At 39.8% G+C, this 60,948-nt stretch overlaps 2 protein-coding genes across 2 annotated transcripts in view; both read right to left on the bottom strand.

Moving 5' to 3' along the window:
- The window catches only part of LOC115340610 (desmoglein-2-like), a 25,452-nt gene extending 12,181 nt beyond the window's left edge, over nt 1-13,271 (bottom strand). The window contains exons 1-9 of the mRNA XM_030012460.2: nt 13,011-13,271; nt 6,624-6,659; nt 5,597-5,731; nt 4,861-5,019; nt 4,453-4,597; nt 2,719-2,879; nt 1,687-1,821; nt 1,356-1,541; nt 62-321 (exon numbers count right to left, since the gene is read on the bottom strand). Coding sequence (XP_029868320.1) covers nt 62-321; nt 1,356-1,541; nt 1,687-1,821; nt 2,719-2,879; nt 4,453-4,597; nt 4,861-5,019; nt 5,597-5,731; nt 6,624-6,659; nt 13,011-13,055 — 1,262 coding nt within the window. The 5' untranslated portion in view covers nt 13,056-13,271. The remainder of the gene's footprint in view (nt 1-61; nt 322-1,355; nt 1,542-1,686; nt 1,822-2,718; nt 2,880-4,452; nt 4,598-4,860; nt 5,020-5,596; nt 5,732-6,623; nt 6,660-13,010) is intronic.
- A 13,841-nt stretch (nt 13,272-27,112) lies between these two features.
- On the bottom strand, nt 27,113-49,624 carry LOC115340792 (desmoglein-1-like). The gene is made up of 16 exons (XM_030012810.2): nt 49,400-49,624; nt 42,602-42,637; nt 42,096-42,224; nt 41,243-41,398; nt 40,949-41,096; nt 39,881-40,044; nt 39,480-39,614; nt 38,736-38,921; nt 38,294-38,553; nt 37,237-37,379; nt 36,874-37,092; nt 35,175-35,720; nt 33,123-33,271; nt 32,605-32,665; nt 30,746-30,954; nt 27,113-29,270 (listed from the first exon to the last, which is right to left on the bottom strand). The coding sequence occupies exons 1-16, from the start codon at nt 49,445-49,447 to the stop codon at nt 28,299-28,301; spliced, it is 3,561 nt and encodes a 1,186-aa protein (XP_029868670.1). The 5' UTR covers nt 49,448-49,624; the 3' UTR covers nt 27,113-28,298.
- Nucleotides 49,625-60,948: the final 11,324 nt, after the last annotated feature.

The raw sequence follows: 60,948 nt of genomic DNA on the forward strand, positions 1-60,948 counted from the left end.
TTTTACAGTAAATTGTGATTTCTGACATACTCAGTTATAATGATTGTAAAAGGATTCTTACACAATGCGCTCTGCTATTTTTCCAGTGTCTTCATCATAGGCTTGATACTGTCCAATAACCTGTCTTATCTCCAGTTTCTCACTTGCTTCAATAATTTTTGTGCCACCAGGGAATACAGGGCCTTCCCGCACATTGATCACATTAATTTTTATTGGAATTGTTTGTGCTTTGTAACTGCGTTTAATTGACTTGTGGAACTCTGCTTTGTTTGTAACAACAATGCCCAAGTTTAGGCTTTGCATTTTTTCATAATCCAGCTCCTAGAGCAATAAACAAAAACAAAAACAAAAAAACCCAAACAAAACAAAAACAATCACTCAGAATTTGACAGAATCTGGTATCTAGACAACATTCATACATTTAATATTTAAATAATATTATTTAAATAATACTGTAGCATCCTTAATTAAATAATAACTGTTTAATAGTAAGTGTTGGTTAACATGTTACTCTCAATACATAATGCTTCAAACTCTTTAAAAGTAAAAGTACATAAGGAAGATTACTCTCTTTATTTTTAATGGATGGCACCATAGATATGTCTTTATTATTGAATTTAAACTAACTTAAGGTAGGTGCAATGAGTCCTACCCATATATTCTTGTCTTTATTTTCAGTGAATCAGTGCTCAATATTACTTGGTTCTTCCAATTTTATTTATTTTTTTTCAAACCAATTCATGTACTTAATAATGCTTATCAATATTTACAGTTATCAGTTTTCAGATAAGGAAACCATAGCAGGAAAAAAAAAAAAAAAAGAAAAAGAAAAAAGGTACTTAAGGCACTATGCATCTTCCATTCCTGCGGACTAAAAGGGAGTGAAATTCATAAAATAGAAATTTCCATTTATGGAAAGTATTTTCACAATTTCAATTTATGGAAATTCATAAAATTGTCTGTAGCCCACGGCTCATGGAGTAGGTGTTGCCTGCACAGGTGTTATCTGTGGCCACAGGAAATAAAGAAATTTAAACTGAGATCAGCAACCAGAGCAAAAATATGGGCAAGTTTACAGCCTAGTTGTCAGCACTGTTGCCCAAACAACAAGGGAAGTTTGGGGACTTCTGCCCCACTAGATATTTGAGATCACACAGAATGTAAATAGTAAAGCTGGACAAAATTATTATTTTGCATGGAGTTATTGAATACACCAACAAAGAATATGTCAAAGGAGGAGTGTCTACCATGTAAAGTCAGCTACACACTGAGTGAATATAAATAATTTGTATGTCAACTTAAAGGGAATAAATTATGCTAGTATTTAAAGAAGGCTCTCTGAAGAACATACTAACCTTCACAAGAGTCAAAATTCCTTCATTTGTTTGGGTGTCTGTTACTAAACGAAAAAAGCCACCCTCGTTGCCAGAAACAAATGAAAAGTTCGCCAGCCAGTTATCCGAAAACTCTTCATCTTTGTCAAATACTTTTATTCGTAGAATTTCCACATTTGCTCTGTTTTCTTCAATGCTTCCTTCAAACTGCAATTGAAAAACACCTTTTGTTAAAAAGATGTCATGATTTACCTCATTTCACCAGAGCAAGAAAGTTTGTACAACCTCATATTAAGCAACAGGATACTGGCAGGTGTAGGAACATACCAAATATTGTGATAAATGTACTTACTGTATGACTTTCAACCACAGGCAGATTGTCATTGACATCCAAAATCTTGATTTCTAAAGAACATGTTGCAGCATTCCCACCTATTTCACCACCACGGTCTTTTGCTTCCACCACCAAAGAATAGCTACTTTGTGTCTGCCACAATAAGAAAAAAGTGTTTAAACTAGGCTAAAAATTTTTTCCTTCCCTGTATTATGTTTATCAGATTTTGGTAATCCCTCTCGTGGCCAATTATAACTCCTCTTCTCTCTAGCTAACAGTAAATCTCACACACAACTACCTTGACAGGCTCTGCTGGAGGGTCTCAAAAGGATTTGGGACTTTTGCATCTCCCCCACAAAGAGTTAGACTGTACTCAGGTGGCAAATGAAAAAGTTTCAGTGGCCATAACCAGGGACAGGACCAGTGACACCTGCATGTCCCGACAGGGCCAGAGGCAGAGCCATTGCCCTCAGTCGCAGAACTAACATCCAGAACACCATCTGCTGGCCAGGGAAAATTCATGCAAGCACAGGTAAAGCTGCTGGCAATACATGGCTTTCAATGCTGTTTCACAGCAGCACCCGTCCTAACTCTTTGCACTTCGATTTGCATAGCAAGCTACAAAAATCTAGACGCAGTCAGCAGCTTTGCAGATGGTGATCTGGGTTGTCTTTGCCGTATGCTCTCCAGCAGAAAGAAATGACCCCTTGCTTCACGTAACAGCTGCACGGGAGGGACAGAAAGCAACAGCCAACGGGCTGGTGCTGTGCTAGGGACCTGATGTGGGGAATACAACCTCGATCCCGTATTCTGCACTCCCCCTCTCCCCAGTCCCTGAAAAACATGCATCAGCCAGACAAGGCTTTAATCCCAAGGGAGGTGAAGGAAGAATCCCAAGGGAGGTGAAGGAAGAATCCCAAGGGAGGTGAAGGAAGGTAAGAGGGCCAGCTCTTCACCCTGGCAGGCAGGGCTGAAGGTGACACAACAGGTGTCAGAAAAACGCTGTTAACAGATTAAAAATGGGAGTTGTTTTTTTTTTTTTTTTCTTACCTCTCTGTCAAGGTTTATTTTTGCTACTCGAACCTCACCAGTATCCTTATTCATACTGAATGCAGCGCTAGGGCTTTGCGAAATGATCCTGAAAGCAATTTTGGAATTTAGGTTGTTTGGTTCATCTGCATCCGTTGCATTTATCCTCATTACAATTGTACCTGGAAAAAAACAAACAAAATACAGTATTTGTTTACACTGCCATGTACCGGCAAGTATTTTTACTATAATGTCAAAGATAAGAGCATGTTGTCAGATGCACTGCACAATTTTCTGATGCTCTTGCCTTTACTTATTTAATGAATAAAGCTGAAGAAGTGTTCCTAAATCCAAACAGTACATGTTAAAAGTAAACCCTCTAGCAAACAAGAAGATTGTATCCACGCATCTGTAAGTCATAGAATTCAATGCACCAGAAATAATCAACAGGTTGGATTCTCTCAAAAATTGTGACAGAAAACTGTAGATACACAAAGAAAGAAAAAGTTTTTGAACAAGCTACATTTACATCACACGTTATTCTAAAGGGAGCACTACTACCTCCTCTACCTGAACGTTATTAAAACAATTGCTCTGTGTTGATGCCCTCCAACAGCTTTACTCAAAATACATGGCAGTCCCCATGGTGCAATCCCCTTTTAACTCATGGCGCAGGGTTTTTGTCCTCTGGGAAAGGGCGTACCTCAGCATCCAGTGCCACAGTTTGAACATTAGCTGGAATTCAGGCAAAGAGCAATTCCCATATGGCTGCTACTGACTTGAAAGACAGCTGAGGGAACTCAATACCTCACCCAAGTAGATGGTCAAGAATTTGTGTCTTCAGATTATCATAACACTGAAATGGACACAACGTCAGGTATTTATTAGGTTGTTTTATTCCAGCTTTTCTTATCCTCTGGGAAGTAATCTGTTGTTCTTGTGTCTACTGACATCAATAGGTAAACTGCCAATAACTTGTTCTTTGAGGGTTAGGTCACGGCCATACGTGCTTAACAGCAAAGTACCTCTCCAGCCCATAGATAAAGCAGGGCTTTTCATGAGCATGGCAGAGTGGAGTCCTTCCCAAATAGGCTGGGATTGCTAGGCCAGAAGGTAGACTGCATTTCCCCTGCAATTCCTGCTGAAGGACTTTGGTTCCTGAATTTGTGGTAGCTTTGACACCAAACCAAAGGTGCCACAAGAGGAAGCATTGTTCTCTGTTGCCTTTAGGTGGACGCTTTCCCTTAATCACACCACACAGCTTAGCTCTGAATAAAGACTTCTGCATTGACACGTGGATAACCCGGCCTACACAAGCAAGAGAATGTATCCTTGTGTCCTGGTTAGTATAGGAACTGGGGAGTGGGGGCAGGAAATCGCCGCTTGGGGACTAGCTGGGTGTCGGTCGGCGGGTGGTGAGCAATTGCACTGCGCATCATTTGTACATTCCAATCCTTTCATTATTGCTGTTGTCATTTTATTAGTGTTATTATCAGTATTAGTTTCTTCTTTTCTGTTCTATTAAACCGTTCTTATCTCAACCCGTGGGTTTTGCTTCTTTTCCCGATTTTCTCCCCCATCCCACTGGGTGGGGGAGGAGTGAGTGAGCGGCCGAGTGGTACTTAGTTGCTGGCTGGGGTTAAACCACGACACCTTGTTACTGCAGGTATGCCGCTGCAAAGAGTATATTCACTTGTGCCCTTGCATGTGTTGGGAAAAACTAAATGAGAAAAACAATTCTAAAAATAACATTACCTGTTTCACTTAATTCTTCAATTGAACCAACAAAAACTTCCTGTGAAAACACTGGAAAATTGTCATTTATATCCACAATTTTAATTGGGAGGTCTATTGGCTCTTCCAGTTTTGCTCCAGTCTTATCTAGTGCATGACCTCTGAGCTGAAATAATACAGACAGAAACAAGCAAGTCCAATGAGTGAGGGCAATATATAGAAATACACATACAAAATAGAAATATATAGAAATATAAAATATATGTAATAAAATCTAAGCATTATATAAGCATATGTAATATGATTCTAAGCATGTATACACACACAAATATGCAGGAACATTAAAACTAATCAAAGCAAACACATCTGAACAAAAATAAAAAATGGATAGGAGGGCACCTATAAGGAAGAAGTTACTATTCAACTCACAAGCAGCATTGGAGTCTTTTCTCTGTCAACTCTTCCTGTTACATTCAGGTCTCCAGTCTTTCCATTGATAACAAATAATCCATAAGGGGGTTCTGTTACTCCTTGACCAGATATAGTGTAAGTTACCACTACACCTGTATCTTCAAGATCAGAATGTATCTAGCAGGAATATAACAGATTAAATAGCATTCAGTAAATAAAACCACATTTAAAAATGCAATGAAAATATTTTTGGTGTTTTTGCAATGAACAAACAAAAATAAACATTAAAACACATTTCCCTGCACTCCTTTGAGTCTGGAGATGTTGAGATGAATGCAGGAATGTTCTGTCTGAGGATCTGGTGCAGGGAGATGAGGAACATGATGGGCAGTGCAACAGTTGGGAACCGTGGAGTGGAGAGGTCTGCGGGAGAAGAAAATTGGGACTCCTTGGACAAAGAGAGTGGGATAGGATACAAGTGCAAGGAAAGGCTGGAACACCATTTTGATAAGGTGAAAAGGTGGAAGGGAAGGAAGAAACTGGCTAATCAAAGGGATGGGGGCAAATGAAATGTGGAGAAAGACGAAGGGAAAAGAAGTCTGGAACAACAAGTGCCAATCTTCAACTGATATTCAATAGTCCTTTAAAATTAAAGAAATATTTGTGCATGTGTTTAGGGGAGCCAGACCCTTATTTTATATTTTCATCTCTATTTTTATGTGTATTCTGTATTTATCCCTTTTTCTGGGCTTACTCTAGCAATTGGATTCTTATAGGAGTTGTCCTCCTCTTCCCGTATGAAAGCCGGAGGGACTGTCCATTCTCGCTTCTGTCTAACTAGGCTGTTGGGATGAGACAACATGCCACTCCTGCCATTTCGGTCATAAACCTGTGAAAAAACAAGGTTGAAAGTCAGCATTATATTTAGCCACTTCAGATGAATGCTTTATTGCTGCTCTAGCCCAGACTTCTGAATAGCTTTTGCTCTTTCAATAGCTAGTAACTTTGAAATCACAGAACAGCATTAGCCTTCCGAGCCACAATCTAAGAGCTATATGCTCAAGTTGTCTGAAGAGGAAAACTACACTAGTCTTTTCATCAAGACAGAATTAGGTAAGACAGGCTTTAAATACATGAGCAAGTTTCCATGACCAGAGGCTGATGAAGATACACCTGTTCTGGAAGATTTAACTGCTTGTTATCAGATGTGGGAAGAAGTTTGGCACTAAGACTGTCTTGAACCACCATTTCTGCCTTATTACCCTGTTTACCTTGCCACCAATACTGCCTCATACTTGACCTTCTCTCTGAAACAGAATACATGAAACAGCGGGCCTCTATTCCACCCATCCACTGTCTCTGCTATCCTTGCTCAACTACCCCTCATGCTCACTCTGCATGACACCCTTCATCCTTCTGTCCAGCTCAGTCCTTACTGTGTCTCTTGACTTCCAGACTAACATCTGGAAATGTTTCCAATTAACATCCTCCATAAAATTGTAGTTGATTTCATTTACAGAGAGTTAAAATAAGATATCTACAGACTTAATATTTTAGGGGAAGTTTCTCAAAGTTGAACACCACTCCGTTTGATGGATGTAGGAATCTATTCACTTATATTTTGGCTTTCATTTCACTATTCATTACATAGCTTTCACATTTCAGAAAATGGTAAAACGCAATGTATTTATCAAGTGAAGTAAGGCACACTTTTGACGCTTTGCTCAGAGTGCCCTTCTTCAGGCACTGATAAATAAAAACAGTTTTCCATTATTTCCTACCTTCATATGGAGTCCATTTCCATAATTCAAACAGATCTGCAATGGAAGTTATGATAATCATTATTAATTCTATGTCACTTTAGCCATAGTAAAACTTAACTGACGTGACCACCCTCATAAGAACAGCAAAGCCATAAGGAAGAGGGCATCTGACCTCTATCAATTAATATTTACTATTTACCTGTAATAGCTTCTGAAAAATTCACCCATAACCATTCACATTAAAAACATACACTACAATTATATAATTATTAAATTTTCCACTTTTCTCCCAGCAGAAAACAGATAATGAGCAATTAATCTTTTTTTTTTCCCCTTCAATAAACGTAGACTTTATAGTCATTTTTAAACAACCATTTTTTAGTGCTGAATAATGCTGCACTATTCCAAAACAATGGGAATTTGCCATTGACTGAAGCAAGCGGTGGTTGCCAGCAGCACTCTGGAGAAGCTCCCTCTTCTGGGCAAATCATGGGTTATACAGGCTGTGATGGGTTACCAACCACATCAGAGAACAAAACAGGTTAAATAACTTTTAAAAGCAAGGAGTAATCAAAACACCTGCTGAAGTGTAACCAACAGAAGCAGCTCTCTACTTAGCACCTTGCTGGGAGGATAAATGGCATACATACATCCCTTACTTTAAACAAGGCTGAGACATGTGCATGCTAGCAAGCAAATCATGCTTGCTCTGACAAAACCTTACATGCCAACATCCAGTATTGGGACTGCCCATCTCTTCATGCACCAGGATAGCTATGCATGCCTTTAAACACCTCAGTTGGGGGTCTCATCCTAGCTGGAAGGTACCAAATTACCAGATACCCTGCGTTTATGCCCACTCTGCACGCACTAAAGACCCCGCAAGTAACAAAAAGCCTCAAATGGTGCAAAACCGTAGGCATTGGGAAACAACAACAACAAAAAGTAGGTTATTACAAGTGAAACCAACAAATAGAACTTCTGAGCTTTGCATAGGTAGAGAAAAGAATACTTTTATTGTTCTCAGCACTATTACATCTAGCTGCATTTTGCATCTTAGGGTTTTTTTTTTGTTTGTTTTTGGGTTTTTTATATATACTAATGCCAAAGGCAAAGCAGGCTCAGAAAAGGTGATTTCCTACTGAAATAAGTCAGGGAGTGTTTCTTTATGTTCTCTTTGACTGGTCTCTCCCTATCCATCCCTCTGACTCAGCCTCGATTGCTGCATCGATGACAGCTTTTTTTTTTTTCAAGACATTATCTCTTTCCCACACAATGCAGCAATGTAGTGGATGGTGTTGAGCAATGTAGCAGACTGCTGTTTCAACTTGCACAACAAAACTGTTTTGCAAATGGCAATTTTCCCAATGTATATGTTCTGAAGACAAAAATCAGCAAGGACTAAGTTCCCTAACAGATACACATTGTGAGGTCTTCAGGATCTTACACCTCAGACCCAGTTGTTTTCATGAATATTCTTAATCTTATTTATTAGTTATATGGATTTTTAAAAATTATTTTTATGATTAATGAGATTGTACCAGCAAGAGTGACAGGAGGGTTTGGGTTTATAGTCAAGGTTTTCCAACAGAAGCTGCAACTCTTTTGGAAGGTGAATAATTGTCAAGATGTCCTCGTGAACATCCTTGTTTGTTCTTACTGGTAAACTAAAGGGAAAAGTGTTTCTGTCTCAATACTGAATGGAGACAAGAGACAGGAGGTGAGAAGCTTCCTTGTACTGAAAAACCTGAGAACCACAGTATAAACGAAAGTGTCTGAAGTTCAAGAATAAGCAGGTCTTCCACTGAGATGCATATCAAGAAAGCAGAGAAAATCCCATTAGTCATTATAAACACAAAGTCTTTCATTAAGATAACTAAAAGTAAAAATCAATTTGTTTGCAAATGCTGCAAAGCAGCCTCAAAACATTCTGTTTTATTGGTAAGACAGTAAAAAACACTTTTGCTTTTGTAGTTTTCAATCTGTAGTCCATGGGCAATCTCATAAGGGACTTTAAGACATCAGTAAAAGGTGCTTAAGTATGGCAATTTTATTTACAAGATGCATAAACACATTTGGAACAAATATATAAAGGGATCCTGCATTTGAATTGGAAAATTTTTAAAGGATCCAAAAACTTTAAGAAGCGGAAAAGCACTTTTCAATGACATTTTCTTCAAGAAAAAGTGAAAAGTCACACATCCAACAGGTGTTGAATTCTAAATTCTGCCCCCTCTCCCTTTTTTTTTTTTAATATCCTAGAGCTGCCTTCTATTAAACAGCTTGGTAAGATTAGGAAAGCCCTGCCCATCATTTGCTGTGGATCATAGCCTTGGCACAAAAAAATAGACATCAACTGATGACATCTGTTGATGACACAGAGCTGAGAAGGCATTGTCAGAAGACAACTGGATGGTTACAGAAAACTAGGTGGAAAACCTGAGGCCTGAAGTAATAGAAATGGAATGAAATACTACAGGAAAGCAGCAGGAGTAGGCGAGAGAGCAGGGGAAAGAAGGGAGTGACTGACATGTATAGGGAGTGCAAGGCTGCTCTTGCCCTAATCCATGTTCATGTGTAGTCAGGAAGTGACTAAAGGACAGATTTTGAACACACAGCTTAGTTTTATAATGTAAAGATACAGACTGAGCAAGCAAGAAGGTACGTGTCCGTATTTGCTATACTATGAAACAGTAAGTCCTAGAAACGTGGTCTTTCATGCATGCTGTGTGTCAGGAGATTTGGATCTCGCACCTCCTGTGAGTCAGTTTGGTGTTGAAGACCATGGGCAAGGGGAGATCTTCCACACTTAGAGAAGCAGGCTGAAGAGACCATCCAAAGTTACCTACTTGTCCATCTCCTGGCCCTGGGGCAGGACGAACTACACTAAGTGCTTCCTGACTACTGTTTAACCTGTTCTTAAAAACGAGTGATGGAGGTCCCACAGCCTCACCAGCTAACCTAAGGTGGTGCCTAGCTAAGCTTACAGATGGAAAAGTCTTTGTTAATTTTTATCCTAATTTTATTACCCTAATTTTTAGCTCTTCGCAAGTTGAGCATATTGCTGTTTGGATGAGATTCAGTTTCAGATTAAGGCACACATTTACATGTCTAAATGAACGCTAAGTGCCTAAACTCGTGTTATACTCAACAGCAATACAGCCAATACAGACAAGGACATCAGAGAGCAGTTCAGTTCACCCCAAAGCCAGCCCACATCTCCTATTTCTCTCTGGACTCCGCTGACTGCAGCTACGTCTACTTCATAAGCCCAATACAAGAGGATTTGTAGAGCAAAGCAGTTGCTGCTGAGAACCCAACACTACATAACCCATGTTTTGTGGTTGTTACTTCAGACTAGAATTAGCCTGGTCCCACAGACCACACACCCACGAGCAGACGGCTGCATCTCCCAACGCAGTTTTACATAAGAGCGATCAGATTCACACACTCTGGAGATTTGCTTCGAAAGCACAATTTGATCCAACCAAATAGGTGCACTCTGTATCCACTGCATCTCCATTTACCATAACAGAAACTCAAACACCTATATTGAGATGTCTTAATCTCCAGCCAAATCTCCTTCTTTGCCATGTTGATAATGCCCTCCTTGAACAGTGTAATTACCCTTCCTTCGCAACTACCCTTCATATATCTGAAAACTTATCATGCATCTTACCCACCTTCTTTTCTCAGTTCCCCGTTCTTTAATCTCACTTCAGGAATCATAAAACAGGATATCCTGAACTTAGATTGCATTTTTTGCTTTCCTCTAGTCTCTCCTGGGCAGATTCACTTTATTCTGAAGTCTGGTGTCCAAAATAATATACCACTTTACATCAATAGGATGGATAAAATACCAGATCTTATGTATTTCTCACCTGCTTTCCTATCTCACCATAGCACTGTTTTTTTTCCTCCGTTTTTGGAACAATATTAAGTTGTTGAATCAATGCACAGATGCTTGTAAATATTTTTACCATGTTTCAACATGTTACTGCTGATAGAAGCTAGGCTGCTTGGAATTATCTCACCTTTGCTCTTTCTAAAACTAAGCATCATGGTTGTTTGTTTTTTTTTTTTTTTTTAATTTAACTTGTTTCTATGAATTTTGAAAAGTAATTGCTACTGGCTCTGACATTACAATAGTGATCTAATGTATTCCGGACTGAATTTCATCAAAACCAGCCTAAGCCTAACCACCCCAAACATCAAGGAAGTACAATCCCAGAAGACGTTCAGAGAAAACATAAGTTTTGCTACTCTTGTAGTAAGATTCATACATCTCTGTCAACTCTTCTTTCACTCAAATGTAAGAAGTGTTCGAAGACCTCCTCTTTTAAAGACTTGATGTCCACACCCTTCAGAAATGACCGAGAAACCTCCCAGTCTAATAACCCTCGATAGCGGTGCCCGTCCGGCAGGCCCACGTCTCTGGGTGTGTGCCCTGGACACACACCAAGTCAAGCCCAACCCTACGGGTGCACTACCCTCTGGCACGCCCAGGCATCCCTGGAAAAGGGTCAAAGGCAGGAACATGGGGAAAGCTGCTGTAAGCTCTGCGAGGTACCCAGGGAGGAAGATACAGTGATGCAGCCTGCAGGCCCAGAGGGAGAGCAGATGACCAGGAGGTACTTCCAGGAAGAACAAGGAGAGGAAGAACTTACTGTTCTCGATGCTTCTAACGTAGAAGACAGTGTGGGAAGATGCTACTTTTAGACTGGATTTGTTTTTCCGTAGTTTCTTAAGGTTTTGAAATTACCAGTGCCATCTTTGCATGCCATAAGATATAAATGACCCTAATCTGATGCTCTCAAACAAGCACCTAGACTTCCTGCCACATGAATGGCTTCGTCCAGATTAGGGGAAAAAAAAAAAACAACGCCCAAACAAAAAAACCACCAAAACAAAAAAGGCAAAACCCAGCAGTGCCTCTCTCTCTCTCCCCCTCCTGACATCAACCAACTAAGGCAGCTTTATTTGCTCTAATATTCTATCTGATAGTGAGGCGTTCAGGCACCAAACTCAGTTCACTCTTAGGATACCGTACCCTTCCCCAGCTCTAGCTGAGACTGAGGATGACGAGGATTAAGAAAAATAATTTTCCTCTTTTCTTCAGGCAAGACCAATAGCATCCTGAGCCAGTGCAAGCCCACCAAAATGGACAATGGTGTGCCTTCAGGTATTACAGAACAAATTGGTGAAAACTTTTGTACAAGCAGCACTCCGCATGCTTCCCATTGCTCTTTTGGGCAAAACAAGGATAAAACATTTTCCAACCAAACCATAACTCCCGCCTTGCTGCAAAGAACAGGGTTAACTGCTGCTGGCTGACTTGCGGCCAACCACAAGTCTAACATTAAAGTTATCAGGCAACGGGTCTCCAGCTAACAAATCCGATTTTGCAGGATCCCGAGCTCAGGGAGCAAGGTCCCAATCTACAGCACCTGCCAGCCTGACCACGCAACAAGCCGTTACCGAACCCTGCCTTGGCAGCTCCCAGGCACAGCTCATGGCCTGGCCTCCACCCTCACCTTCATCTGAGCGGCAGCAGCCCGACTTCCGCAGGCACTTTGCCAGCCTGGAAAGGTGAAGAGCTAAAGAACACCACTACAGATAGGAAGGAGAGCTTCCTGTAAAATATCTAGCAACAGCTAGAAAGCATCAGTCCAAATCAAACAAACCAGGCGCTTTGGCCTCAGTTTGTTATGACATACTCCTTGCTTTTAGCCCGAAAAGGTATTTCATAGAATGGAAGGTCTAAAGGCTGATGGCTAAAAAAGAGCGAGGGCAGGGAAGGAGAAAGCCTGAAGTGTCTTGGATTGTGAAGAATTTGGTATCGTTTCTCTTAAGCCAATGAAGACTTCCATTAAATCATACTTTATGATACATTTTCCCTCCTGGCACTATTCCTTCAAAAAGGTATTGCAATTTATTAATACAGATAATACGTTGAACAAGAAGACGGCAACCATATGAACTCTTCTCTGCATTCCTGTTCCTCCCGCCGTCTCGAAAAACCCCACCCATTCGAGATCCCGTTCTTACCGGGTTCTTCTGCCTTCACCTGCTTTCGGACAGCAAACGGCGAATGCTCTTATCTCCTTTCCAAAGAACGGTAGAAAACCCGTGCCCGGCCACCAGCCGCCGGGAGGGCTGCCAAGCCCCGACGGGAAGAGCTCTCCCCCGCGGGCCCCGTACGAGCCCCCCGCGGCCCCGGGGCCGGGCGGTGCAGCCGCCGCCGCCGCTCCCCGCGCAGCCCCGGCGGGGCGCAGCCGCGCCTCCCTCCCGCACAGCTCCGCGCAACCACCGACCCGCCCGCCCGCGGCAAAGCGGCGCCTTCCCCCCGCCCCGGTGCCGGGGGAGCCCGGCGGGCAGGCGCGCCCCGTCGGGGCCCGGACTCACCAGCAGCGCCAGCAGCCGCACCGCGGCGGAGGGGCCCCGCGACATGGCCGCCGCCGCCGCCGCCTCCGCGCTCTGCCCGGGACCGGGTCACCTCCTCGGGCCGCCCGCGAGGGGAAATGGCGGCGACCCGTCGAGGGGCGCACAAGTAGCCGCGGGTGGGTGGAGTGTGCCGGGCGGGGGCCGCGCCGGGACGGGGCAGGTGGCGCCCGGCCCGCCCCCGCTCCGCCCGGCCCGGCCCGGCCCGGCCCGGCCCGCGGCGGGGAGCCCCGGCCGCCGCGCCCCCGCCCCGAGCTCCGCCCGCGGGAGCCGGCGGAGGCTGCCGAGGGCCGCGGCGGTGCTGCCGGCGCAGCCCGGCGGGCGGCCGCAATTTCCCTTCGCCTTTCAAAGTTTGATTTTTATTCCCGCCCGCCCCCTCCCCGCCAGCCAAGAAGAGCGATCTGGGGCATGTAGGAGGCACGCAAAGCGAGCGGGGCAACAAAACGATAAATTAACGAGTAATTGATGGGGGGGAATACAGTCTCGTGGGAAAATAAAACTGAGAGTTGTTTTAGCATAACCTTCCCTGTGATCTTCTTTTTAATGAGCTCCGAGCCATATTCTTCCTACTCTTTATCTGGCAGGGATCTTTCCTGGATACACCTGATTAACTGATGCTTAACTGGTAGGCATACCTGATTCTTCATGATGGCGAAACAATTAAATATACTTCCCGTACATCCTCTCTCCTTTGAGGCAGTTACCACACTCAGTCGTCGTAAATAATTTCTGAAGCGGCTGGTTATGATACCATGTGTAATACTGTTAGGGCTCGGCGAGGGAACCGGCCTCACGGGTGTCTTTCCAGTTACATTATGTCCCCTTATTACTGTTTTAACAGTGTACGATAAATAATTTCACACTGCATGCGACATCAGTTGCAACGATTATAATTTTCATGGGGATCACAAGGGAAACAGTTTTACGTCACAATTTATTCTGAAGTTATGTATATGTATTTGTATTATTTACTCAGAATACCACAATTTACAGAGTTTGCTGATACGCTTGCATTAATATAATTTTCTTAATTTAAAGAAAACAAAAGGCAGAAACAAAGAAACGAATGTACACCAAATGCACAGTATTAAGGGTTTCCATATTCTTTCTCTGCTCTGTCACTGAGTCACTGTGCTGGACTGATCACTTTGTAACCAAACGGAACTGTGTACCTTTGCACAAGAATACAGCCTGAGAAACTCTGGGGATCTTCTTCAGGGTCTCAGGGGCAGGGGTGCCGTTTGGTACAGGTTTAACAGCCAGCGTAGCTAGTGCAGCTAATGTTACTAAAAGTAGTGTGAAATTCTTTTAGTAATTCCTGTTTGAGGTAAATGAGGCAGACCATGACTCGGAGACCCTTCATATTACACTACTTTTCATTTGGTGATTTAGAAGTAGATTCCAATTCTAGCTGTATATTACATTTCCTAGCCTGATGGTTAAGCATAACGTGGAAGTATTTCTTTCCATCGAAAGGCTGTGAGAGAAGGACCTTGGTTTGCGACTTTCTTCTTAATCTGGAAGTCAGCTCCCTGGAATTCTGAAAAAGTTTTTGGTTGCCTATTCAATGCACTGTTAATGAGGTGTTAGTAAATGCATATATTTACAACTATTTGCTAATTTTTTAAATGCTGATATGGTATAATAAAAAGCTAATTTAATTTCCTTTGAAAAATCCTTAGCACTGATTTCCCTTTGAAGTTACCTACATGTTTTCAGGAGGAATGGGTAGAATCATCTCTTCTTCACAGAGCTCAATAGCTACAGAGACAGCAGCTGTTCTGCAAATTATTTTGCCAGAACTTAGACATCTGTTCTTACGTTGCTTATAACCTTCCCGTGGGTCAGCTACATGTCCTGCACATCCTACGAGACCCTCGGTCATCATAAAAAAGTTTGGGGCTTTTTTTTACTTGTTTCATCGATCAAAGCAGGAATACTTTAAATATTAGGAAGGTTCCTTGGTTCCTTTGTATGGAAAACTTCTATTATTCATATTTTACAGAAATAATTTACCTGATGTTATGAAATAAATGTGAAACAGTATCAATTTGTTTCTAAGACAGCTAGTAGCTGTGTCACCGACCACTGAAGTTGAATTTCTTTTTGCCTTTCCTCCACTTTAACCCGGCAGCTGCTGAACGCTCCTCCTCCCACAACCAAGCTGCAGTTCTGCCCCTACAATCAGTTTGCACGGGAGGATCCATGGAGCATTAGACCTTTGTTTTTCCTTTGGAGACAGCAGCAGTTCAGAGTTCACCGACACCCACAGAACAAAGAGGAAGTTCATCTCTGCTTTTCAAACCATAAAAGCAGCTGAGCCCTCCTTTGGTGCCTGGTGAGGAAAGGGGCTTTCCAAAGTGTGCGGCATGCGCCAGGTTGTTCTTTTCTCAAAGTACAAACATCTGTCTAAATTCTCTTGATAAGCTTTTAACAGCAAATAAATTACCTTCTTAACCAACATAAGTTTTCTCGGGAGGGAGAGTGTTTGCTTTCAGGGATAATAGTTGTCAGCACAAGTATTGTAGCAAGTTACGATTGTGCTGAGTGGCCTCGATTTAAGGGACAGTGGCTGGCCCTTGGTGACTCCCCCGAAACCTTGCCTTGCCCCCAGCTCTGCCTGCCACTCCCTCCTCATGCTGAGTAATGCTTTACAGCAGTGCCAGGCAACTGCTGGCTTCCCTGGGGTGGAGGACAAGGACATGCTTTAGATCAGACCAGCAGAGTCCACCTCTGATTCTTACAAAAGCAAAGGTAACTTTATTGCAGCTGTGGTTTTTGTGTTTTTTCTTCTAGAAAAGAACAGTTTCTTCTTTTAGACAAGCGATTCAATCAAATGAGACAAGTGCAGTATCTAGCAAATGGTGTTAAGGTGGAAAATCCAGTGTATCTTCTTAGTAATGAAATGCTGAAATTAATTTATGATCCATATGAAGCTATTATGCAAATATTTCATGTTGTTTGAAATTACATCGTTAATCTTTCCTGCATTGTTTAAAGATTCTTTACTGTACCATGGCCCCAGCTGCCACTCGGTTTTTGGGAAAAGATCCCAGTAGAAGGCAGTGTATCGAGGCTGCGCATGAATATATCAAAATTACATTTAATTATTCAAAATACATAATGAATAATGCATATTCTGTGAAAAATATGCACACCACAGAGAGGGTTCCTAACCCCCAGACAGCTCTTGGAACCGGAGTGGTTGCATTAGGTACAGTTACCAGCTTCAAAGTGCTTGCAGGACCAAGGCACTTTGGGGGAAAAATGAACGGACTGAGGAGATAAGTACATTAGCAAAAGGGTTTGGTACTTTAAGTAAACAGTTGGCACTCTCAGAACAGAGCCATTGTTTTTCCCATGTGCGTTAACTGTTTTTTCCATTCTCCATGCCTCCTGTCACGCTCCTTAAACAAATTCAAGCTGTTTAGTTCCGTATAACCACCAGGAATAAGCCCTCCCTTTCTTTTGCTTCACCTCCTCTCTCTCACTCTGTTGCTTTCTCCTTATCTTTCCCTTCTCAGCTCTTTCCCCTGTATCCACTGTCCTGTTTGGTGCCTGCCTGTTTTTTCTTTTCCCGTGCGGACGGGTTGTTTAACTTTCCAGGTGCCAGCTGCAGCTGTAGAAATGAGTAAGCCTGCCGAGCTGCGAGCTGTGGGATTGGCCGAGCTGTAAAAAAGCCAGACCAGATCCTTGCCCTGAACACAGGCGTTTTGTTACTGCCTGACAGCATGAAATACTGTCTTTTATGTGTACGAAACAAGGAGTGGCAGAGCAACTCCTTTGTTGTTTCCTCTGTGTAGCAACCAAGGCCACGCTGAAGTTGTCTGTAGACTGTTTTTTCAGGGTAGCGTGACTCTCTTTCTGGGAAAACTTACATGATAGATAGTGTTTAGGTAGATGCAAACAAATGATTGCTCTGCTGTGCAGCTGGTAGAATAGAATAGAATAGAACAGAACAGAACAGAACAGAATAGACTAGTCGGTTGGAAGGCACCTACAACAATGATCTAGTCCAGCTGCCTGACTGCTCCAGGGCTGACCAAGTTAAAGCATGTTATTAAGGGCATTGTCCAAATGCCTCTTAAACACTGACAGGCTTGGGGCATCGACCACCTCCCTAGGAAGCCTGTTCCAGTGTTTGACCACCCTCTCGGTAAAGAAATGCTTCCTCATGTCCAGTCTAAACCTCCCCTGATGCAGCTTTGAGCCATTCCCAGGCGTCCTGTCACCGGATCCCAGGGAGAAGAGCTCAGCACCTCCCTCTCCATTTCCCCTCCTCAGGAAGCTGCAGAGAGCAATGAGGTCACCCCTCAGCCTCCCTTTCTCCAAACTAGACAAGTCCTTAGCCGCTCCTCGTAGGACATGCCTTCCAGCCCTTTCACCAGCTTTGGTGCCCTCTGGATGCATTCAAGGACCTTCACATCCTTCTTGAATTGTGGCGCCCAGAACTGCACACACTACTCAAGGTGAGGCTGCACCACCGCTGAATACAGAGGGATGATCACCTCTTTGGACCGGGTGGTTATACTGTGTCTGATGCACCCCAGGACGCGGTTTGCCCTCTTGGCTGCCAGGGCACACTGCTGACTCCTACTGAGCCTGCTGCCGACCAGCACCCCCAGATCCCTTTCTGCAGGGCTGATCTCCAGCCACTCCTCTCTGAATTTATACTTGTGTTTGGCATAAGTAGAACTATTAGCCTTTTTTTGGTCCATGAATCTTCATCAATGCTGGACAGCTGAACTGTATTCAACAGGAAGATTACATTGAAAGGTTGCAGCTTAGGCTATGGAAGCAATCTCTGCTGTTATTGTAATTTGTCAAGTCCAGTATCAACTGCAATGGTGCAGTACAGTGTAAGTTTTCAGGGACTGTAGATACAGGAATGTGGCATTCCCTGTCTCAGGAGAAAGAGTATTATTCTGTGATTTTTTTTGTGTCACAATTGAGGTACATGAGCCAATATACTTAAAATTATTGTGTATGCCTCTACACTAAGTCAGCAGGTAACCGTAGAAGGGGTTGGCTTAGCAAAAAAAGAGGTCTCCATTTTAAAAGTGAAGAACAACACAGGCACAAAAACAGATTATCAAGGGATCTGAAGTTTAGGCTGGAAATAGAAGAACAGTGAACCTTCAGATTGGTGGAATTTGGGTGACTTTCAGTTGGAAGTGCAGGGACAAGAACTCAGCTGGGGTTTTGGGGCAGATTTCAGGCAGCTCATAAAAGAGATTCTATAATGTGGTTGCCAGTTATCAATGGACTGGATGTGATAACAGAGACAGTTCTTTCAAATTTTCATAGAATCATGGAATCATAGAATGGTTTGAGTTGGAAGGGACCTTTAAAGGTCATCATCTAGTCCAACTCCCCTGCAATGAGCAGGGACATCTTCAACTAGATCAGGTTGCTCAGAGCCCCAACCAACCTGACCTTGAACGTTTCCAGGGATGGGGCATCTACAGCCTCTCTGGGCAACCTGTTCCAGTGTTTCACCACCCTTTTCGTAAAACATTTCTTCCTTATATCTAGACTGAATCTACCTTCTTTGAGTTTAAAACTATTACCCTTTGTCCCATCGCTACAGGCCCTACTAAAAGGGCCTTTACTTCTTAAAAGGCTATTTGAAAGTTACATTGGTGTGCAACATATACATCTGAATACTAACTAAAACCTCACCCTTGGTCATTTCACCACAGAGTACCTTGTTGAAAAACATGCTCTTCACAAGTGTTGGCTAGCTTGTTGGAGAGTGCATGTCTGTCCTATCAATAGGCGTAGGAGCTGGCTGATGTGTTAGGATACGTTTTCACTACATTTAACTCATTTTCTTAGTTGAGAGTCACTACAATACCATCCATGTGCGAAAACCTCTCATTAAATTATGTTATTGATGGTATAGCAGAGAGGATACTCTGACCTTCGGCTCTGCTTTTAATTGTTCTGGTGATCTACCGGCAGTGCAGTGAGGTTACAGACTAACCCATTCGGAGCTGACACTCTTCTAATGCCTACCCTGAATTAGTTACATGAGACCACAAGTCAACTCACAGCCCCCCAGTAAGAAAAAGCCTTAAAATAACTCAGCTCACACCAGCTGCAAAGATCCATCTAAGACCACCTGAAAAGCCTTGGAGCAAAAATAACTGCTCTCACCTTATGCATGGACGTTACCTCACATATACCTATGGTGGTGTTCATCATAATGAAGTAAAATATTTATGAGAGAGAAATCTATTAAAATGTTACAAAATACCCAAAGCTGAAAAAAATGTATGGAATTGGAATTTGTTCTGTCATTATTTGTAAGATTTCCTAAAGGACTGTTGCAGAACTTTGTGAATTGGCTTTTATATTAATCACTCTTGTGAAGTTAGTTGGGTTGTTCTTCTCAGTGAGGTACTTTGCATAGATAAACTATGCAAGAAATGCTTGATTTTGGAATACAGTGCCATTAGTTGTGTTTACACAAAAAATTACTAGTGTTCTCTAAAAGTTTTACACAGGATAAATAGGAATGCGTATTGGGCCAAGCAAATATTATAAGCAGCTAATAATAATAAGTAATATATAATAATACATTAATAAAAATAATTCCAAGTTAACTGGAAAAGCAAAAAACCTCAGGACACAGTCTATATACATATTCTTAAGTTTTCTAAGTCTTTGATTTATAAAGTGAGAAGAGCATTCAGGAGCACACATGATTCAAGCTAATAAAGACAAACTGGGCAATCGGAAGATAAAAGGAAATCTTGGTTCCCATGTCGTCACAGAGTCCAAAAAGCTTAAGTAAGGCAGGATGAATCACAAGCCCGGGGGGGTTGGACTAGATAATCTTTGAAGGGCCCTTCCAACCCAAACCATTCTATGATTCCATGATATTTAAAAGGTGCATTAAAAAGGGCTTAAGTGCTCTCTGCATTTACAGAGGATGAGAAACTGCAAAAAGGAAGATTTAAGTAAGCTATCAGCTGAACCTCCCAGTAGTAATTAAAGGACTTGTGTCAGCTGGGAGGCTGTTGAATCCTCATTACTGGAAGACCTTAGGGTTAGGATGGCCATTTGTCAGGGCAGATAACAGTAGAGTTATTCCTGCGTTGAGTCCCTCTGTTCCCATTTTCATTAACAGAAGGCAATTTGACTGAGTAAAACACAAACAAGTTAGATGGGACTGTGAGGTCCAGTCCTTTAAACCACTGGGCTTTCCTATTCAGCATCTCCTGGTGATCTGAAAGGGGCTGCTGATGTAGTCAGGTGCTGTTCATTTGTGGCCAGGGATGTAGAATCTGACCCTATAACTTTGTGTGCACTTGATTTTTCTTGTCATGACTTGAATGGATGGTGCTGAGGTCTAAAGCACTTCCCAGAATTAGACTTTTCTTTTTTTTCCTCTTTCCCCCTCTTGTCCCCTCACACCACACACCCCCCTTTGCCCCCTAAGGAAAAGGTCTAGATGCTTTTTCACATTCTCTTTCTCTTTTCACCTACAAATCAAAACAAGAATATATATTGCCAAGAATTTGCCATATTGCCCAGTTTTACATGAATTTTGCACCTCAGCCCCTGAGATCCTCCTGAATATTGCTTGTGGGCTTTACCGTGAATCATAGATTCACTCTTCATTTCTCTATGTTCATACATGTAGGGGTTTCACGTGGCCGACCCTCTTTAAAAGTACTTACCGACGACAAAAGACGAAAGAAGTAATGCTGTGAAGAAGACTCATGCCTGTCATCAAATATAGTGTCAAAGGCCTGTCACAAGTGAAAATACTTTAATCTTAGCTAAATTTAATCAAGGAAATTATATTCAGGATAAACGAGGAAGTAACAAGCTATAGTTTCAGGGGCTTAAAATACCAAGTGAGTCAATCTAGTCACAGATGATTTCAACAGAAAGCTCAATTGAATATGAAGTTAAAAAAAATCAGCAATGGTTTGCTTTGTGGAGGAGAAAGATCTGCTCTTGACATAGTTAACATTTCCTGGTACCTCATTATGAGGGAAATCAGGGCATATTGTAGTCAGGTATTTCATCATATATGCTAACTTTGTCCTGCAAGCTCTTAATGCATGGTGTTGTCGTGGTTTAACCCCAGCCAGCAGCTAAGCACCATGCAGCCGCTCACTCTACTCCCCCCCACCCCCCCAAGTGGGATGGGGGAGAAAATCGGGAAAAAGAAGCAAAACCCATGGGTTGAGATAAGAACAGTTTCATAGAACAGAAAAGAAGAGACTAATAATGATAATGATAACACTAATAAAATGACAACAGTAATAATGAAAGGATTGGAATGTACAAATGATGCGCAGTGCAATTGCTCACCACCCGCCGACCGGCACCCAGCTAGTCCCCGAGCGGCGATTCCCCGCCCCCACTTCCCAGTTCCTATACTAGATGGGACGTCCCATGGTATGGAATACCCTGTTGGCCACTTTGGGTCAGGTGCCCTGGCTGTGTCCTGTGCCAACTTCTTGTGCCCCTCCAGCTTTCTCGCTGGCTGGGCATGAGAAGCTGAAAAATCCTTGACATTAGTCTAAACACGACTAGCAGCAACTGAAAACATCAGTGTTATCAACATTCTTCTCATACTGAACTCAAAACATAGCACCGTACCAGCTACTAGGAAGACAGTTAACTCTATTCCAGCTGAAACTAGGACAGGTGTGCATAATGAAGCCAGTGGAACTTTTCGGATGAAACTTTTGCTGATGATTTTGTCATGCGACATTTATGGTGTGTGGTATGACACAGCCTGTGATGTATTACACTGAAATGCACGCATATGAAGTACTGTAAAGTGCTGCAAGTCTGTCACATATTAGACCTGTTGTTTTTTCTTCCCCAGTGGTCTTATGCAACTATTAAAAATGCAGCCATTCTACATCGGCTTTTCTTAGAGAAATGAAATGTAAAGGATGATGCCAAAGTAGTTTTCACATGCTTACCCTAATAATATTTTCTTCTTGAAGTACAAAATTATATTGATAAAAACGATTACAGAGTTACTCTGTGAATCACAAATGGTGATAGAACAAAAGAGCTGGCTCTGGTGAGACTTCTGTCAGAGCGGGCTGTGGACATGCACATTCCTGTGTGGGATGGTTACAGGATGTGTATCCCACCACCTCGAGACCACTGATATTCTGTTGAATCAAAATATGTTCTGATTTTGATGGCAAAAGGCAAAAAAACCCAAATGACCCAAGGGCTACATTCATTTTTTTTCCTAATGGTTACACAGCTATGAATGTGAGAAAGTGCAAACCATACTGAACATCAGTGTTAAGACTGACAACTTTTCATTAAGACTTGCCTGTTTCAGATGCTTTCAGACGATTCCTCTATAAAAAGTGCAAATCCCAGACAATTTCCTAGAACCAGGACTAGGCAACTCTTCAAAGGTGATAAAGCAAGCTATTTGCAATCACTGGCAATACTACTGCTGAATTTTCAGATTAGGCTCTGAACTTCGGTGTAATAAAATTGAAAGCACCTCCCACATGACAGCGGAGCTTAACTGATAAGACTTACAAGAAAAATGGGTGTATATCTTTTCATTCTGTCTCTGACAATGGCAATGGGAGATGCCATTTAGAAAGTGTGTGCAAGCCTGCCCATTGTTTGCAGCCCATGCCCTAGGGCTCACCCAGATGAGGCTATTTAGTTTGTATTTGTAGGTCTCTTACACATGAATTTCTCTAGCCTCTTTCTAAGCCTGTTGACAGTGCACCTACAGCCTACCATGGTCATTTTTATTCAGTAATATATTAACTAAGGAAATAAAGGAGATAAATCTCAGACTTACATACCCAGAAAAAACACAAGGAAAACATTACTTTCCTGCTATTATTAATAAATTTTGCATGTCCAATTGCTGTTATTTTGCTATTTATAGATGAATAATTGATCTAGAGTGGATTTTGCAGTCAAATGACATTAAGTTTAATAGACATTCAACATCAGAGACTTGAGAAATGTCCTCTATATGTGTGCTACAGGCATGTTGCTGGCAATGTGTTTGTATGTATTACGAGAACACCTTAGCACCTGAGCATCTGACAAACATTGATGAATTTATAATAATATTCCTAAGGGGAAGAGATTAAGTTGCCATACCCCTTTTCAAAAACAATTCATTGAAAACTCAGAAAAATTAAACGACTTACCAAGGTCCTATAAGGAGTCCTGGGGAGATCTTTGCCTCCTGAGTCCTGGTCCGGTGTCCCAAGATTCACTTCCCTGACAACCTGAGCCTGCATTGACTGGCACATGGACAGACCCTTGCCCAGATCTTCAGTACTGGATCACTGTAAAATCAAAGCCTGCAGGTACAAAATTACTATTTCACCTAGATTTTGACTGGTTTGAATCAAATTTTTAATGAATGAGTTGGAAAAAACCTGTAAGTAATATATATAGTTATTTGATTTTATTAGGGCTTTCCTAAAAAATAGGAAAAATAAAAGAGCTAAACAGCTAGCTAACTACATTTGCAGGTAGGCCCAACAGCATGTGATGAATATCAATGTTCAGGGTACGTGATGGATGTCAGTTAAGCAGCTTTTGTTTCCTAAATTGGCTTTTCATGACTGTTCCATTTCATACCTTATTGTGCTGTATCCTGAATTACAAGATGCTGTTTAACTAGTGGTTGCAACAAGAAAATATGACAGATTTGTCATTATACAACAGTCCATCCAAAACGTTCACCAATTGTAATTTTGTCATTGTTCTCTTTTTTTGTAAAATTTCAGTGCACTTGGAATATGAAATAACTTTGTCTGTTGAAGCTTTTTTGACTTGTACATGCACTCCCATAGATTTCAACTAAAGTTGCTTGAGCATAACAAATTTTTTTTTTTTAACAGAATTTTGCTTTATTTCCACTTAAGCAGGTTCTAAATACAGAGAAGATAAATGATAAATTATTTTTGTTGCTCTGGAATTAGCAGTGTCATCAGACTGATAGCAATATCGTTGCTATAAATCCAAAGATGGACAACGATTTTTTCTAACTTAGCTTCCTGAAAATATATTTAAATCATTATCTGAGGTATGTGTGAGTGCCAAAAATCATGCTGTATGAAATATTGAGAAAAAAGATGTCAAAATGTTAAGCCATAATAAAATGATACAAGAGACTTAGAAGTAAATACATGATTCTCTTTTTAAATGCAGTATTTTACTGCATTCAAATAAACCCTTTTGAAAAATCTCGGTACAAAAAATCATTATTATCATGAATGCTAGCCTGAACCATTAGAAAGAAATTTGATTCAGAAATGTCAAAATGTACTCTTTTTACTTTTAGAACCAAAGTGTTTTTGCTTGGCTCAACTCAGCTTGACCTGTATGCACTGAATGTACCTGCAATGCCTGTGCTGCTCAAACACTGTGATTCAAGTCTCTTTTTCTCTCTTTCTTCTCTGTGGCTTGTACTCCAACGTTAATGTATAGGTCTTCTGAAACCCTGTTTCAGAGTTGCAGGACAGAAGTGCATCACAGAAAAGGCTGTCTAAAGAGAGAGAACAACGCACAGAATGATGGCTTGAGGAAATTGTACTATAATTCTTGTGAGACCTGACACAAGTTTCTGCTGACAACCTAAACTAAAGTATCTTAGTCAATTTGACACATGAAATAGTTTCACCCTTGTTTCAATTTTTTTTTTCCTGAAAGAAAATTAAAACTAGAATTTTCCTGCACAAACCAGCAGTTTTAAGGAAACTAGATTTCCCACTGATAAATGGAAAAAAAAAAAATATCCTGAGCCACTCTACTTAAAACATGATGTTCCAAATTATCATTTATTGTATTTTTTCACTGCCATTCAGAAATTATTACAAACAAATCTCTAATATTTTTATTATGAAAACACAATAACACTGTAATATTAATTATATTTTAAATAGAATGAAAATTATGCATTTGGTTACTCAACAGTGAGGAGAATTTGAATTATGCAGTTATGTTAATTCAAGCAAAACAGTAGACTTTTAAAAATTTTTGCTTAAATTGTGTGGTCTTTTCATATTGCACGTAGTAGGTGCTGCTCACAACAGTTTAAATATGTTATTTATTACCACAAAATCAGGACAGAGTAAAAAGTATCGGAACCTGCAGTTCAAATTCAGACAGTGTTCCCAAGATAGAAATCTAATGAGACCCTCAGCTTGTGGCTCTATTTTCTTCCATGGCGCTGTACTTTTCAGGATGCCAAGATCTCAATGAGCCTGTGTAAAAGCCTGTGTAGGATCCTGCTCCACAAAACCCGAGTAAAAAAAACAAAGCCATAGACTTGGTGTTGCACACTGCTGACAGTTTAGTAAGAGTTTTTTGGCTTGAATGGTTTAGAGCAGGATTGATATCACTACTTGAAGTTGTCTTTCTTTCCTGAACACCATTCATGCTTCATTATTAAACAATATGTTTAAAGGTAGACAGCAAGCGGGCTTCTAAATTACAACTGAAGGAAAAGAAACAAAACTAATGTCTGCTAGTCAGGATTAAACTATATGCTATATTTTAATAATAAAGCTAGAAAAAGAATTTGCACAGAATTTTTAATGAACCAAGTATTTGTTCACATCTTCAGATACTTTTTTCTTCCACAATTTGTAGTAACCTAAAAATATCCACATCTCACTAAGGAAATAATTTTAAGAAAGTTTGTAAAAATTACACAGCAATAGATATTAATATTCAGAAATGCACTGGAAATGCACTGAGGGGTAATTTGATTGCTGTTTGATGTGAGAAATCAATATTAAAAAATGCTAGAAATCTTTCAAGAAATTGTATTAAATAATAAGCTATTGATCCTTAAAAAGTTGGCAAAAAATAGCACTAGAAGTAGGCAACTGGTACATAATCAAAATCTGTCCTTTGAAACAACATTTTTTCTCTATTAATTCTTCCCCTTTCTATTTCTAGACATGCAAGAGACCATAGTTAGTTCAGACACTCATACTTCACACAGCATTCCTGTTCAAGAGGGCCACAAAGGATTCAGCATGTGCTCCTGAAGACTAGCTTTATTACTTTGAAACACAATTAGGAAAAATATTTCTGATTTGCATAAGATGATTATTGAAATATTTACACAAGACTTCATTTTTTACATTAAAAAATATCTCTCATGGGCTTTGGCTATATTGCATAGGCTTTCTAAATGTCCAGAGAGTCATACATATTTCAAATATTTGCTTTTTTATGTAAATAGGTGGTTAGAAAAATGAAAGGGAGCTTGTCAGCATTTTAGTGAATTTCAGCACAAATTTTCCAGATATAAAAGGATACAGCTTTATATATTAGTACCTATTTTCCTTCTTTAAAGAATGGTTCCAGAAATCATGCATACAGTTGGTATATGACGTATAGGAGAGACTAATCCCACTGAAGTCAATGCAATTTTAGTGATACTTAAGATAATCAAGGCTACAGGATGAAGTAAAAATAGCAATACTTCAGATATGGGGAGAGTATCTAGCACTCTCAGTTGCTTCAGAAAAGAACTTGAAGCCATGGAAGGGGCCCTTTCTCGAGGTAGCCTTGGATTTGGTCATGATTCCTGGGGTTTACTGGTGTTAATGGCAGTGGCATTGACTCAGAGGGTGCTGCAGGTTGTCTTTGACAGCAGATCTAGTTGCATTTCTGAAAGCATCTTTTAAAAAGCCTTTTCCTGATACCGGACTCAGAAACTTGTCTTCCAGTTCTTCTGAGGTAAGTTAATCTGGACCCAACTGAAACTTTCTTTCCCATTTTATAGCGTGGGCAGTTCACAGATAACTCTTAAACTTTTCACTAACCTATGCATCAAAGCTGAAGAAGCAACATTTTTGGGAAAACTACTGATCTGGTAGTCTAGCAAAAAAAGCTAGTCCCTCTGTATGACTCTATTGTATTTACACTGAAGCCATGTTGTGTACACTATGGTTACTATACATATGATACAGAAATAAAATGAGATAGATACTATATTTCAGTATTTTGCTCCTTCAGATCATATTCTAAGCCACGTTAAAGTATTATTAGAATAACAGAGTCCAGTAGAGCTGTTTTTGTGGGAAAATAAAAGCCAGATTTAATTAAGATTATAGAATCATAAAGACTTTTTCAATTAACACATTCAAATAAACTTTCAAAATATCAATGCAAAATACATTGACATATGAAATAACAATTCTCCACATTGCTTATTAGCAAATTTATATTGCTCCCAAGTTTTTTTTTTCTTTTCATGAAGGACTTCAGCTACCAGTGTCAGTGATACAATACTTGCTATTGCCTCCCCACATCACAAAGCTTCTAAGACTTTATTTTCCTGTCAGTATTAAAAAAGAGAACTGACACAGTGTATTATAGCCCTCTTAATATAACCTGACATTGGAGATTTAAATGGTAGTCACAGGTTGGCACAAAAATCTGACTAAGAGGTCCTGGTTGTCACTGAAGTCCTTCTAGTTTTAAGTAAAGCTGTAACGGTAATGGAGGAAAGATGAAGCCAACATCTTCCTGGGTGACAGTGTCAACGCGGCAGCGACAGCTGAGGCAAATTGGTGGTCACGCTCCTCGCCATGAGAGTAACAGCATGGCAGGCCGTGGCAGAGTGTTTGTTTTACTGAGAACTTCAGAAAGCAATGAAAATATATTGTGTTTATATGATTATTATTTATAACTATTGTTGGTGATGGGAGAAATGATTGAAAGTGCCTTTTTGTAGCACGTCTTGAATTACATGCAAAGTAAAATGATGCATTTGAAAGTGCTTATTTAGTCTTGAGTTGACTAATTATTATTAACATTCTTTGCCTGTCTTGTCAGTGAGGGGCTATTAACCCAAATCTGCTTACTGTGGGAGATCACTGAGCAGTACAGTATTTTATCACTCTTTTATATGACATTAATTCATGCTGATACTGTATGCACACAAGGAACCCCTCTCACTGCTCCACTCGGTAACTGGATCTCTCTCCAAAAACATTAGTACCTGTTTGTACGCTTGTAGTGCTAGGTGGAGAGAAAGAAATAAATTTAAAGCTAACCTCACTTTCCCTTCACTGACAAAGTCCTGTGTTTGACCTTGAAACGGGGCACCCTTCGGAGATCCTCACACAAGCAGGAATCCCTGAAATTTTAGCGCTATTTCCTAGTTATAAATAATAACAATATTCTTGGTGGGTGGCAGCTAATGAGTGTCGGTGCAAATGGCGATTTCAGCGGGAAGGGGCGGCGGCAGAGGCCTTACTGACTGGAGTACTGCACGGTGCTGTACTTTGTCACTCTTCTCCGGGAGGTGCTGGGGGATGCTGTGCCCATCGCCTGGCCAAGGTGACAGTCGGCACTGAGCATCTGACCTGTGCTGCTCAGGCCCCCCAGATTTGCCCCCCCCAGGCTTGTCCCCCCCAGGCTGCTCATCCCAGACCCTGACACTACCCTCTCGGTCACCACCACGTTGTGGGCGTTCGATAACTCCGAGGGAATATTTATTAAGCTGCCTGGCATGCCGGAGGCAGGCCTGAACACCCTTTCTGTCACCACTACATTCGACCCGTCTACCAAATCGGGAATGCTCAGAGAGGTTGGAAGCCGGGAGTTAGGCGCGATTACTCTTTCCGTAACGATAACGTTGGACCCATCTGTGAGATCAGGGATATCTAGCATGCCGCGCAAATCAGAGGCAGAGGCAGGACCGACAACCCTTTCTGTTACAACAACGTTGGATGCACGCAGAGGGTCAACGCAAAGAGAGGGGGAGCCGGAGGTGTAGGTTTCAGTCACCGTCATGTTGCCGTGGAGCAAAGGATCCGGCATCGGCCTCGGGGGCTGTATGGTTGACCCAGATGTGTAGGTGTTTTCAGTAACAACCGTTGTAGTGCCAACCGGGGGAGGCATAGGTGCACATCCGTTGACAATGATGGTGTTTCCAGGTGGCGGGAGGTTTAGATCACTTTCAGGGTTGGGAAAGGTGACGTTAACGGATGGCCAGGGCGGGCTGACATCGGGGAAGGGTTCGATCTCTTTGCCCAGACAGATCTCTGCCAGGGTCTTAAATTTTGGTCCTAATGTATCCAAATACGTTTCGTCTATATCTTCTCCAATAAAGCTGCAGCAACCCACAGAGCCAACAGGAGTACCGACTCCTTCATGATCATATATTAATAGGCAGTCATTTGCTGGCCGACCTTCGTCTTCATCTGCATACACAAATGCTTTCTGTAGTTTGCAAAAACAGGAAAAAAAAGAAAAGAAGAACAGAGTAACTTTTCGTCAGGTTTTTAACCATGAAGACTCAAACCACAGTAAGGTTTCCCTAACCACAGTAAGGCCCAGCTGACTTGAACAACAGGACATCAACAGGGCAAATTATATCGTCAACATTTTTGTAACCTTGAAATAAATTTATTCAAATGTTATTGATGTTTTATTCTTATTTCTGCCAATACTTAGCATCTCAAATTTGGTCTGTCATCAGCGTGTCTGACTGTGGGGTGAAGGGAGGGAGCGAAAGGGACGGGGGAACAAATGTACACTTTGGGCAGCAATATCCAAGCGAAACAGTAGGAAGAGGAATGAAGCAGGATGGTGAGAGGAGCAGTGGAGGGGCCAGGACAGAAGGGATGGGACAGAGGGCTGGTCACAGCGGGGAAAGCTTGGTGAGCCCAGAGAGGAATCTGTTTTGAGCAGGATGGAGATCACTGATTTGGGATGGCATTGGGGATGGTGGGGTGGTCAGTCTAGAGGGATTGGGCAGGAAAGAGAATAATTTTAAGTCAGTGCGGGGTGAGGTTGGAGGAAACAGGGAAGGATGGAAGGGGAGGCCGGGGAGGGAGAGGCAGGAGGTTTGGAGATGAAGATGGTCAGTAGTACGAGTCATCTGTGGAGGCCTATGGCTGGCAGACAATTAATACGTAGTGCTCCCAGCCTAGGCAGGGAGATTGTGGTCTGGGAGAAGTTCATGCTCAGGACTTCAGGACTGCTCTGTCCTCTCCTCCACTGAGTCTTGTTTAGAGTTTAAAATAAAGCAATCTTTATATATTAATTGATATTTTGGTCACATATGCAATTATACTATTTATGCCTCACAGTTCATGCTAATTATGAAAACACATCCCATTAATCTTGTAAACTCCATAGCAATTTTTTATCCCATATGTAAAGGCTAATTAATATGTTGCCAATTACAAAACTGCACATTTGTGTCACTTGCAGTTCCCAAGGCTTTTAGGGAACAGAAATGGCAATAAAAACAGAGAAGAATGTGAAATGGTGTTCACAGTTCTTTAAGGGTTAAAGTCACTTCATTAAACTAGCTGTACAGGTAGTATGTGTGAACAATTTCACAAAGTTATTATCTATTTATACACTGAAAAAGGTGGCAAATATATAAATTTGGTCGTCACTTATGAAGCTGAAATAATTTAGTTGCTTGCTACCCATACCTGCAGTGTGTCCATCAGTTTTACAAAAAGGCTATTGAGCAAAAAAATCTCATATGCCAGCAGCTCAAAAGCAGTACTACTAGTGTCATAGTTTTTCCTACCAGTACAGTCAGCTTTGCTCTCACGCCAGTCTTATATCATGGAAATTTCAATTTGCGTGGAGTTATTTTGGATTTCCACCATGTAACTTGGGGAGGAGAATCTAACAGTAGGCTCACAGATATAAGAAAAAGAAGATCAGGTAATTACCTCAGAGAAGTAGTTGTCTAGGAAGGCCATGTTGACCCCTCCTTCTCGATACTCTTTTATTGTTCCTCCAATTGACCCTTTTGCTTCCCCTGTTCCAGAAATTCCTCCAGCTGTTCCATAACCAGTACCGGTGCCATAGCCAACCCCTGTAGTTTCTTCAACACCAGAAGCTACTACTCCTCCTCCTCCATATGTGTTTGTATATATGTCTGAAAACAGAAAAAGAAAAGTTATCCTCCCAGTGCTCTGTGAAAATTTACACAGAATTTGCCGGTTGTTTTTACAAATAGTACAATGACACTACTGAGTTTCTAAAGGTATTTTAGACTAATTTCAGTCAGAGATCCATGCACAGGTGCCAAACATTGAAACTGTAATAAAAATTAAGCACATATTAGCATACATCTAAGACCTTGATTTTATTCCTGAGGCTAGGCAGCATGTGCATATGTGCTTTAGGAAATCAATGATTTACTTGTGTAATTGACTGGAGAGATTCCTCTGTCTGGTGTACATATATGCTGTCATTGGATTTGCATCAGAAAATCAGATAATACTTATGAATATTTATGCAAATACACAAATGTATATTTATGATCACATCAGGGTTAAAATTGTTTTGCCTTAAACTCTTTTCTAAAAGAAATAGCTTTGTAACTCCTTTCACATTTTCAAGTCATTAGATTGTTAAGGGGGATTTGGGAGGACAGCAATGGATCATAATAACCATCAGTGTTCATAATGCAGAATGAAAATGACGTTCACAATAAATTACAAAGTCATACTTACAGGATTTTATCTTCTCCAGATTTTTTTCATATATGATAACAAGGAATGAGTGGTCTTAAATATCAGCATGTAATATAATAAACCAATTGCATATAGTTGTCTTGACTACATTAAGAAACACAGGCTAAATTTTATTGTTTTTTTCATTTAACTTCATTAGTCTCGGTTTATAGAATTTGAACCAGGGGCTTTCACCATAACGGCACTGAACAGTGAAAATAAAGTAAATCACATGTGTAAGTAAGTTCTAAACTTTTCAATTGTCATGGCAGCAGAACTTCCCTGAGAATGAAGATTCTTAATTCACATTTATGCCCCAAAATGTTCCTTTGATTTTACCTTAAGGGTGAGAACATTTTTGAATAATCAATAGTCATCAGATAAATTATTTTGCAGAATGACATTTCTTCCTGTCAGAAGCTAGGGAAAATGGATCTGTGCCAGCATCCTTCCTTTCTGTTGTGGAGTTAGGAACGGGGAAAAAGAGGAAGGAAGTGGCACTGCACAGCTTGACTTACTCTCTATGGCCATTGAATTCCTGGGGCAACCTTATCTCAGAAGCATAAATTTATTGTGCTATGTACCAGCTTTCTGTCTAGGCTAGTGCACAAATGGTCAGTAATTAACTGGCTACTTGACAGGTCCTATTCTCCCTTGTGGGAAGCAGAGCCTGGAAACTGGGAAAAACTGAACCTTTCACCACAGAGTTATGACAGAAATTTTCCTTATTCTGGCCTCAAGATTTAATTCTACTAAAACTGGTGTCTTGAAAAGACCCTCCATTCACTAGCTGGAATGATAAAGAAAAATATCCTGAGATTTGAAAGCCTTGGCAGATATTTCAAAATAAATGCAGTTTGCAGAAATGAATCTGCTCAAAAGCTCAAACTTCAGATCCTTTATTCATACTGGAAGTCCTACTAGCATCACTTTGATTATCTGCAGATGTAAGATTGGAAGGGTTGGGTTATAGCCGCAAAACCAAAGTGCTCTGTGAATCAGAAGACATGAAATTCTGAAAGATAGCTTTATGACAGTGCACATCATAGAAAATTTTAGGATCTGCTTACCAGAGGGTTCACCAAAATCACCTCCTGCAGCTGTTGTTGGGGCAAGAATGTGTGAGACATCCTGGAAAACAACATTTTGATGCCTTGAATGATGACTTTGAAATTCCCATATGAAGACCAAGACTTTGTGAATCATGTTAAGGAGTTAGCAGTCTAAACTGTTAACAATAGCTATTAATTACCATCCCTATTAAAAAAAAAAAAGAGAGACTCCATTCAAGTTTTTTTCATTGTCAACATAAAAGGTGATCAGTGGAGATGGTTTGTGTTACCTTGTCCTACTTTGCACTGAAAAAGCTTGCTGGTTATTGTTTCAGCTGAGGGAATAGTAACGCCAAGCTGTTGGGCCAAGCTAGTTGAACACAAACCACACAAACTCCATCTACAAATGTTAATTAAGAATCACCTTTCATATCTGCCTGGCAATTGTTGACAATGCCAGGCTTCTTTCTAGTCAAATGCAGTCTTTTCTGTAAATATGAGTTACTGTGGGTTTTAGAAACATGGGATGTACTGACCCTGTCTTCAGGCTGTGCACCTTCTATTCCCCATGGATGAATTGCCCCTTCTGTGCATTCAGGTACAGGTTCAAATCCAGTTCCAACTCCACCTGCAGCGCCAGGTCCACAGCCACAACAGTCGCTCATTGACATCAAAATTGGAATCACTTAACAGGAAAGAAACAGGAAACAGGGATTTAGGACATCTCTTCCTCACAGGAATAGCTGCTTTTACCAGAGGGCAGGTGCTCAAGAACTTTTGAAAATATGTCTTCTAAAGTGTTTCAAACCAGGCAGCCTGCAAGTCTGGCTTTCAGAATCATTAGCTGCTTTTGGAAATGTATGTATTTGGAATTTCAGAATAATTTGTACCTTTAGGTATAGCAGAGCAAAGTGGGGGTGGAGTAGGGCTGTTACTCCAAATTTATGCTTATACACCTGGGAACAGACTTTGATCTATCTCAGCTGAATGAATATAAGTTGCATACATATAAAAATTAAACAAACAGAACCAGTCTTACTATGTATAGCATTCAGTGACATTCATTTTTGATAGATAAGCGTACATTTGTCTCCTTAGATATTTTAATTGAAAAGGAATACACATTAGTAATAATAGACATAGGAGAATCAGCAGAGAGAGAGCCATCTGACTGCAGTGATCTTTGGCTAAGGCTCCAGTTGCATTTTTCACATCACATATACATAATGCTTGATTTGAAAAAACAATAGAGACAAACCCCAAACCCCAGTTTTAAAAAATGATTACATAGAGAGAGTCAAGTTTCCCAGTGTGCTGTATTATGCTTAGTTGTTTCAAGAATGCAGTGTTGGAAATTGCTGAATGCTTTAAATGCAAACATTGAAAACATTGCTCATTTTAGAAAGGCACTGCAATATTAATTCTGGCTGTCTTTAGGTCCTTAACCTACACAGTAAAATCAGTAACCTCGTATCACTGCAGAGGGAGTGGAGAGAGATAGTTGCCTACACCAGACTAAGCAGAGCATCCAAAACTCTCAGTTTAAAATCAAAGTGAACTGAAGAGAAAAGGGGAAAGGGCTATGCAGTGCACAAAGTGCTACCTCACACTGCATGACTAAGGACATATTTACTCCAGACTACCAACTAGGAGAGATTTCCAAAGGCAGAAAGACAGTCTGTCCTGTAACATTAACCACCTGGGAACTACAAACAAAACAGCCTTTTGCAGCTCAAAATTTTGTGTTTGCTGATTCCTACTGATCAAAGATCAAAACCCCAAACCACTGACCCCCCTCAAAACTCAGGGTAAAAATGCATTTCCTCTGGTTTTGTAGTCAGTATTTCTGCATTGGGAAATTTTAGATATTGATCACTTCATGCCCAGGCCATGAAAGAAAGACGATCACATCTGATTGTGGTGGTCTGAGAAGTAATTTCTTGCATACAGTCTAACTTGAGACATTCTTATCCCTGAAACTCCTATTTCTTCAAAAATACTAGGATGTATGAAAAAGTGATCTGTTTTGATCCTGTTATCACAAATGCTACTTGTCTTTAATAGCTGTAATGTTTGGCAGCAATAACCAAATATTCAACATTTCAGATGATTATATTTGTTGTTGTACTACTGAAATCTGGCTTTGAGTTCAAAGGAAGCTTGTTCTTTACATTTTTTCATACCCAACTCGGAGCTGATACTTGTCTGTTTCTTTTAGTAATGTAACGGAATTATAAATTGCAAAGTGTAAGTTGTAAGTGACAGGGACAGCTCTTGCCCCAAATTTTCTGAGTCTTCTACTAAACATTTTTACCCTGTCTGATGGTCTGAGAACTGGATAGCACCTTAGGAAAAAAACCCTAAGTCTTAGGAAGGAAATAGTTATTTCTGAATGACATATGTATATAAACATGTAGAATATAAAATATATAGAAATGCTTATAATTTAAAGGACAATTTTTTCTCTGTTAGATGGTCCATGGAAGCCAACAAATTAACAACCAACCAGAGAAGTCACTTTATTTTAGAAGAATTTAAAAAAATTTACTTAAAAAAAAATAATATTGTTTTCTTAATTTTATACTTACGAACAAATATTAATCCACCAAGAAACATCAGGCCAATGGCAGCACCGCTAAGTGTGGTAGAAGATAGGATATTTCTGCCGTAATTTCCATTTCCATTGTAACTATCATCAGTGGCTGCCGTATATCCTTCATTACCATCACTGTATCCATCAGTGTAAACCTGCCAGTCTGTGTGGTCCTCAATTTCTCTTCCTCCAGGTCCAAACTCGCCATTACCACCACCTTCTTGTTCTGTTCCTCCTCCACCTTCCGGGCCCCTTCCACCACCAGCACCACCACCACCACCAGCACCACCACCACCACCAGCACCACCACCACCACCACCAGCACCACCACTACTGCTGCCGCCACCACCACCACCACCACCACCAATGACAATTATTTTTGTAGCCCCACTGGTGCAGTAATTACGACTATCACACTGACAAGCTTGCACAGGAATTATATGTGGTTTAGGGCAACGTCGGCCTTGGTTATCTCTCACACTGATATAGATCCTATAAACATAAAAGTCCAAGTTCTGACTCATTAGTTCTGCAGAGGAAGCTTTGGGAAAAAAGAAAAGAGAGAAAAATATTTAATTAAGTTATTGACTATAAATACTGTATAAATCTATAATTTTGTGAGTAATGTTCATAGAACAGGATGAAGACTAAGTGTTCCCATTCCAAGATCTTCAGTTACTTATGCGTCTACAGTACTTATTCAAAGCTGAAACTTATTATATTCATCTATGCTAGTTTTTTCTTTTGAAACACCTGAGCCAGGTCAGTCTAGTCATCACTTTTTAGCCTGAGAAATATAAAAGCAGTAAATGCACTTTTTTGTATCTACTGCTGCCTTTCCTGATTTTTATTAGCACAACGGTGAACAGAAAAATTGCAAGTTTTATACATCTTTTTTTTTCTCTCACAAGGAATTTACATGTATTTTTCAAAAGTTTTTTCAGTAGTTTTAAAATATTTAAAGTTACACATTTGCATCTGTGTAGGACAAATAGGAGACACAAGAGTAGTTGTAATTGTGATATTTATCATTTAATATAGTCTTCTATGCATAGAGTAAGTTATGTAAATTCTGTCATTTAGTAATGTATGAGATTTGATTAATTCATTAGTTTGTTATGTCCTGTTGGGGGAAACTGGAAAAGCTCCACTGAGCACTGACTAAAAGGTTTTTCTTAGAAATACAAGTAAGTACAATTTGTACAATAAATTGCAAAAGCTGTAATCTTTATTTGCCATTTTCGTATGCCTCTCATAGAAGGAAAGCTCTGCCAACTAATAACTTTATACTCTAATAAATAAATTTGAGAGTTTTGTCATATGCTTAGAATTTTTTAGATAATAGAGAAAGAAAAAGGTATCAAATGACTCCTTTTGAATTACCTCATTATGTTTAGACCAAGAGGTGCTTATTATAGCTACACTTAAGTAAAGTAGTTTTGCTTAAAATATGATAACTAGATAAAACACATGTAATGATTCAGATTTTAGTTCTAATATGATTTATATATATATATATATGCAAATCCAGAGCAACTTCTTAGATTCATATGAGCATAAAATCACATTTAAGTGAGATTAGAATAGATTCTAATAAGTGTTTTGTTAGTAACTAAAAAGTTATCCTAATCTGTTATCTTAGATAAGAGCTTATCACTATGGTTTATTCTGTTATAAAATGTAGGTTAATTTACCATTTATTGATCTGATAATCCATGTAGTTTGAGGTTCACCATGTATGCTGAATGTAAATGGAGAACCATACAGATCACCATCCATACCCTTTGCTGTGATAATCACTGATGGGGAATGCATACATACTTTCCTTAATTCAGTATTAATAGTTGGGCAATTGTCATTGATGTCTTGTATTGAAAGCACAATGGTGCCAGTAGCAGTATATCGAGGAGCCCCTGTAAAAAGAAGATATTTGTAGTCAGGAGGGAATATTGATACTATAAATAATGCAGTTCAGGTGGGAAAACTAGAAACAGGAAAAAACATTGAGAGAAATCTGGAACAAAGAGAGTTTTGTTTCAGAAAACTCAATCTCTTACCTCTGGTGATAGCCAGAACCTCTGCTCTGTACTGCCCATTGGCTACATAGATTGATTCCCAGTCAATAGCTTTGTTCAGTGTAATTTCACCAGTGTTTTGATTGATTCTGAACCAGGCACCTGGATCGCGTCCTATACTATATCTATATTTGGTGAAGTAAAAATACTCAGCATTATGTTATGAATATATGTATTACATATTCATTTTGCAAGTAATATTTGTCACTTTGGAATATTTTCCTTTAGGCTATGCTAGGTTCTATTGCATTTCACCCTATTCAGGCAAAATTCCTGTAGACTTCAAAAGATGTAGACTAGAAAAATAATTAGGAATAAAGTAAATGCATAGAAGTCCATTATATTTTGAAATTGGTATCATAGTCTAAAAGTAAAATCTTTCTGGACCCTGTAAACCTTTACTAGAACCCTTGTTGATATCAGTAGTTAAATCCACAGCTCTTCCTATAACATTCTGCTGTTGTATTTGCTAACATATTTCTCTGTTTTATGAAAAGTTTTCAAACCTTGGTAAATTGGGTGTATTTATTTCTACATACCTTAAAAAGCAGACTATGGTCCCATTAACTATCATTAATTTCAGCAGAAATAAATGCAAAATAATTTTTTTTTTTTTTACTATAGAATGAGCTGGTAGTGACCTCTTCTATTCTGATTGTATAATATTGCCCATTATTGGGGTTTTCTGCTTGCTTTTTTAGAGAAGCTAACAAATTCCTTATTTGTAGCAAACATTTCAAGAAAAAATAATCTTAGGTTGGGTTAGAAAAAAAATGTGTTCTGATTTATTTAAGTTACAGCCTGTCAGAAAAATGATATTTTCTTTGTCTTGTACACAAGGCTAAGGAAAGCAGGTCAGGAAACAAAAGCAATCATAGCATAAAAATGGGCTAAAGATTATACTATTCTATCACTATTATTCTGTTGCTCATCTATTAACATTTTTTCAGTTCTTTTTTAAAGCACCCTTTAAAATACCTATTCCTCATCCCATTAAAAGAATTATTCAATCCAGGGAGTTAAGCAGAGCAGAGCTTACACAACATTTGATGCAATAGCACCAGTGTCCTCATCAATGGCTGTGTATGTTCCCACAACATAATTTGCTCTTGTGCGTTCTGGTATAGAAAACACAACCGAAGATGGATGAAATCTTGGTGGTTCATCCACATTCTTTACTTCTATTGTGAGGGGTGTTCCAGACATTCGGAAGTCTTGCGCAACAGAGTGGTGGAAGGCAGCTACATTCCTGACACCAATTATCAGTGAGTGACTTTGAAGGTGTTCATAATTCAGTTCCTAAAAGATAAACCACAGAGAACTAGGTAGTAAATAAAAGTTCCATTAAATTTATTGAAATATTTTCTCTTCTAAATGGTTGAGTGACAGTGTTTTTACTGCTCGTTTAATTTTGTTAACAATTAATTAAGACTATTTTAAGATGATTATTTCAACACTTGAATCACAATATTTATCCATACCTTAATTACTCTAAGGATTCCTTGATTTGTAGCTCGATCTGTAACAATTTCAAACCAGTTATCTTCGTTACCGGATATAAAGAAAAACTCTGCTAACCAATTGTCTGTAAACTCTTCGTCAGCATCCAGAGCTTGTATCCGTAGCAGTTCTGAACTGAGTGAATTTTCTGAAATACTTGCTGAAAACTGCAATGACAGATAAATATCTATTAGCAAACACTAAAATATATAATCTGAGGAAAACACAGCTGACTGCAGATATTCTTTTAAAGGATGCCCTGCACGCAGTCCCTGCCAATTTAATTAAAATCATGTGTTCTGGGTAAATTGTGATCCTGGTTGCAGATCTGAAGAGCTGTATCACCTCAAGTGTTTGCAGAGGCAGTTTAGAGGAAATGGATTTGTGCTTTCTATATGAAAAGATCATACAAAGATTGGGTTAATCTACATAATCTGGCCATATTGCATGGGTCTGGACACCTGAATGACTGGATTTCTCTGAATAGAGAAGTCAGTGTCAGGACTGACTTCTCTGAATACAAAAATAATCTACGTGTATATTATCAGAATTGGTGTGGAAGCAACAGATTGGATTTTGAGCACACTTCAAGGAAACAACCCTGTTAATCCAGTGGAGCATTCAAATGTGAAAGTGCTCTACAGGTTAGCAAGGGCTCCGTTATCCACTAGGTTTTTGAACTGTGTTTTTAAACAGTGATGTTTCTTTTGGTATTTAAAACTTACAGAACTTTGAGCAAGGGTCGGGAAGTTGTCATTGACATCAATAACTTTAACGTTACAGCTACAAAGGGATGATATTCCATCTGCAGCTCCATCCCGGTCTGACGCCTTCACAACAAGAGTGTAGCTACTATGTTGCTGCCACAGAAAGAGAAATGAGTGTGTTAGAAGAGCCACCTGTACGTCTTAAATATTATAAATACTCAGGTCTTGCTACTATTTCCTAATGCAGGAACTTGCCTTAGACATTTTATTGTAACATATAGAAAAAATGCATTTCTCCCTTAATTTTTGTAAAAACCACAACCTTTCCTTACCCTCCCCCCCCCCCCCCCCCCCCCCCGCCCCATAACACATATACACCACCACATCATATTATTTAACTTTGGAAAAGGAAATATTACCTCTCTGTCAAGATAATTTGCAAGATGGAGTTCTCCAGTATATTTATTCATAATGAACATGGGTGGACCTGAAGGTTCCTGACTCTCTATCTTGAAGGCAATTTTAGAATTCAAGTGATTGGGTTCATCTGCATCTGATGCAATTATTTTCATCACCAGTGTGTCTAAGAATAAAAATAAAAATTAAAAAAACAAATCAGAAAATTTGTTTTGTTCCTGCAAACAATTCATGAAGACAATGCTAAAACTTGGTGTATAAAAACGATAGAATGCTATCTATTCATTGACATTTACAAAGAAAAACAAAAGTTTAATTTTGTAGTACTGATTCTGACTGAATGTTAATGAATTCAAAATGCACTAAAAATTAAGGTCAGATGGAGTAATGCAGATTTTCACTGAACTTCTTTAAGTCACCAGAGGGACAATGTAAAAACAGTAAGTACTGAGCTTGTAGATATTCATGTAAGAAATCGCCACAGTTTTAAATGAGAATCTCTAGAAAGTAGAAAATGAGTGTTAGGCACCATTGCCTCAGTGCCATTTGCATGTCTAATGTTGATTGCTGTACCTTTGGTAAAAAGAACCATTTTAGTGGTTTAAGTAAGGGTTTATTTAGTAATATTCTACTGCAATTGCGATACTGAGGCTACAAATACAAATATTTGAAATAGAAAAAATGGGAAAAAACATATTTTATATGCCCTCAAAGGAAATAAGTGTAGGTTTAATGTTTGGGTTTTCTTTAATGAGAAAGAATGAACTGATTTATTTTAAATTTTCACATCTGAAAGAATTTGCATGATGGTATGGTTAGAAACTGGAACATTCAGCATTCATATGTGTGAGGAAAGGGGGAAGGAAGCATCACTGCTTAATTTTAGGCAATGAGCTCGGGCCCTGGCTCGAATAGCACTTGCAGAAGAATCTGCCGCTCCTTCCTCTGCAGTAGCCCTGGCCAATATATGACATTGCCTAAGAAAAAGTAGAATGAGCACCCCAGGTTTATATTAACTGTATTCTGGGAGCTTCACTAACTATACTTTAATAGGCATAACAGTTACTTACTGTCCATACTGTTTTCTTCAATAGATCCTGTAAATACAGTTTGTGCAAACACAGGAGGGTTATCATTTATATCCAGAACTCTGACTCGAAGTTCAAGAGGTGGTTCCAAATCTACACCTGTCACCGAGTGTTTAGCAAAGCAACGTATCTGGATAAAGAGATTTACTTGTTTTAAAACCAAAAGTGAAGGAAGCAAAGTAACAATCTGAAACAAATTAATTTGTCTCCTTCTGCTCTCCCTGCCCCACCCTGGATCCATCATTATAAAGGAAAAAGAAAAAGGGGAGTACTTACAACAAATACTGGGGTTACTTCCCTATCCACTATTGATGTTATATTAATTTCTCCTGTTCTTGGGTTAACAACAAATATTCCATAGGGGGCACGATCAATTCCAACTCCAGAGATGCTGTATGTGATTGGATGGTTTTCTTCACAATCTGATCGGATCTACAATAATAGATAATAATAATTTATGCCAGTTTACTGAGGACACCTGCAGGGCTTTTTTTCCTATTATTAGTTCCTGTAAAAAATTCTATATAATTTCAGTTTCTCAACCACTTTTCACAAGGTTCCATTGACAGAACCAATGGAAGGCTCTTCTACAAACAGTCAGCCTAGAGATCCATCTCCCCTTAAGTGGTGGACAGGTTTTCTCTCTCTCTTAAATATTCTGGCGGGGAAGTGAAGAGAGAAAATTCCAAGAGTATCACACTGTGGCTGGACCTCAGTAAGGGTACGGTCATGGTGAGAGGATAGGATGGCATCTTCTTGGCTCTGTTGTCCTCATAAGTCATGCGCTATCCTTGAACTTCCACTCAGGGGTTTCTCAGGGTGAGAGAGAAAAGAAAAATACTGCGACCTAGTACATAGGTGCTGCACACAAAGAGACTATGGTTGGAGCTGTTCAGGAAGTAGACTGATGGCAGTGTTCTAGAAAGCCTTTGGTCACTCCTCAGCAGCCACATGGGTTCAACTTATGAGACTGTCTCAGCAGAGCTGGAAACATTGCATCATCTTTCTTTTATTCTACATTCCTTGCTTTGACTACTCTAAGCAAATATACTTATAAATCTCCCTGCTTTTATCAGCCTGTCTAGAAAAACTTCCTTGTCTGTGAACACTTGTTTTTCTTTCTACTTACTTTGGCAATTGGATTCCTCTTAGAATTATCTTCTCCTTCTCTACAAGCTGCAGCAAATTTGATCCATTCACGTTTTTGTCTTCTGAAGGTTTTCCATCTTGCCATTCCATTTTCATCCCATTCTTTTACCTTTGACAGAGAGTTCCAGTATCATATCACCAGTAACCTCAATCCATTTTAAATTAATACAGAAATTTAGAATTTCCGACAATAAGGAGAAAAGGGATTTTTATAGATCATGTGCTTTTTTACATGTCCGCGAGTACCAAACTCTAAGACTGTACATGTTTACTTTAAAATTATTGTTCTATATGAGATACTAATTTAGGTTCAGGAGAACTTCTCTTAAGAGGGTGAGCAGGTTATTGCCTGCAACTGTTTAATATTTAAATATGTTTTCAATCTTCAAGTTCAGAAATGTCTTGGTTCAGTATTTTCCATTTCATTTTTGCATTGGTTACATTTCATTTGATCAGAAAACCAGTTTCTAAAGAAATATATATTACCTCTACATGAAATCCTGTGCTGAAATCCAAGAGTACCTGCAAGAGAAATAAGAAGATTGGCATCTAAAAACGCAGGGCAAAATGCAGTAAGCAAAACCCAACTGCCATACATTGCTATACTGCAGGACTGGAGCATTACTTTTTCTCAAGTCTATTGCAATAGCCTATCTAGGCAGTAGCTACAGGATTTCCGTAAATGACTTTGTGCAATTCATTTTTTTCTATATCCATCGCTTGAATTCCTTGACAGTTAACACCTTCAAAATTAATTCTGTCTTACAGGGTAGAACTTTGGTTTGAATGGATGTGCCATACCACATTTCAAGTTATACCTACATCAAAATACAGCTTTCACACAGATTTTTAGGTTGCAACACCTCAACTGAAGTGAGAAGTGGTTGCAAGAGTTGTTATTAAAAAGTATGTCTAGGAAACTAGAAAAGGAGTATTTTTTTTTTTAATTCTAAAGAATTTATTCTTTATTCTTTTTTTTTTTTTTTCTTATTTAGAAAGTCCCCAGTAGACCTGGAGTACCTCACTATGTAGTTTAACCAAAAAGAATGAAACTGTTTTCTTGAAACTTCCCACTGAGGTTGAAGAGATTCAATTTAAGATGGAAAGCCAACTGCAGTCATCAGGCAGATTTCCCTGGAGTGCAGTGGGCTTTGATTTGAGGTCTAACTACGCAACCAAATTCCTGCGTATATAAAGGAGGCAGGATGAGATGCAATATGTAATTACTTTAAAATTAAAATTAAAATAATGGAGAATCCTCAATTTCTTGATTAACACAATATAAAAGAAGGCAAAGTTTAATTAACCTTGTTCCTAAATGAGGTGTGAAAATGAAGTTCACTTGGTGAATGTACCTCTTCAGAGCATCTCTAAAGTTTAGGACCTGCCTCTGCTCTCTTCGGATGACACAGGGTGAAGAATATGACATTTGCAGGACTAGATGCTTGCTTCATTCATCATTAGGAGAAACAAAATATCCAGGTGACTCAAAAAGTCTTGCAGTTTCTCTTTTCTCACCAAGTGTTGTTAACAGCTGTGGTTATCAATTTTCCACTTTACTTATCATGTCCCAGTACTGTTCAATAGCTTTTTTTTGTCTGACGTTTTATCTGGTGGGTTTTATGTTAGTTATACTTGGATAAAATTTGTGACAATCTTTTTTTCTATGGGGCTTTACCTCATGGGACCTTCTTCACTTCAAATTTATTGCATTGTTCTGTCAAGGCTGGGAGATGGGCACAGAGTTTTTTCCACTTACTTCATGTTAAAACAACCTCTTACATGCAACAGATTAATGAACAGCATCTTCACCCTCCTTCCTCTCTCTTCCCCCTTTTCCCCATTTACATGCCATAAGAGGTCCACCACCTGTCATTTACAAAGTAATGTCTCCAGTGATCTGATCTTGCCCAGAACATTCCCTGAGACCTTGGCACATAATGGCTGCCCTAATCTGCTTCTGAATGAGGGAATTTAGACTGTAGACTTGCCCATTTGATGTGCATATACCTTGAAATTTTGTCGGACTATCCATGGAGTAAGGATTTTTTTTCATGTTTCTTTGAGTAAGCTATTGACATGAATGGTTAAGAAGAGTACTCTGCAGGAAAATCATTACAATATGTTCATATTGTGCTAAAAGCATCAATACATCTTTTAGCCTGAGTTTATGTCTTGGTGACTATTTAAACCTTCAGCTGCAGAACGGGGTTCAAATGCATGTGCAGCCATTACTCATCTCAGAGAAGGGACAACATCAGACTCCATTTAAACTGTGGGGGTTTTTCACCGCAGTGGGAACTCAGACCTGTCCTTTCATAATCCCCCTTGGAGCTTGGGGAAACATGGGAGAGTAGAAGGGGCAGATTACACCCTCACCAGAGAGCCTGAGTGATAAAGTCCGCCAGAAATAGTACTGATTCAACACCTCTTTATCAGCTGATCCCACCGGCAGAGCAGAGCCTCCTTTGGTGAGTACAGTGAAATCCTCTCCACCTTTAGGCTGAAATCCCTTCCGGCATGCAAGCAATCATCTTGACCCAGAAAAGTACAGGTATACACCTCCCAGTGCAATGTTACTGAATCTTGTCTACTGTCTGCATCCTGTGGCTTATTCTGTTATTTAACAGTGAAACTAATATCTCACATCCAGCCATATCACTCTCATACTCTGCAGGCCTAACTGAAAAACTGTGTTAGGCATGTCTGAAATAAGAATTATGCCTGTAAAGAATTCTGTTCTTTAAGGACATGAGTATTCATAAAACACTTGATTTCAGCCTATAGGGAGTTCTATTTTCAAGTGGTGAGGAATACACCTTTTACACTGGAGTTTCATCCTTTGTGTTTGATCACCAATAATGGGAATGTCAGGAATTTGTTCATCAGTAATGCTGAGGATTGTAAATTCAGGCCCCGTATTTCCACACTCGTCCCATGCTAACTAAGGAAAAACCCATTCTGCTACATGTTGCTAATAGAAGATCTTGAAAGAAGTCTTGCTGGTTTTGAATCCAGAGTCCTTAGTACAGTTTGTGATATTATTTGAAAAGGCTGATCCCATGAACTTGATGTCTGCGTTGGGTATGTCTCTCTCAGTTACTGCCGTGTTATAGGAAGGAGGACAGGCAGACACCAGACAAAGTTGCCTAGCTCACCAGCTAAACCTCAACAATTCTGGAGTGTCATCTAATCAACTTGATCCAGGGATGGAGGTTCGTCTGCCTCCCCAACTAGTGTTTTCCAGTTCTCCACTATCACCAGCAGTTAGAAGGCTCCCCCCACCCCAGCTGTCTATTTCTAATATCTCTTTGCAATGCAACCCCTTTTTTTCTAGTGCTATTTCCAGCAGAGAGGTACCGCCTCCTAGCAGCTAACTCCAGCATACTTCTAGGTAATGAACAAATTTCCCTCCTAAACTAGTATCCAAATACAGTACTTTCCATAGATTCAGTGATTAATGATGATTAAAGCAATAAGAGCCATTGGAATGTGTGGGATGCATCCTGAGGACCTTGGGATAGGCAAGCTGATCAGAATGGTATCAAGATTTGCTGTCCTGTTAGTCTCTGTGAAGAAAAGAAAACTCTGCAGAGTAGCTAAAGGCTTGTTGCACAAGCTGTTGGTTTCTGGTCTGGGTTGGAAGAGGTGCAGGCAGGAAACATGTTCGTGGTGACTGTCATTTGCACAGTGGCCTGTCTGAAAGCTTGTCTTTTATTGTAATGATACAGAGCCTGAACCTTGTGTCCAAAATGACACCTTAGAGTCACACTGGAGTTATTTTGGATTTATTCTGATGTAACTGGGAACAGAATTAGGCCCATAGGATGTGTACAGTTCTTTGTGCCTTCAAAGCAATTTACAAACACGAATTAACTAATCATTAATTGACTGCCTAGCAATATTATACGCAATTATGGAATCCTCCCTCTTCCACCTACTCAAATCTAAATGACTGAACATGCCTTTAACATCTTCCCAGCATTATTCATATTAGATCTGCTTCTCTCTCTTTGAAGTCAACAGCGGTATTGTTATTGGCCTGGATGGGAGGGGTGCTGAGAACTCACACATATTATGTTAGTCATCAGGGTGCCATGGTAGGTCTGGTTGTGTCAGCGTTTTGGGACTTTTACATCTTTCTTACTCAGCCAAAGCTCTGACTAGGAAAGGGTTGAAATAATGAACCCTTCCCTTTATTCATTCTGCCTCTCTTTAAAAAATGATAAATTGGTGCATATGAAATAATGAGAAGCAGAGTTGAAACATAAGACAAACCCTCATATTTTAAAAAGAAGCCATTTGATCACTTTTAAATTGAACCATGAATGTGTTTTTGTCTATACTTTTCATTTTCATAGGTCACTAATGAATGTGCTTCTTCCAATTTACAGGGAAAGTTTTTCAGGATGGTTTTTCTGGCATTTTGTTTACTAATTCTGCAGAAGTCAGGTGTTTCTATTGCTTCCTGTGTTAGCAGCTGACGTCAGTATTTTGTATTGCACCCAGGATGGAGAATCCATTGTTATTTCAGCAGAAGTATGACAATGCTCATGTCAGTCAGAAGAATATGTTCCAAAGTTTTATTTATTTTAAAATACGTTTATTCGAACAACTGACCACTTTGGGAAAGTTTCCACTGAGATTGTTTCAGTTCTGCTGAGTCGTACAGATATAATGAATTTCCGTACAGTAACTGAGCTTAACCATTAGAAAAAATGAACAGAAAAGTAATTTCAATACAGGGTGTATGCGATTATCATTCAAATTTTAGTTTTTCAAATTAGTCATCCTAAGTGTCCTCAATAAATCTCCTCAATAAAACCTGAATTCTAACATGGCTTAGAGTGCTCTAGCTGCAAATGCACATGTGCTTAGGGGCCATTTTTACTTAGGAATGTAAAACTGCAGATTTAAGAACCTAATCTTAGGTGATAATTCATGGATGCAGAATTGCTTTAGTTTCTATTTCTACAACAAAATTCTTTGGCAGAAGAGCCTGCAGGTTCCTGGCTACATCATGGCAGATGTTTCATATGCATATGCAAGGACAGGATTTGGCCCCTTAATATTTTTATGTGCAACCAAGTTATGAGTAGGAGGTGTAACCATAGCCTAACAACTGGGGGGGGGGGGGCGGGAAACAAGAAGCATAGATAACACATGGGAAAATGTAGACAGACAAAAGTGCATATGAGAGATGCGGTGAATTTACAATTATTAGCTGTCACATGATAGCTGGCAGGAGAAGAGTCATACCTGATCAAACAGGTTATTTCCATAAAACGTGTCTGTGCAAGTATCACAAACAGAACTCCCTTACTCATGAGAATAACGCCTTTGAAGTCACGTGAGCAAGGGTTGCAGAATCAGTCCCACCAATGGTGAAATGCATATAGAAAATTATTAGTTTCAGGGCTGGTAAGTTTTCTTTTCTTGAAAGTGTAGCAGTGTGCTAAAATATGTATAACTCGACAGCAATTGTATTTGATACAACTTATTAACAATATACTAACCAGACACACCATTCAGGCAGGTGATTTTCATGAAAGATTAATCAAGCTGAAAACCAAGACTGTTTCTCAGAATACACTAAAATTGGGTGCATAATTTATAATTTATTTAATCTCTACAGTTTGTCTGTCAGCTTTCTATAAAGTGGTGAAAGATGCTACTAAGCTGTATAGGCCACCATGAACCCTGCTGTGCAGAAGAATGCATAATAAGAACAACAACTGTTTTCTCTGGGTAGTAAGAGTTCAAATATTTGATAGTCATCAAAACATAATGTCAGTTTTCACAATTGCTCCTTTTTCCTGACCCAACACATATCCTGCATCAGTCACAATTGTAACAATAATACACTGAAAGAATGAAAATGGCTCCAGAGTTGGCGAGAAAAGATAAAGCAGTAAAATCTCTTTTGAATGGACAGATCTTAGATACAGTACAGTCAACTTTTTTTTGAACTTTGACACATCAGGAGTATGCATCACCAGGTAACTGAGTAAAACAAATAGTCACTAATGCTACATGAAAATTCAGAGGTGTTAGTGTGATATGCAACATGCCAATCTCAGAGACCTCTGAGCGGTGTTAACCAAGCAGAAACTCATCCGAACCGTAACTTGCTTTTGCGAAGTTCTGTTGTCGTTTGCTTGGCAGCTGCCCTGTGCTGGTTAGTTCTACTTTACTGACTGCAGAGCTATCACCTAAAATTAATGGATTATATTTTCTAAGAAAGCCTTAAGATTTCATATTGTATAACAACAAACACTTTTTCCCCAACTACAACATTTCTAGAGGGGTCAGTAATGAGAGGTTAGCAAACATTTACACTTACTACTATATTGTGTAAAATGTAAAATTCTGTGAAAGCCACATCAGGACATAACTGTAATAGAAATCCTACTCTTTTCAAACTTCAAGGCCATAAACCTCTATCTAATTTCAGAAGAGCAGCACAGACGAGTAAAAATAATCCACACAAAAATCAGATTGCAGCAGTAGAAGGGCCTCCATAATTCTTTTAAGTCCTTTCTGGGTAATTTCCGTGCCTTGATGAACACATTGTACAACTATGTCACTTGACCATAGCCACAACTTTCCTTTTACAGTGAGAAAAACAAACCGAAAGAGCGACACTTTCATCATGCATTCACTTGCTCAGCACATGGCAGCTCAGACACTAACGCACTACGAGACAGGAATTCTTTGTAATGTGAAATAATAGGCCAAGTCTTGATTTTTACTCAGTGAAGGTCTTCACTAAATTTCATGTTTTTCTCTTGAATATAGCCGTAGGATTTGGTCAGTTCTAAAGCGCTCTTGCTAATCAGTTTAGAAAAAGAGATTTGCATTCATATTCCCTCAACTGATAAAAAATCCCAAAGACATAGAACCAAATGATATCCAGTCAAGTTCTTAGGATTTTTGTAATGGTAAGACTTTTATTAATAACAGTGACTCCTTAAATAGTAGCCACAGACAACATTCACCTGAAAAGCCATGCATTAAACATAGAAAGTCACATATTGAACATCAACAGACTGCAGAAAGTCAAAATCAAAACAAACATTTGTCAGCATTTAATGAAAAACTAAATTATTTGCATAGAATCTTCAGAAGGGCAGTTTAAAATAAGCACAGCTTTGTTTTTATGCTAAATTTCACAAGTTTTTCGGGGGGGTAGTTTACACTGTAAAACGTGATAATGGTCTGCTGAGGAACACTCAACGGGCATAATCACAGAGTTTACAAATATTGTTTTAAAATCTGACTTACCAATAAAAGGAACAGAAAAGCAGCCGTTCGGTGAGGGAGCCAATCCATGGCATCTGCCTTCCTGGATACAAGTCCAACTGAGTTATGGTTACAAGCCTGTTCCTTTTCCCCTCCCCCCCCCCCACCTCTGGTGTCTATTTAAAAAGACACTCGGTAGATGTCCTTATACTCAGCCCTTCAAGGTGTCTCTGCCTCCCTCTGAGGGAAGCACTGAAGATGCTGTATAACAGAGTGTCTTTCCCCACCCCAAAATCCTGGGCTGGTCTCACCTGAAACGCTTGACAACATCATTATTGCTTGCAGGTAAAAGCTGAGAGACACACCTTAATTCTTATTGCACTGAAACCCTTTGTTGGATACGAAAGGGTACTTTTTAAAAACAGAAGGCAAGCTTCACTGAGAAGATACCGAGTGATTTATAAATTACTCACAACATAAGGAATCATTAAAATGGTAACTTATCATTGCTTTGAATGCAATTACCAGTTTTCCCCTTGCACCAAGTATAATGGAAGAGCTTAATGAATATTACCATAAAGAATATGGACTTGAAGAAATGATTAGTTTGAATTAAAACATAAGTCCATTTGTTTACTTCCAGGTGCAAAGAAGTCAGTTCTGTTCACAGAAGTGCAGCACTCGGAACAGAATGGGGTTGTCATTAAAGAGGTAACATATTAATTTGGGGAAAAAAATAGTGTTTTATTCATTAGGCCACAAGAATATCTGAAGCAGAGGAAGGAGACTTTCTGCTTTCACCATCTGCAAGCCGCCTCATGCCATACCTTTCCCTTCCTATGGGTTGTGCTCTCGCTGACACGGTGGAGAGGGAGATGTGCACATGTCCCACGCCAGAGAAACTGGAGAGCCGCTCAAATCAGCAGGGAGCAGGGGAAAGGGAGAATGTGCTGCACAGCTCGCTTCTGGCCTCAGTTTGGGAGGGCATGAGCACAAATATGTGAGGGACGGAGAAATCAAAGAGGATTCCCCACTTTGCTCAGCTATCGGTCCCCCTGTTCTGCAGCAGAGACGTTTTAAGTCCCCCCTTTTGCGTCCTTGGGACACCCAAACCGCCCCATAAATGGGCGAGAAAAAGATCGAGTGAGCTTCTGCTCTGCCACTGAACCTGGGAGGAGGGTGCACGCTTCACCCCTGAAAGTGCAATACTACTGGTGTGCTCCTGAGCCTGCCAAGCCCGCCACGGTGCTGGGCATCTCCCAGTACCGAACTCAAGCTGGGAAAAGAGGGCTCAGCACCTCTGGGGTTACTCAGCACCTCCCGGGACGAGGCCCCATGCTCCTGCTGGGTAAGCAGCTTCACAGCATGCTGTGCCTACACGCTGCTTAGCGCGGGTGCTTTGCTGCCTTGCGGCTGGCTGAGGCTGCCAAAGCCAGTCGCGCGTGTCCCTGCTGTTGCTCCCCTTTTGGTACTGAGCTCAACGCGGCCAGCAGTGAGCCTGTGGGCAGGCAGTGTTAAATGGATCGCATCTAGGTTTTCCCTCTTCTGGGAAATCTCCAACAATCTGAAATTTGCCTTTGGATTAAGTAAAAATAAAAAGTTATTTGTTGTGCATATAAAGTATGCATATTCTTTTATGAACCAAAGTGTCTTATTTGAGAACTTTTGCTTAATCAAATATTCCAAAAGATGCCAATTTAAAAACATTTCTCCTTCTAGATTTTTTCAAATGTTTGGTTTGGAGGGTTTATTTTTTTTATTTTGCAGAATTTTTAACATTATTTTTGTATGTTTTTTAATGTTTCATACCATACTGATATCATCGTTGTTGCAGTAACATATAAAATATCCATATTACTAATGCAGTCATCAGTGGTTGAAGTGGGCCAGTATTCTGGCATTTCAGAATTAGTTCTATACTGTCTAAGTAGGGGAAATACAGAATAGAATAAGGGCAAACACGGCTTCAGAATGAGTAGTTCTCAAACTTCTCTACAGACCTTCAGAGAGTTGGGTCAGTAGACTATTTTTGGGGTATCCCTGAAAGAAGATCAATAAAACTTATTTTATTTAGATTATTGAGAAATCACTGCATGTGAAAGCTGTATAGGAGCCTTGATAAGAAACCAAGAAAGACTAAAAGTGTATATCACTCCAAACTGCTCCTGGCAGTTCTGAATTTCCATTTTGACCACTGGATAGAAGAAGTTATTTCTTGCAAATGTAAAATATGCATGTTTTTTTACAGACCAAAAGATCTCAATTTTGTTGTGTCACATTTTTCATTTTAACAGAAGATAATCTGATCTACAAAAGATGGCAAAATGCCTCAAACAAAAATAATAGTACCAGCCAAAGTAAAAAAAAAGCCCCAGCTGTTACACTATATCTCTCTGTGCCACACCTCATTATGAAGAAGAGTGCACATGGACTCATCAGGGAAGATAAATAAGAACAATTGTTCAATGGGAAAACTTGTCACGTAATTTCAAATGGGATTTCAAAACAAGAGTTCAAACTTTCAAAAACATAATTTGCACATTAATAATTTAAAAAAAATAGTTTAGTCTAAACAAAAATGACTGAAAAAGGTATAGTAGTTTAATCTAGCTTGAAGAAGAAATTCTAAACCACTGACCATTACCCTTTGGGAATACTGGACTTAACAAGACAGAATTAGTGGCATCCACCTAACTGACATTTTGTGCTCTTGGAGCTTTTCTCTCCTTTACATTTTGTGTGAAGATTTTTATAGGTTTTTTTTCTCTTACCCCTGTTAGCACCTTACAGAACAGCAGAGAAAAGGGCCTTGGATCATTATGTAAACAGAGCTGTATAAATCAAAATATAATCAGAATATAAAGCAGTTAATAAAAATTTCACTTTTCTTTTCATGGAAAGGTTTTTCAAATATATTTTGGTGTCTAAAAATTCAGCCAGTCACCTACTGATATTGCAAAGCCAGCTAAGAGTCCAATTCCTAGTGAATTCCATTTGCACCAGGTAACATATTTGAGTGCTTTAGACATCGTCCTTTTCCTATTGCAGTGGTCTCATTACTTTTAAAACACTGTTCCTGAGTCATTTTTTAAAATAGAGTGTAAGCTTTTAAGCTTCCTGCTTCATCAGTATTTGATGCAGCCTACTCACACAAATACACACACACACACACACACACACACACACACACACACACATATATATATACACTTCAGTCATCTTTCTGAGCATCTCACAGGGAAAATTTGGTACTGCACCCATCCTGGCACAGTCCCCAATATGACTTACACCTGCCCCTGTCCTGGGGCTCAGAGGAGGGGCTTTTGCCCCAGGTCAGCAATGAGCAAGTCCCCCAGTCCAGGGTCAGTTGCTGTGCTCACTGGGTCAGTGCCCACTCAGGGCCTTTCTGAATTTCAAAATAAATAAATCTGCTCCACACTCAGGAAGGCTGCTTTACTTCCTGCCTATAAATACGATTTATTTTCAAACTTAAAGACATTGGAGATACTTCCTTTTTTTAACATTTCCCATGGTGCACAGTATGCAGGAGCAAAAAAGACATTCACAGGACCTAGAAAAAAAAGAAGAGAAAATAACAAAGAATGACATGATGAAGCAATAATAAATACCTTCATTACAGAAAAGCTAGGGATATTTGTGTATTCAGATAAAATTTTGGTACTCTTCATATTTTGATATTCTGAGAAGAGTTTACGTAATGTGCTAGAGTAGCCCTTCTATAAAGCGTCCAGGTCTCATGGACACAAAAGCTGATTTTTTTCTCAGAATCTGTAAGATGTCCAGTGAGAGGGACACATGCAGAAAAGTTAGTGGCATAAGTTATGTATAAAAGCAGTAATAATAATAATACAATGCCGCTTTCTGCATTTAATTTCAACAGAAACTTTCTTAATGTTTAGATGGCTAAGTACAACTTTTGTGTCTCATCTAGATGGCAAAACATGATAAAATTTTTCATTTGATACAATTTCTGGCAGTACTGTGATTGTAAATTGCGGCTTTAAATTAGTGCTCTTCATTGAACAAAACTGATGAACATATTATCTGTCATCTGCAAAATGCATGAAAATAGAATCAATATGATCTGAAGTTACCCATAAGCCTGCTCTTGCTACAGATGGGTTGAAGAATCAGTATCATTCTACAGTGTGATATGACTATAAAAGGAAAGGCTATGTGATATTTTTGCTTGTTTGTGTCACAGGTGAAGGAAGAGGTAGTCACTGATGATGAAGAGATAACTGAATTGCAGATAAGAAATTCCAGCTGGCATAAATCCATCTCCAGCACTTGCTTCAGTGTGAGGGTTGGTGAAAAGCCTTGCTCAAGGAGAGCTAATCACCAGCTCCCAAGACCCCCTCCCTTCAGGACAAGTGATGAGGTTACCGAGTGGGAATGCTAAAGGACTCAGGGAAATGGGGTGTCAGACTGGGTATCTCAATCAGATGTATGTTATAGGTATTTTCATACATGGCTAACATTAATGTTTCTGTAGGCTAAAGCTCACAACCTTAACTCACGAGTTGTACTATATGGGGAAAACACATGAAAGAAACTAAATGTGCCTTTAAAAGTAAGCATAGTACAGTCTGGGATGATAAACCCAGAACTGACTTATGCATAAATTCATCACGATTGTATTAGACTGTTACAGAGCAGGCTGATGTGGATGTCTTAACTGATTTTTTAATTTCAAAGATTTCTCACTTTTAATTTATTTCCTTTAGTTCTTCAGTTTCATAATATAGATCACACCTTGTAACATTTTTCTTTTTTATTAATATTTATTTTTCAGTTTAATTTTTTTTTTTGCTTTGCTTCACTTTAGTCTGTTTTTTTAGGGGGAGCTTCATTCTGACTTTTTGTTTGGTTTTTCTAGAAGTTTATGTTAATTATTTTCCCAGTTTTTCTTTCTTAACTAAGCATACATATTTATACCATTTTATATTACCAACGACTGTAAAGAACATGCATGTACTCACTTGTGTGAGAGGCTGCATATAATTTTCAGATTTTCTAAATGGCTTAAACCCTGCATTTTTTAAAGATACTAGACATCCAGAGCAGATGATGGCAGGGAGGAAGAGCTGCGGGTGCCAAGCCAGGGGCAGAGGATGGATAAGACAGCCCCTTTGGGCTGTAGCAAGGGCTTGGATCTACATGAGATAACCATGAACACACCCCCTAATACTGCAGTCTCAGACTTAGCCTTGAGTGAAAGTCTCCTGTGTGGGAAGTGAAAAACCCCAACAACTTAAATAATTAGACTTTTCTGCTGTAGCCTTACCATCTTGATTAAAGGAAGCATGTTTCCCCAGCACTTACCTGGAGGATCTGCCATTCCTAAGTCAATACAGACCTTCATTCTGAAAGAGGAAGCCAGCCTAAGAATTTCCCAAATTATCTGTTTTCTGGCAAGCACCCAGGAACGTAGATTTAAATTTTTTTATCAATGCTGCACTCAGACCTACATGGAAAGCTAAAGAAGAAAGTTTCTGTTATAGCAAGAGAAGGCAAATGGGAAATGCCATTAGCTCTATCAAAGCAGTGGATGAGGAAGTCAACACTGTTCACCCTATTTTAATATGGTGTAGAAAGGCACAGAAAGATGAAGCGACTTGTCTGAAATACCTCAGCAAAGCAGGGACAAGACTCTGTCTCACCTGCTGCACTTTAAGATACCTTACAAGTGGCATATGGCACTTATTTTACATATCTTATTTTACATTTACGGAGCTAGAGCTCCTAGGAATTACTTGACAGGCAAGGCACACAGACATACTTTGTAATACTTATGATACACAGGTCTATGTTTTGTCATACACTTTATGTTTTGATATGTTTTGGGAATCTCACTTGAATGTCAGCAGGATCACTGTTGTTGCTGATAAAATTTTTATGGAGTACGGGCTTCTCCTGTCAAGATTATTTCAGACTGCTAAGCATCCATTTCAGTCCAAAAGAAGTTCTCTCTTACAAAAAGGGTTGCTAGGAAGAGTAGTATCTCCTGTTATCAGCCTCATTAACACCACCATGCATTATATTATCAACCCACCTGTCTGGATATGAAACTGAATATTAAAATTTGATTTAGGCAAGATCATGTCAAAGGTAATTTTTCAGCTTCCTCAGAATAGATGATTTTTGCAGCCTATTCATTTCAGCTTACTTATTGTTAGTAACTGTTGATAATAATAATTGTGATGATAACATTGTCATTTCTGAGTTGCTGAAGATGGGTGGGACAAACCTAGTAACATAATCAGAAAGACAGCCTTGCAAAAAAACTAGAAATATGAAACATGATGCAAGGAGTACAAAGTAAAGAAGAAAAATAAGGTGTGTGGAAATGAGAATGATTAGATCAATGCAATCATGAAATTGTTCACTCTGAGATGATGCCTGCCTTCTATGTCAAACCTTCGGAGTCAACAGTAATAGAAAAATGTTCAGATTCATAAGTGCCCTGGGTAACGGTCACCTGCTACTTTTTCAAGCAGTTAGCATCTCCTGGCTGCCTTCGTATTCTCCCAATCTGGGTACTTTTATTGGTAATGAACAGCCAGTGAGTTTTATCTTCTGGTGAAGCCAAATTCACTGACTCTAGCATTTGCAGTATGGTCTAGGCTTACATGCAGGTTAATGTTGCCTGCATGAGTTACTGCCATGACTCTCTCTCAATGATGGGTCCCACCATTGAAAATCGGTATTAATGCTCTTGGCTGTCTCTCTACTATGATAAGCATAGGAGCACTTCCCAGCTCCAGGGCCTGGCTGCACAGCCCAGGAACTCTCCAAGACCCATGTGCAAACCATGCCACTCCCTTGAGTTTTCTGTGTAAGGCAGGCCTGGAGCCACAGAGCATAGACTTCTGGTATAAGAAAATTTGCTGGCACATCCCCATGGTGGCAGCAGCTGGGAGGTGATATCAGAGAATGCATCAGGTGCTGACCAGTGAAGTTCTTCAGAGGTCTTAAAGTATCATGGTGGAAAGTCAAGAAAGTTTTAGGGGCACATAGCCCTCCCCATCTCTCTCAAACCCCAACGTTATCTTCTCTTACCCATTATTATTTCCTGAGGAAGAGTTAATTCAGAAGGCAGAATTATTCTTGCCCTCAGAGACTCAAGAGAAAATAGTTAGTCAATATGGGCACGGGTGGAAGACCTGTGAAGAGCTCACATGTCTGTGGGTATTTGTTTGGATTCACTTATTACTGAACTATCCTAAGCTTCCTCACTTTCTGTCACTGTACCTCTGAGAGGAAAAGAGGATAAGCAGATTTTTTTTCTCTCATTGAGTTTACATAGACTATCTTCACTGTCTAGAAAGAAAGAACTGAAGGCTCTGATAGACTTTGGGCTGGTAGACTTTGGGCTGCTCAGTTCCCTGAGTGGGAGGACCATGAGTGTGGGAACAGTGACTTTCCATTTGTGGACACTGAAATTGTAAGGGACCAGCTGTATCAGCTGAATGTTCTTAAGTCCATAGGGCCTGATGGGATTCATCCCAGAGTTCTGAAGGAACTAGTGGATATTATGGCAGGACCCCTCTTGATCATCCACCTCCCGTCTTGGGAGTCAGGGGAGGTCCCTGCTGACTGGAAGCTAGCCAATGTTATTCCAATCTACAAAAAGGGCATGAGGGAAGACCCAGGGAACTACAAACTTGTTAGTCTAACCTCAGTTCCTGGAAAAATTATGGAGAAGATTATACTGCATACTATTGAAAGGCATTTAAAGAATAATTCAATCATCAGGCACAGTCAACATGGGTCCACAAAGGGAACATCCTGTCTAAACTAATTTGATATCCTTCTATGATAAGGTCATCTGCCTAGTGGATGATGGGAAGTTGGTGGATGTATTTTTTCTGGATTTTAGTAAGGCTTTTGATACTGTCCCTCACACCATCCTTCTGGACAAGTTGTCCAGCTGTGGGATGAGCAGGTTCACGGTGTGCTGGGTGAAGAACTGGCTGAAGGGCAGAGCTCAGAGTTGTAGTGAATGAGACTACATCTGGCTGGCAACCAGTCACCAGCATTGTTTCTTTCTCAGGGTTCAGTTCTAGGGACAGTTCTGTTCAGTATATTTATCAATGATCTGGATGCAGGAGTTGAATGCACCATTAGCAAGTTTGCTGATCATACCAAAGTGGGAGGTGCTGTTGACTCTCTCAAGGGACGGGATGCATTGCAGAGGGATCTAGACAGATTGGAGCATTGGGCTATGATTAATGGGATGAAATTTAACAAGTCGAAATGCCGGATTCTGCAGTTAGGATGAAGTAAAGCTGGGCACAAGTATAAGTTCAGAGAGGAGTGGCTGGAGATCAGCCCTGCAGAAAGGGATCTGGGGGTGCTGGTCGGCAGCAGGCTCAGTATGAGTCAGCAGCGTGCCCTGGCAGCCAAGAGGGCAAACCGCGTCCTGGGGTGCATCAGACACAGTATAACCACCCGGTCCAAAGAGGTGATCATCCCTCTGTATTCAGCGGTGGTGCAGCCTCACCTTGAGTAGTGTGTGCAGTTCTGGGCGCCACAATTCAAGAAGGATGTGAAGGTCCTTGAATGCATCCAGAGGAGAGCACCAAAGCTGGTGAAAGGGCTGGAAGGCATGTCCTACGAGGAGCGGTTATGGACTCTGGGTTTGTCTAGTTTGGAGAAAGGGAGGCTGAGGGGTGACCTCATTGCTCTCTGCAGCTTCCTGAGGAGGGGAAGTGCAGAGGGAGGTGCTGAGCTCTTCTCCCTGGGATCCAGTGACAGGACGCCTGGGAATGGTTCAAAGGTACATCAGGGGAGGTTTAGACTGGACATTAAGAAACATTTCTTTACCAAGAGGGTGGTCAAACACTGGAACAGGCTTCCTAGGGAGGTGGTCGATGCCCCAAGCCTGTCAGTGTTTAAGAGGCATTTGGACAATGCCCATAATAACATGCTTTAACTTGGTCAGCCCTGGAGAGGTCAGGCAGTTGGACTAGATGATCGTTGTAGGTCCCTTCCAACTGAAATTATTCTATTCTATTCTATTCTATTCTATTCTATTCTATTCTATTCTATTCTATTCTAAGGCAGGGTAATAGTCATCAAATAGCAACCTGGGTCTCCAAAGCAGTAGCTACAATTGTGTATAAAGAGTTTCTGGTATTTGTCCAGACTAGGTTTTGATTTTGTTTCTGGTGAAAGAGCATCTGTTTGTAGGGAACGGACTGTGCCTTGCTCCTATCTCGCTTTCACCAGAGAGAGTAACAGAGAGGCCCAGGATCATAGCTTTGACCAGAAGGCAGGAGTGCTGGAGGAAGGTGAAGGCAATGGCCTTCTGGCACAGTGGAAAATTCTAAATGCATCCATAATGAACAAAGCTTAGCTTAACTTTTACTTCAAAGTCAAACAAAAGGAAGGAGATACTCAGTAATTTCTGCACAGTTTTTATTCAAGTATCACAGAAAAGAATAATGCTAGAGACTTGTGGTTCATATTAATGGAAGATGAACATCTTGTATTCCTGGTGAGATTAGCAAAATCATTATGAATGCATATCTTTACTAGCTTCAGCCTATGATGGTGATTTTGGAGCTGCTGTTTCGGAGATGTTTAGGTATGAAGACAGGCAGCCTTGGAGCAGGGACCTGAAACCAGAGGAGAGGCATAGCTGTTGCTGAGCCGACGGAGGAGGTTAATACGAAAAGGTTAGACAGGTCAGTGGCAGGACCTGTGTGTTGCTTTGCTGCAGGTTACTAATATCTGGGATGCTGCATGGAAAGGACAAAGCTGCCTGTACGGTGGTCTGGTTTTTCCTAGTTTACTAAAGAAAAAAAAAATTATTAAACATTCTGATACAATAGGAGAAAGAAAACCTGTTTAACTGAGACAGTAAGCAAAGGTTATGTGAGTGCAAAATAAATGGTTTATATTACTGTTTTTTAATATGCACGATGGTTAAAACATCGTTTGCAATGTATCATTAACTTCCTTCTTGTTAGTCTAATGTATTGGCTTAACCATTTCACCTGAAGACTGATCAATTTATAAATCTATCTCCGCTGATAACTTGCCTGACTTGGTTTTGGCATGGGTGAAGTTGATATACTTTCCTGTGCTGTGCCAAAGTCTTGTCAGCACTTCAAAGCTTCTGGACATAACCCACCGCAAGTTTCTATTCTTGTGTAGGTTTGGAGACAAAGAACCAAACTCGTAAGAGGGATGCATAGATTCAGGAATAAAGGGGATGCTGTTATTTGTTTGACTTCAGAAGCACTAGAGAGCAATGAGTCTTTCACCTTAAAATGCATGAAAAGGTAAAAAGCAGATTTGTAAAAAAAATATGTGAAGAAAAAACAGCATGCTTCTGGAATTATTTTATAAAACGTCTTACTTCATTAAAAGCTATTGGAAAGTTGGTCTTTGCAGTATGTGTGTCATAAGTATAGGCAGCTAGATAAATAATAAAGGATTATCAGAATTGAAAACACTGTAATGTTATTTGAAACATCCATCAGAAGCCAAGAGATGTGTGTTTTATTAAATGCCAATGCTATATTTGCTATTATACTAAGCACCAAAAGCAAACTGAGGTCACATCATCACTCATATGTGTTGCAGTAGTGCATAGAGACTGCCCAGAGGGTGCCCTCAGCATAAGGCCCCATTGTGTTTGTTGCTAAAACACTCATACTAATAGGGCCTTCCTTCTGCGGAGCTCACAGTGCAGAAAAAAGATTCACAGTTTTAGAAAAGAGTTTTCAATCTCAAGTTGATGTTTTAAACCAGTCAGAACTCCACTTCTCCACTTGTAATTCTGCTTTCCTTTCTGTCCTCTGAATTGAGGATGCACTTTAAATTATTTTTACATGTCAGTACAATACCACAGTTTCTGAATAAATGATATATTCACTACATGGATGTTGTAAACTAAGTTTATAATTATTCAGGTGATACTATGTCCCATGGATCCATGTATGTACATGGGTATGTACATGGTGTGTACAAAGAGGGAGAGCAGAGAAAGAATGGTGTCTCAGGAACATCATCCCTCTGCTTCCCTCAAAGAGTGTGTAGTACTTTCCAAAGTACTTATCTCTAAAATCAAATATGTATACACATTTGGTTCCAGACATCTTGCAGCCATTATAGCCTATTAAACCAAAAAATCTCTACTATTTATATTAAATTGCAAATATTTTAACATTATTATCTCTTCAATTATTTATTTCAGCTTTTTGAATCATCAGTGTTATGTGAAAGATAATTAGTGGTATCTGATTACATCTCTGGAATTTAAATAATGCCAAAGGCTTATATTATATCCACAGAAGCTAAAAAAAAAAAGAAACAACCATGTGCAAGGGAAGTTAAAGCTAGGTTTTGGGAATAGTAGGGTCACCAAACCAATGTGGATAAGTAAAACTCAGTCCTAATGTTTGAAATGTGTTCTATATTTTACTGTTTAGATCAGGCTTTTCAGTGGGTAAAGAGTAAAACACTAATACTCATTTGGAAAATTTGCTTTTACGATATATTTTGTTTAACTAAAAATGCATTAGAAATCTCATGAGCTATCCTGTTTATAGATAAAG

Source organism: Aquila chrysaetos, chromosome 4 (assembly GCF_900496995.4).
Source record: "Aquila chrysaetos chrysaetos chromosome 4, bAquChr1.4, whole genome shotgun sequence".
In the NCBI taxonomy this organism is placed as follows: Eukaryota; Metazoa; Chordata; class Aves; order Accipitriformes; family Accipitridae; genus Aquila; species Aquila chrysaetos.

Excerpts from the sequence above, each read along its gene's own strand:
- LOC115340792 (XM_030012810.2), bottom strand. The coding sequence starts at position 49,447 with ATGGATTGGCTCCCTCACCGAACGGCTGCTTTTCTGTTCCTTTTATTG. Across the intron at positions 42,225-42,601 it reads GCACAGGATTTCATGTAGAG|GTAAAAGAATGGGATGAAAA; the intron begins GTAATATATATT and ends TCTCTGTCAAAG. Across the intron at positions 41,097-41,242 it reads AAGTAACCCCAGTATTTGTT|ATACGTTGCTTTGCTAAACA; the intron begins GTAAGTACTCCC and ends CTCTTTATCCAG.